The sequence below is a fragment of the Cavia porcellus genome, unplaced genomic scaffold (genome assembly GCF_034190915.1).
Source record: "Cavia porcellus strain 051 isolate PalLab524CR breed Dunkin Hartley unplaced genomic scaffold, mCavPor4.1 scaffold_1, whole genome shotgun sequence".
NCBI lineage: Eukaryota > Metazoa > Chordata > Mammalia > Rodentia > Caviidae > Cavia > Cavia porcellus.
The window spans coordinates 215,595,155-215,666,609 of record NW_026947484.1 but is presented as its reverse complement, the minus strand read 5'-3'; the positions used below and the strand labels follow the sequence as shown (position 1 = coordinate 215,666,609).

The 71,455-nt window shown below is 49.5% G+C and overlaps 1 long non-coding RNA gene across 1 annotated transcript; it reads right to left on the bottom strand.

Annotated features, from left to right (window-relative positions):
• Window positions 1-38,524: 38,524 nt before the first annotated feature.
• LOC134471208 (uncharacterized) lies at window positions 38,525-70,842 on the bottom strand. The gene is made up of 3 exons (XR_010040519.1): window positions 70,377-70,842; window positions 41,918-41,991; window positions 38,525-39,563 (listed from the first exon to the last, which is right to left on the bottom strand). It is a non-coding gene; the product is annotated as an uncharacterized LOC134471208 (long non-coding RNA).
• Between the last annotated feature and the right edge of the window lie 613 nt (window positions 70,843-71,455).

Sequence of the window (71,455 nt, the reverse complement as noted above, 5' to 3'; positions counted from 1 at the left end):
TTCTTTTTTTTTTGAGAGCATGTCTCGCTGTGTAGTTGAGGCTGGCCTTGAACTCGCTGTGCAGCCCAGGCTGGCCTTGAACCCTTGACCGTCCTCCTGCCTCAGCTTCCAGCACTGGGGTTATAGTGGTGAGCCACCGCCCACCACTCCAGGCTTCAGTTGTGAGCCTCTAGAGGCCGCACTCTTTACCCATGTACTAGACTGTTAAGAGCAGGTGAGATAACTCGTGGAAAGACTGTAAAAGGGCCTTCTCTCCCTCCACTTTTCTCCCCCCTCCTCCTTCAGTCTCTCCTCAGGCCGCCATGTCACCGTCTCTGCTTGGTGTGCCTTTTAAATGTGCCAAGATGAAACCAGCCCAATACTTCTCAATCACTTGACCCAGACCAGCCCAAACAATAATGAACCCTAAACTGAATAGAATCCACATATCTAATTTTGACCTGACTCGTAAATTACATACAAGTGAACACATCCAAAGTCTTTCCTTTAGTTGAACTTCAACAAGCGATTGGAAAGCAGGCTGCAGTGTGAGAGCCAATGTCCGAAGCCTCCCAGGCCCCAGGGCCCAGGAGGAAAGGCAGTGTGACGGCCTAAAGGGAAAGAAAAGCGAAACTGTTTGGGTTTGGAAATGGCTCTTGGGGAGTCCTCTGCTGGGATGTGCACCTGCTTTGCCACCTCCTCCCTCTTAGAGGCTCCCAGGACATTTCTGGTCACTCAGCCAGGATCCCAGGGCGCTTACTTTCCACCCGGGAGTCGGGTGTCCCCCACCTCCTGCCTGAGGACAGGGAAGTTACCACTGTCCCTGGTCCCTCGGTTTTCCCATCCCAGACTGCATCTCAAAAGAACTTTCTGCACAGATGCAAATGCTCCATTGAATCTGCTCCATCCACCATGGCAGCACGGGCCACAGGGACTGGCTAGTTACTGAGCCTCAAGTGTGACTGGAATGGCTAAGGAATGGAAAGGTTCATTTTCTTTCATTTGAATGCGTTTATTCTTAAATTACTACACATGACTATTTTGGAAAGTTAAGTTCTGGGACTGCTTTCCGTGCTTTGAGGCCTACCTTCTCTGCACCATTGGTATCGGAGCCCTACTGAATCCTGACCATTGAGGGGAAACAGGCTCCAGACAGTGGGCATTCTGGGGAATGTAGGAAGCTAGGACAGGACTGGACCCCAGTCTGTTCTGCCTTCCAGCCAGGTCTTTGGCCAGCAGCTCCATGGCGTCTGGCCTAGGTGTGATGAAACCCAAGCCCCCTTGGCTTGGCGCCCAGCTGTGGTTTTGCACTAGAACTCGAGTTGGGTGGAGGCTGCTGGAAGGGACGGTCAGAGGATGGGAATTTGGGTGGCCTGGCCAGCAGTCCCCGAGAGCAGGAGCTGTCTCCAGGGGGGCTTCCAGGTTCTCCTGGTGCCTCCTGGTTGCTGGGGATCCCATGTGACAAGGCTTTCCTGATGGCCTGCTGCAGGGAGGCTCAGAGACGGGCCCAGGAGGTGGCAAGCAGGTGGGCACCCTGCCAAGTGAGGACGTGGTAGAAAAGGGAGGTAATGATACCAGCTTGCTGGCGTTGCCCTTGGCTATGTAAGTTGGGGCCCGATGCACTGTGAAAACCCAGGACCTCTTGTTTAAAGATTATTAAAGATTGCATAACAGTGATAGCGGAGTACTAAACCCAAGTGGGTGACCCCTCTGACTAACAGGTCCTGTGTGGGTGCACTACCACGAAGCCAGCCCTGACACCAGCGCCCTGAACTTTCAACAGTCTCGACAGAACAGAAAACCCAACTCTGGGGCAAGCTTGGGGCAAATACTAGAGCCTCCTCTAATTGCTCTGGGTTTCCTTGAAGGGTGGCAAGTCCCCCTACCCCCCAAGCACTTGTATCTCACCTTCCACATCTCCTACACACCATGCGCCCTGCCCTGGTCCAGGAGAGGGACAAGGTGGCAAGGTTCAGCCGCGGCAGCAAGGCCAATGCATGCTTGCCCAGCACTGGCTTCACCCGGGTCCTTGCAAGGAACCTACCTGTGTAATTTAACTTCCTGTCCCTAACACACTGCAGCTGAGAGTCCTGTTTGTATCTTTCATGGGAGGAAAACATGCACAGGACGAGGGGCTTCCCTGGGGCAAGGAAAATGATCACTCAGGGGCTCTAGAAGAGAGTATCTTTGTCAAAATCCATCAAGCTGTGTGCTGAATATCAGTACTGTTTATTTTATGCAAATCATTCCCCAGTAAAGTTGACTTTTTACAGGAGCATATTTCAAAAGCTGAGCTCATGGAGATTTGCAGAACTTTCCCTAAGAGGCATTCATTCCTAGTAAATGACAGAATGAGAATTTTAACTAGGGAGTGATGTCCTGTGGGTACGAAGACCCAGGGCCAGGAAGATGTGCTTGCACACCTGCTGGCTCCTAGTCCTTGCCTCTGAGCCTCAGGCTCCTCATCTGTAGAATGGGAACAGAGGTAGTACCTGCCTCATGGGGCAGGGGACAGGTCGGCAGGGTGAGGAGCCACAGTGGCCTGGGGAGATGCGCTTTCCTGCTGCCACCTCCCCTTGCTTCCCACCAGCACTCTCCCTTCCCCCATGAAGCAGGGGCTGTGGTGAGCAGGGCTGGTACAGTGGCAGAGGGAGCCTCAGAGGTCTTGAGAGGAGCAGGCCGCACCTGAGCCTCCCTCTGCGGGGATCACTGATGAACCCCTCCCAGGAGCAGGGGACTTGGTTTTGTTGTTGGAAATGCAGAGGGTAAAGAGGGAGAAAATATCAAGAGGCAGCGAGCTTGGAAGGAGGGTGGGGGTGCTGAACCTGGTTAGAAGCGAGGCCGAGGGGGTGGAAAGGGGTGGGGAAGAGTTAAGATGTGTTATGTATGCGGACCAACTTCACACAAGCAAGGTAAACATTAGATACTGCAAATCTATGCTAATAAAAAAGCCTGTCCTGAAAACTACAGGCTTCCAGGAAAAGAATAAAAATAGAACGTGTTCCTTCTGGCTTTGGTCCACCCGTCCGTGCCACCGTCCCATCTGCTGGGCAAGGCTGTACTGATTTGCTTACATGTGGGCCCCTTCCTGCCCAGGGAGGCTCAGTGGTTTATCACTTTGCTCTTGGGCCTGACACACACCGGTTCTTGGTAAATGCTGGAGAGAAAGGGCTTAGACTGCAGTTAGACCTGCCCAGCGCGAGGAGTTAGGCCCACACTACCCAGAGGAGGGCCTGGGCCATTGCTCAGGTAGAACAGTTTGGCCCCCACACTTTTCCTAATAAATACCAACTTCTGTGGTTACATACTTCTTGGTTCTGTTTTGGAGAAAGTGCTTTTTGTTGTCCTCACGGAGCTGTCTTTGGCTCCAAATTTCAATAATACCACCTTTGGTAGAGCAACCCATTTTACTGATGATAAAACTGAGGCCCAGAAAGGTTAAGGGACTCCCCCGAGAACACATGGCAAGAAATTGACACAGCCAAGCCAAGAAAGAACTCAGGCTTCTGGCAGGCCCAACCCCACTCACACACTGTTTGCTCCGAGGCCCTCTCAGCCACGCCCCACCCCCACTGAGCCCCAAGCTGGGTGGGGCTGACCACAGGACGGCTTGAGGCTAGGGCCTTGGCTTGGGCCAGCCGCTCATGGAAACTGGGCCGTTTTCCTGGGGCGGAAATGAGAAGCAGATGTGGCTCTAGAGCTGGGGTGCAGACTCATGCCGTGTCAAGGGGCTCAGATTACATGAAGAAACACGTGACTATAATTACAGAAATAGCCTGAAGCCCCCCAAAGCCCAGGCAGGGGTTTGGCCTGAGCCTGGGAAGCTGAGTGCCCCTGACTCTCTCACCCTCTGGGAGCCCCCGAGAGCCTGAAGGGGCCCGGAACACGGGCAGCAGAGTGATGGGGCGTCACAGCTTGGGGTGAGCCCCTGCCCCTACCTGTCCTTAGGAAAGGCGAGGCTGCCTCTACAGGGCCAGGAGCAGCCACATCCTAGCTGCTGTGCTTCTGGAGCCAGTCCCCAGACGCCTGTGCACCTACACAGTCCCCTCACTATGTTTCTCTACTATGCTTCAGGCCTGGGGCACAGGGGTGGCCTCTGGTCAGGTTCTTACTCTTCCTGGAAAGCATTACGCCCTGGGCAGGATTCAGGCCACCTCCCTGTGTACAGATTACCATCAGCTGCTCCTAAAGCAACAGCCTGGGGAGACCCAAAGGGACCAGATGAGGAAGATCCCGAAAGGAGTGATGTCTGGCACCAGCGAGGAGAAGCCCAGGAACTGGTCAGCAACAGCATCATTTATTTAGATGGAGCTGATCTGATTGGCCCAGAGTCTTTTCTCAGGCAGTGGAGTGGGGCCTCTTCATTCATTCATTCATTCAATAGATGGCTCTTGAAAGCCCACTGTGGCTAAAACAGTTTGCTCTGAGCATGCAGAGGTGACAAGAGCCTGTCCTCAGTCTCCAGGGCGCTGCAGAGGGTGCCTGTGTCAGGGCACAGAAGATTCCCAACAGACCTGGGCTCCTTCAGCACCCGGCGTGCCTGGTGAGCCAGCTCTGTCCCAGGCTACAGGGTTTGTCCGCAGCAAAGTAGCAAAGACCGTGCTTGGCAACTTGGGAATTGTTCTCTACCACCACCAGGCCACCTAAAGGCAGGGACGAAGCGGTGTTTTCCCCAGCCCAGGGTGCCAGGACGCAGTCCAAGGTGAGGCGGAGCGTGTGAAGGGCGTCACACTTCACTCCTACCTCTGCCATCAAAGCATCTGGATTTGAGGGCTGGGGATACAACTTAGTGGTACAAACGCCCATCTGGCTAGTGCAAGGTCCTGAGTTTGATTCCTGGTACCAGCTTAAAAAAAATTCTAGATTTTTCTGGAGCAACTTTTATTTCTTTGGCTCTATGAAACAAGAAACTGCCACTGAATAGGACTCAGCATAGAAGCGGTTTTCTATAGCTAAGATTTGGTGAGGAGGACAAGAATGGGTGTTTGGGGGATGTGCAAAGGCCCAGAGGCAGGAGGTGCTGGCAGTGCAGAGGCGCACTAAAGAGGCAGGTAACACTCAGACAGAGAAGGAAAGGGAAGGACAGGAGACAAGGACAGGGAGGGTCTCAAAGCCACTGTGGGGTTTAGCTTCTCCTCCGAGGGGGAGGCAGCGGAGTTTTGAGAAGAGAGAAAAGCACTGATTGCCATCTTTGAAGGACAGCTTGGGCTCTTGCTTTCACAGTAGACTAACAAGGGCAAGGCCAGTCGGGACGAGAGACAGAGTCCCCTCAGCTGGGGGTAGTGGTGAAGGACGGCGGGAGTACAGGGGACAAACTCAAAGAAGGTTCCAGAGTACCGAGGAGAAGGGAAGAAGCAGCTCTGACTCAGGCCTTTTCCTGGGAAGTGACCCAGACAGGTGGGGAGAGATGAGAAGAGGGACAGCTCTCCAGGGAGCAGGGGCCACGCAAGAGCCAGCCAGGCCTGGCTGAGGCAGGTGTGCAGTGCGCTGGCAGCAGGAGGACCAGGCCAGAGGAAGACACAAGACACTGGGCCCGGGGAGTGTCCTGTGGGCGCCCGGAGTAGTGAAGGGGACTGGACCTGTGGAGCCCACAGTCCGCTTCTGACCAGGCCCTGGCCTGGCCAGTTAGCAGCAGTGTGTGAGGCCATGGCAGCAGAGGAAGAGATGAGAAACCGTAGCTGCGACAGTGGACCCATGGACACGGGGCAGCGGGAGAGAGGCAGGTGCTTTGAGGAAGACATAGAGCCAGCAAATCAGGCAGCGGGGTCCTGCAGCGGCTGGAGGGGACCCTGGGTGAGGGAACAGAGCCAGGTCTCCTTCCCACCCCCTCTCCGGGACCTGGATGGCAGGAGGCAGCCCACCTGCGGCATCTCCAGCTCTGAGTCCCGAGCAAGGTCTGATCGGAGCTCCCTCTTTGCCTCCTGTCCGAGGCTCTGGAGAGGTGCGGTCAAGACAATACCTTGAGAGTGAAACCAGGAGCAGCCAGAAGGGGGCTCTTCTCAGACGCGGTCTCAAGGCCTTGGGTTTGGGTCCAGGGGGTTCCTGGATGGGACCTTCTCTCCCCAGGGGCCTTGGTGGCAGCTTGCTCAGGAGTCTCCACATCAAATGTGAGCTGGGATCATACGTGGGAGTGGGCTAGCATTGAGGAAGGAAAGCTGTGGGTTCAAAAGGGACGTGGAGCAGGCCGAGGTGTGAGAGGCTGCTACTGACTGCAAAGAAACTGAGGAGCAAAACTCAGCTCTCAGGAGGCAGTGGGTGAAGACTCTGCTGGGTGGGGCCGGTCTTTCAGGTTTGGGGAACCCCTCAGCACAGCAGCAACTCAGGAGGAGCCCACACAACTACTGTCCAGGCAGTCATTTAAGGTTGGAAGACCCCAGGGTGTAGGAAGTGACTTCACAGCACTGTGACTTACCTTGTGTGTCTGGGACAGTGTGGCCGGGTAGTTCTCGGTCCCAGAGATGAGTAGGAACCAAGGCCATAGAGGCAAGATTGTACCCCAGGCATGTGTGGGGACCACAAGCTTCAGCAGTCTCCCCACCACCACCACCACAGGAGACCCTGGGAGCTGGCCGGACCAGCTCTGTCCCATCCTGGGGGCAGAAGATTGAAAGACTCCTCGCTGACCCTGGGCGCCTCTATTCACTGCTGTGGGATCCACAAATGGTTTCCTGCACCAGGACACTTCTGGGTTAGAAGAAGGATAAGAAAGCCCTAGAAAATAGAGCATTTTACCCAAAGGAGACTGAGTTAGACTGCAAAACTTGAGCTACCCATGTCAGGCAAGTTGAAGAACTGTTTTGTTTTGTTTTGTTTTCTATTCACTCACTATTTCATTCATACAATTATTCATTCATTCATTGTATTTTTGCCTGTTGAACAGCTATGAGATCAAAATGAGAGCACTTCAAGAAAAAAGTTTAAAAGATGCTGGTTTTACGCATCTGAATTATGTGTTTTTCAGCCCTGTGACATACATGTCTGCAAGTTCATCTGGGCATCACTTTCTATTCCAGGCATCGGATCTTTCTTGGAGACTCACAGTGGGCTTTGCTTCTTGGTGAAGAGTTAACAGTGGTAAAAATCACCACATTCTGCATTAATGATCTGTTGTGGCATAATAGATTTCTCTAAGTAAGTGTGGACTATCTCACATTCTTCCTGCAAGTGAAGAGTCACTGAACATGAGGATCTGCTCAGGATCTCTCATGAGACTGCAGTCCAGGTGTCACTGGGGCTGCAGGCGTCTGAAGACTGGATGAGGATTCTGATTCCCAGACACGTGCAAGCAGGAGGCCTCGAGCCTCAGCACCGGAACCCTCCCAGGGTGGGTGGCTTCCTCTAGCCTGAAAGAGCATGGCAGAAACCTTGACGTCTTTTGTGACAATCTAGCCTGGGAAGCCACCCTTCCCCACACAATCCATGCTCGCACAAATGTCCCCGTGTTGCTGATCAGAAGAAACATCCCCCACGGACACCAAAGGTGGCCAGGCCTGAGCAAAGTGACACAGACCTTCCGAGGACAGACAGAGCCAGGCAGCTAGGAAGGCTTTCTGAGAGTGGGTGGAGGGGCCCTGCCTGTGGCCCGCCCTGGGGGCTTTCCTGCAGGAGAAGACCTGGTCCCTGTAGACCAGAGGATGAAGGAACCTTTGGAAGCTGGTAACATGGGTGTGTGGAGTAGGTGGGCTCAGAGCCTGGAGAGGTTGATGGCCTGAGGGATTCCAAAGCAAGGCGAGGAAGGGAGTGGTCCAGTGGGGATAAAACTCAAGAGAGGGAGGAGAGAGCAGAAGACCCAGGGCTGGGCCACTGAATTTCCTGCTTGGTCAGCAAACCATTTTTTCTGGGCTATCACCCCTGATCACAGAGGTCATTCATTCATTCATTTCTGCATTACCCACCAGGGAGTTGGGACTACAGAGTGGAAGGCCAGGAGGTGTCATCTGCAAAGGGTGGTGAGCACTGATCCCTTCACCTGCACAGCAAGCTCACCCTCAGGCACAGGGATAGGCTGGCTTTGAGGCAAGGGCTGAGCAGCTTCTGCCAAGAGTGGAGGAGAAAGCAGAGGCCAGGGTGGGGTTTCCCGGTCCAGTGGTGGCAGATGGCCCAGGAGAGTGTGGGAGGACCAATCAAGGAAGACCAGAGGGGAGGCTGTGAGGACAGGAGGGGCAGGGTGATTTGGATTCTTCCAGGGGCTGAAGGAGCTGGCTTTGTGGGCTTCAGGGCTATAGGGAGAACTTTAGAAAGGGTGCACCCAAGAAGAAGGGTGTAGAGCAGAGCAGAAGCAGGGGATGGGGAACAAGAAGGAGCAGTCGTGAGGATGAGCAGTCCCCGGGCAACCTGAGACACAGTCCAGTGCTGGCCAACTCAATCCAGCTCGGCTAATGCAGGTCCCAGACCAAGCCAACCCACCTCTCCCCCCAGGAGCTCTTGCCCCAGCAGCTGGCCTGGCCAACCCCAAGCCCCACCCTGCTCTCAGAGGGCCACTCATGGCCTGAGCACCTGACTTTCCTGGAGCACCAGGAGGCTGGGAAGCGGGGGGAGTGTGATCATACATGCAGGAGGCTGTGGACCTAGGGAGCACGAGAGAGGGCCCTGGGCTGTGTGCAATGAGCAAAGGTGAGGTCCAGCCCCAAAAGAGGCCTGCGCAGGCTTTTGGGTCCCTGGCCTTGTGTGGAACTGACAGGGGGAGAGGAGAAGGAGCTGGCCTTCTGGCACCCTGGCCATCGAGAGGTGGCAGGGCTGCTGTGGGGACCCACACTAAGTCCATGCAGGGTAGCCCGAAACCTGCTGGGATTCCGGAAGTGTTCACTCCCAACTGTGCTGCTCCTTCCTCACAGCAGGTGGCGCCATCCTGCTGGGATTGGATTCAGGGGCCTGGAAACTCCCTGCAGCATCAGAGAAGCTCTAGCTCACCTCGGCCCTTGTACCCAGACCTTCCCTTCACCCAGACCTTCGTGTCTCTCCCTGTGTCTCTTCCCCTTTGGCTCACTCTTCCATTTCTGCTCTCAGTTGGAGTCCAGGAGCCCGGTTCCCTTGGAGGCCACGTCACAGGATAAGGGAGCTCCCGATCCAACCCAAGGGGACATGTTAGGCAGTGTGGTTTCCCTGCTGGAGTCATCTCTGAGCAGCACCCAGAGCACAAATGCATGCTCCCCCTTTTCTGCCCTCAGGAGGTGCTCTGTGCCCCTGCTGGTAGGAAGGCAGGTCAGAAGGAGACCAGGGATGTTTACCAATGTCAGGATGGGCTTGGAGGATGAAGGACAACATAAATCACAGCAGCTGTCAGCACCAGTGAACATGCCTAGCCCCTCCTAATTTCTAGTCTTCGGTCCAGGACTACCTGAGCATCCAGCAGTGTCCTCCAGGAGGCAGAGGCAGAAGGAGCCCTGCAAAGAGCCGATCAGGGCTAAAGGAGCATTATCTAGGGAAAACCCAAAGTCTCTAGGCGAAGCTTAGGGGCAGCAGGGCCTGCAGGGGACAGAAGGACAGGGAAGAAAGGAAAAGTTCTGACTAGGTTGCGTGGTGGCAGACCAGAGAGGTGTTGCCTAGCTTGAGGGCATGTGACTGCCGGACTGCCCACCCCATTCTGGACTCCTTAAGGAGAGGGGCCGCAGGCTTTAGGCTCTACACTGATGAGTGAGGAGACTGAGGCAAAGAGGCTTCAGAAGGGCTGTTGCTAGCACAGAGATGGTGCCTAAGTGGTCACCCAGTCTTCACTGCAGGAGGTGGGTGCACGATGTTTGGGGTCCCTACACCTTAATTCTATCTCAGTTTTTTAAAAATGTCACTCTCAGTCTGCCTGAGGATGAAGGGATGCTCCACAGAGAACTTCCAGGAGGATGGGTTCCCTTTGAACTTTCAGGGTGTTGGGGTGGAGCACGCACAATGTGAGTCTGGAAGGGGTGGGTGGACCGTGCTGCAGGTGGGGGGGGGGTATGAACGAGTTAAAGGCGAGTGGGAACCTGAGGGGACAGGAAGGGCTGGCCCTAGCACCTGGCAGCTCGAGGGCAGGGCTGCCACAGTGAAGAGTGACCCGGGGTGGCAGGGGCTGTGCCCAAGCCGGGGTCAGTGGGCAGCCGGAAATTTCCTGTCTGCTCCAAAAGCAGAGGCAAACTAGCTGGGGTAGCTGGGAGAGGGAGGGGACAGTGAGGAAGGGTGCTGGGCCATCTAGGGCAGCCCAGGGCTGCTGAGGACAACTTTGGAAGCTTCGCTGTGTATCTGGAATGTTCTGACCGGTGTAGAATGGTCTTTTGAGGTGCTGTTCTGTATTAACATGGTGGGAAGTATCAGGGGAACTGATACATGTACATAACACATCTTAATTCTGTTTACTTCCCCTCCACTCTCTTCCTTCTCCCCTCCCTCCATCTCTTGGTCCTCTTCCTGTTTGCAAAAGATCTCTCTCTCTCTGTTTCCTATTATTTAATTTTTATCTTGCTCTTTATTTATGCTTTGTATTTCTTGTACAAGAGACACCGTGTGAAAGTCCTTACTGGTGTGTGGCTGAGAGGCACTGCCGAGCAACCTCCTGAGAATACTCCTGCACACGGCTGGGGGTGGCAGTCCTGGCTGCAGCCACAGAGCTGCAGTGCAAACTATGGGGAGGGAAGGGGTGTCCGAGTGGATAGAGGTCCCAAAGGATGAGATCAGGGCAGGTTCCTGGAGGACTTAAAGGGGACGAAGGAGACAAGGCTGGAGTGAGAGGAAGGGCTTCCATACCAGGAAAGGAGGGACATTTCCAGGAAAGGAGGGACATTTCCAGGAAAGGAGGTGACAGGTATGGAAGATCTAAGGGGTGAAATGATATTGGAGGACCCCGGGGCTGGCACAGGAAGACACTAGAGGTTTAGGAAGCCTGGGCTGCAGGGAAGAAAGAATGAAAGAGGGGCTGGGGGCCCCTCAGAGGCAGGTGGCCACCTCTATATCAGCCCTGAAGCAGGCTCAGCTTGGGGACCCCTCAGCAGGACACCTTCTCAGGCATGAAGCTGCAGCTTAGCAATGAGCCTGTGACCAGACACTTCTCTATGCTCCTCTTCCTCTTCCAGAACCTACTTCCTCCCAGCTCCCTGCTGGGGATGAGGTGTTTGTCTCTCTGAATTGACCAAGCTCAGGAACCTCCCACCAAGATGGGAGCCCCGCTTGTCAGGAGGTCCTTTGTCTGCTCCCCACCCTGCTGGGAGGCCTGGCTGCCGCTGAGTTTGCTCAGTGTTAATCATTGACCAGGTGCCAGGGACTGAACCCTCTGGCCAGCCCAATGGAGGCTGGTAGGGGCTGGGGCCTTGGCCTCCAGCGGCATAAGGTGAGGCTTAGGTGGGGCTCACCTGGAGGGGGGGGGGTGAGTGGAAGGTGCAGGCCCAGGTGGCCATCAGGAGATTCAAATGCCTCCTCTAACTCCCTGAGCCCAGCAGGAGCTGTGGGAAGTGCCCAGCGTGGCTGGAAATTCTGTGTGGAGCACATTCCGTGCTGTCCCACTCCAGGACAAGGAGAGGCCAGAGAAACATCTTTCTCCCAAAAAGGAAGGTGGGGGGCACAGAGCCGCAGGCCCCAGACAGAAAGTGTGAGGGTCTCTGATGAGTGCCTAGCTAGGTGCCAGCCCAGAAGTCCCACCTGCAGCGGCAGTGGCCACAGGTCCCTCTGTGGGAAGAGTGGCCTGTGTGGGTGGGGGTGACTCATGCTGAACCACAAAAAGGATGCAAACCCCAGCCCTGGCTTCTGACCTGGCTAAGTGTGGCACTGTCCATCCCAAGGCTACATCAATCAAGCCTGGACAGGAGTCAGGAAGGGGACACGAAGAAATGTGCAGATCTGACAGAGGTGGATGGGAATATGAGGTGGAGCTGGAAAATACAGTATATGCTTAAAACTATTCCAGTAAAAGGCATTGCCGTTAAGCCCCCCAGAATACTCTCTCTCAGCCTTCTTCTGCTTTCTAAAGCCGTCCTGGAAGTCCTACTTCTTGTCTTTATGAGGTGTGACCAAAAATACGGTGCCGGTTGCTGTTGGGAGCGAGGGGAAGAACCTGAGGCGGTTAGTGCAGTGTGTCTGCGCTGTGATAAATTCTGACACTGTAAACATTCACCATAGTGCACCTTGGTCACACCTCGGGCTGCTCACAGGAGCGCTGGCTGCCGAGCGTGAGCGGCTTCCTGTCGTGGGATGGTGCTGTTGCCACAGCCCTGTACCAGCGAGAAAATGAGAGAAAGCAATCACTTGTCCAAGTCCCAGAGCCAGGGAAGAGCAGCGGGGAGGCTGCCTGAGCCCGCAGCCTGGACGCCTGTAGCTCTGGTATCTGCTGGGCTGGGCACAGGGAGGGAAGGGGCCCTGCGCCACAGAGGATGACAGAGTGGCTGCAAGCCTGGCTCAGGAAGGCTTCTGAAGGGGGAGCAGGGTGCAGATCTGTCCTCTTCAGATGCTGAGGCCTGGCCCCCTCTACTCACGGGGAAGAGAGCCCTCGGTGCACTGAGGGGCTGGGACCGAGAGATCCCAAGTCCTCTGGGTGTCATGGGCGAGTCTCAGGCAAGCCTTCCTTCGGCTTTATAGCTGAGAAGTCAATATTGATATTTTACAACCCGGGATAAGCCTGTGTTTTCTTCTCCCAGAGAGGTTATCTGGTCTGAAGGGTTAATCAGTGACCACTTTGTGTGTGTGTGGAGGGGGAGGCTGCTGGGAGAAGAAAGCAACTATTCAACTCGGGTCCTCGGCCCAGCCTGTCTTCACCCAACTGCAGAGTGACTGTATCCTGTTGTCGCTGGGTGAAGACAGGACCCATGGGGATCTGAGCCCGAGTCCAGCAGGTGTGTTCCAGACAGTGTTAGGCAGGATGTGCCCGAGGAGAGCATTCTGCAAGCAGAGTTTGGCCTGGCCACAGGCCGGCAGGCTGAGCATGCCTTGCATGTGTCTTCCAGGGACCCAGTCTGCTTAGGAGATGAGGAGGAGGAACAAGACAGCACAGAGCCTGCAGAGACAGCCGGTGAGGGCAAGGGCTCTGTCCTGCTGCCTCTCGCACACTCTGTGACCTTGAACAAGTGGCTTCCTGCCTCTAGGCCTCAGGTGCCTCACCTTCCCCCAGGGTGACTCAGGGACTGAAGGAGGAGAAAAACAGTGTTTAAATGGAAATGGGCTGTCGCCTCTCTGCCTCCAGGGAGAATACGGCTCAGTTCTGATAGTGCTTTTGCTCAAGGAAACACAGTGATGGATTGTTAGCGATGCCTTGGAGTCATTTTGCATCTGGTTCTGTCCCTGCCCTGTTTCTCCTGAGCTTGAGTCCACATCTGCTCCAGAACAGGGCTGGGGGAGCTGGGGTATCCGGGAGAAGGAGGCCGGAGACTGACATCAGCTGAGAAGGGCAGTTCAGAGAGCAGAAGCAGGCACAGGGCTGGAGACCACGAAGAGGGCCAGAGGCCTAGAGGGCGCCCTGAGTCAGGAGAGGCAAATGCCCACCTCAGAACCCTCCCCAACATCAGGGCGTAGAAACTGGGTCCACTGGGTCTCCCAAATCACATGGAGTCATGATTTGTGAAAACAGAAGTAGGACACACATAGTCACCAACCTTGCTGGGCACAGGGCTGGGCCTTTAGATGACAAACAGGGTACAACTGCATCTACCCTTCAAAGAGGGGAGTCAGGCTGTGATAGACATGACTGCACTCCCTTCCTTGTGAAAAAAGTCCTAAATTTTAGCTGGCAGAATACAAACTGCATTTTCCAGCCTCCTTGCAACTAAGCAATCTACATGATCATGGCTTAGCCAAAGGGAGATCGTCTTATCAGGGCTGCTATAACAAAATACCTGAGACGAGTAATTTATAAACAACAGAAGTTTATTTCTTACAGTTCTGGGGGCTGAAAAGTCCAAGGTTCTTAGAGGCTCAGTGTTGCTGAGGGATGCTGTCTGCTTTGAAGACAGAACCTTCTTGAGAAGATGAAAGGGGAGAAATAAAAGGAGTTAGGGTACTACCATCAACCTCTTTGTAAGGTTGCTAACCTTGTTGTCTTAGTCTGTTTAGTCTGCTGTTACAAAATACCTGAGGCTGTATATTTTATAAAGAAAAGAGACTGATTTAGCTCACAGTTCTGGATGCTCAAGAGCATAATGCCTGCATCGGCTCAGCTCTGGTGAGTTCCTCCTGTAGGATGGGATGGGAGGATAAAACTGTGGAAGGGAAAGTGGCCTAAGAAGACAGGAAACAAAAAAGAAGAGAGGAAAAGCTTCCTTCTTTTGTGTCAAAAGGGACAAGGAACTCACAGGAGCTAAAACACTCCTAACAGATCCAAACCATCTGCAAGACCAGCATGGATCCTTTAATGAGGACGGAGCCCCATTAGGAGTAATATTTTAATTATTTTCTACTGAACCTCACTTCTCAAAAGTCTTATCCACAGAAGACCAAGCTTCTAGTGCACAAACCTTATTCAGAACAGAACCCCATTCGTGAGGGCTCTGCCCTGCGTCTTCACCTTCTCCTAACGTCCCCCCTCATCTACTATCACATTAGCAACCAAGCTTCCACATGTGCATTTAGGGTGTGGAGCACACTCAGACTGCAGCAGAGGTGACCACGGTGATATATCCAACTTCTCGATCCCTGGCTCCCGGGCCTTTCCCCTGGCCTGTTCACTGGAACGAGCACAAGGGGATGAACCCCATTGGACCACATGGATGATGACAGCATCCCAGAAGGGTTCAAGACGAAGGAAACCCAGAGCTCTGCTGGCCTCCGCCAACAGAAGCATTTTACCAGGTCAGACTCTCATGATGGAGAAACCAGCCTCCATCTTGGTCAAATTGCTTGTATGTTTGCTTTCTCAGCTATCGCTGCCAAAATCCATTTCATAACTAATTTAGAATGCTGCCAGCACTGCCTGTCTGTGAGTTCAATCAACATGGATTAAAATATTTTCAAAAAATCTATACCAAACATGTACAGATATTTTCTCCTCTTTGTTGCCTAATATATGCAATGCAACTTGTGTACAGATGGCATTTTCATTGTATTAGGTGTTCCATGTAATCTGTGTGTGGGAGGATGTGTGTAGGGCTGTGCAAATATCCACTGTTATGTAAGAGATTTGAGCATTCTTGGGTTTCAATATCCATGGAGAATCCTGAAATCCATTCCCTATGGAGACCGAGGGACAACTCTAATTGGAAGAAGGGTATCGTCAAAAAAGATTCTCATGTACACGCCAATGTCCTAATAAGTGGAGCAGGCACAGATCCTGTAGACTGGAAAGCTGGTGACTGTTCTTATGCTCTGGCAAAAAGTTTATGAAAGTGTCATTTGTGAGACTTTGGCGGGAAGACTACTTGAGTAGGGCTTGGGCTGAGATAACACCTCTGTCTCTCACTGGTAAAGTGAACTGAGAATCCAGTAACTTGGAGCCCTGAAGAGTTTTAAGAGCCAAGTGGTTCTGCATCCCAAAGAGAAGCCATGACTTAAGTCAGCTCTGCACAAACAGCCTCTGTAGGAGTTAAGACTATGGCCCTGAGCCTTTCTCAGGCTTTCTCCGAGGAGAATTTTTCCCTAGACAATGGGAGTCCACCCAGCAGCCAGGATCAGATGAAGGGTGTTCCCTTCCACCCAGGCCTATTGTCTCAGATGGCGTGAAGATAACAGCACAGAGGCCAGTAAAAATACAGCTAGAGGTTTCAGGCCCACAGACTCTGTCAAGACAAGACCTTTGGCTGGAGTTGCCTGCACGTGCACCTGACTGCAAGCAAACAGTCCCAGAGCCCCAGAGAGGCATGTTCCTTAGTCTAGGATGTGGCCTCAGAGGATAATGACCTCCCAGAAGGCCGAGTAGGGGTCAGGAAGGACTGTGGACAAGGGAGTTACTACCAGAAAACAGAAAGTCAAGGCGTCTTTCTACCTTCTAACTAGAATGGTTTGGTAATTGCTGTGGAGGGGCCATTTGTGCAGCTCCATTCTTTTACTTCCGCGTGTCATTTTCTAATCATAGGATGTGGCTTCTGTTCCATGCTTCTATCATGGTGTGTTGGAGGTGGGTGGGGGTCTCCAGGCCACAGGTGGCCATACCCAGAATGACTGAGGTGTTGGGTGCTGGATAGTGTGATATCTGAGGTGGAACAAAACACTGTTTGTGTTTTGTGTGTGAAAGGAAGATGCTGGGTCACTGAAAAGATAGATGGGGCAAAGATTGCTAATGTACCTCAGGATTGATGTTTGCCTTTACTTTCATAAAAAATATGACACCTAAGTTTTAGTGTGATCAAAAAATATTGTACAGTGAATTAAAAATTTTTTGAATGTCTAATGCATAATGACATTAATCTCCCTCAAAACAATTCCCTTTGCTTCAAGCATACTTCTCCCGTTATTGTTCCCACTTTCTGAAGCAGTTCTGGGAAATTCTCTTCCGTGAGTGTCTTCAGTTGGGCAGTCGTGGCCACCTCAGTGTCCTAAATCGGTATAAAATGTTTACCTTGAACAGTCATTTTGAGTTTGAGGAAGAATCAGCCATCTCAGGGTGGCAGATCCGCTGAATTGGGTGGATGAGAATACACTGCAGTGTTTTTGTTTGACAGAAATTGCTGTGTTTTTTGAATCAACTCAGGACATCAAGGATGACACTAAAAGACACTCACAGAAGGGAACTGGTCAAACTGCTTCAGACAGTGGCAAGGATGATGGAATAAACACATTCAAAGCTAGGGTGGATATTTGGAGGGCGTTTAATGGCGATATATCTTTTGTTACAATAATTTTTGCATTTTTAATTTAAATATTTGCTGTATTTTTTAATCAGCCTCCCACGTAGTTACCCAGAATAAAACTGCATTTCCCAGTCTCTTTATGGTTCTGTGTGGCTGTAATTAAGTTCTGGCCAATGAACTATGAATGGAGTGTTGGTGAAAACTGTGTCTTGGATCACACCTGAAAAGGCAGGGCTTGCCCGATCCCTTCCGCTTGCCCTGATGACCAGAATGTGGACCTATTGGAGACTCTGGTGGACCATGCATAGGAAAGTAAGCCATTCAAACAACAAATCCCTAAGGGTCATGAAGCAAGAAGACAGATGGAGCTGGATGTTTCAGTTACTTTTCCAACCCCGAGACACAATACCGGACATAATTTAAGGAAGGAAAGATTTATTTTGGCTCACGGTTTCAATCCATGGTCATGACTGGCTCCAATGCAGAAACAGGAAGGCATAGGGGCACAGAGGAGGAGAGGTGTTAAGATGGGCACCAGGAAGCAGAGAGAGAGAGAGAGAGAGAGAGAGAAACCGAGAACATATCCTTGCAGATCACACCACCAGTGACCCACCTCCCACCAGGACCCACCTTCTAACAACAAATTAACCATAGGACACCCCCACCCCGTGATTCAATCAGGCCTTCTTACACACGGGAGGCTTTGGTGGCACATTTTAGGTCAAACCATAACAGGCAGAGCTGAGCAAGCATGCCTATTGAGACTTTGATGTGAGAAAGAGATAAACAAGCTTGTGTAAGCCCCTGTTGTTGGGGGATTTTCTTGGTACTGTAGGTGGAGTTTCAGCCTGAAGAACAGAGCTGCGCCTTGATCACTGCCGTGCAATGGAGTGAGGTGACGCAGCAGGGAGCGTGCAATGTGCTGTGTGTCTGCCACAAGGAGGCTGTGACTCTATCTGGTGATCGAGTGGAAACTTTGTACTCAATCTAGAGCACTGCAGAATATTAAAAGAGAGGAGGCAACTAGATAAGAAAGTTTAATGAGGGGGCAGGCGAGAGTCACCACAGAGAAGCTGTGGCCGATGTCTGCAGACAGAGGGCAGGTTCTGTCTGATACAGGAATGATGTGAGCTGATTTATTTTGTGAGAGTGCGGGGGATTGGGTAAATCCATACACACATGAGCTTTGGCAAAGACTTTTGGGAGGAAGGAGCCGTAGGGGTTTTGGGAAGAAGGAGTTATGCACTATCAGGGCACAGTTGCGGACTGTTGCCATGATGATTGTGCTGTCTCTCAGATGGGGGGATCCAACATCTGGAAACCTGGGAAGTCTTCCGGGAGGGGAGATATTTGAGATGAATCTTGGAGGATGAGAGTTTTTCTGGATGTGCCCATGAGGAGAAAAGGGAGGACATAGCTGGCAGCTGGATGGGGTCAGTGGTGGAAGCCCTGATGTGGTTCAGAGGCAAAAAGAGGGGAGTCCTAGGAGGCAGGATTGTGTGGTAGATGGGGACACTGAACATCATGTGCTGGAAGGTCGATTTAAGTGCTGCAATTATCGAGGGATTTAACCGGGAAGCAATATGATCTGATTTTTTGTTTTGAAGGCCGGAAACACGGCATGAGATGGCTTTGAAAAGAGGAAGCCTAGGGGCAGAGGGAGTGAACTATGGAAATGCAGTGTAACTCAGTTTTGATTTTCCCACAGAAACAATATTTAATAGATGAGTATGTTCCTGGCCAAAGGCCTGATATACAAATTTTTTATAGAACAGACCACAAAACCAAGCTCAACTAGCTATAAGGACACACCTATAATCTGTACATCACAAAGCTTTCCAAGTAGTGTATGACTAATCAAAGAGAGCACACAGCGCTAGCTGCAAAAATATGTATGTGTGAGATAATACAATACCCTCAGCCACATGCTTCTGCCTTTTAGAAAACTGTCATTAAAAGGCAATCAGTATCCAGGTGTGGTGGCCATTCCTCCTGGCCCCAGGAAATCACTGACCTGCTTTCTGTCACGGTGGATTCGCTTTCATTTCTTACAGTTTTATATAAATGCAACCACAGAACAAACAGGGATTCTTTGGGGATTTGACTTCTTTCTCTTGGCATGATTATCTTCCATGTTAAAGCAAATACCGATAATTAACTCCTTTTTTACACTAAGTAATACTTTATTGTAGAGCTAAAACACAATCTGCCTGTTCATTCACCTGTCGATAGGTACTTGGGTTGTTTCCAGTTTTGGGATATTACAACTTAAGCCGCTACGAGCATTTGTGAATAAGTCTTTGTACAGACGTACTGTTAGTTCCCCGAAGATTCCTATGAATGGAATAGTTGGGTCCCATGATATGTGTATGCTTAACTTTTTAAGAAATTGCCACACTGTTTTCCAAAGTGGTTGGTGGCTGTACAGCCATCAATTCTTCCTGCTTGCATTTGAAAGTTGAAGTTCCTCCAAATCCTTGCCAACACTTGCTATGGTCTATTTTATTTTAGCTATTTACAATTAATTGTTAGCGATCACTTAAATCTGCTGCCTATTTTATTAGGTTCTTTTTTTCTTAAGTTTCATGAGTTATTTATATATCCTGAATATAAATATTATTATATTATTATATAATATAATATTATAATATAATATATTATTACATTATTATATTATTATCATATATATAACTTGAAAATATTTTTCTCCCAAGTCTGTGGCTCTTCTTTTCATTCTCTGAACAATGGCTGTTAAGAACAAAAGACTGTATTTCTTTTTTTTTTTTACAGAAGCCCAATTTATCAAATGGGTTTTTTGGGGTTGTTTCTGTTTTTGTTTTTTTTGGCGGTACTGGGGATTGAACTCATGGCCGCACACTTGCAAGGCAGGTGATTATGCCACTGAGCTAAATCCCCAGCCCTCAAATGGATATTTTGTGGGACATGTTTTTGGTATTGTATCCAAAAAATTTTTTGCCTTTCCCAAGGTCACAAAGGTTTTCTTCTGGCTGTTTTGTATTTTAATATTTAGATTTAGGTCTGGAGTCCACTTTGGGTTCTGCTTTATAGAGAAGGCTCAGAACACTTTACAGTTTTCCTTACCGATGTAAGTAATTGCCCAGTATTATCTGTTGAGAAAGACTGCCCCTTTTGTGTGCTGCACTGCAAAAAAAAAAAATGTTGAAAATCATTGATTCATATTAATAGGTTCTATTTCTGGCTCGATTCCGTCCCACTGAGCTTTTTATCTTTACTCTGGTACCACACTGTCTTGATTACTGTAACTTTGTGGTAAGTTTTGAAAACAGTGTTCATCTTCCCGCTTTAATCTTCTTTGAAATCTGTTTTGGGTATTCTAGATCTTTTGTGTTTCTATATAAATATTAGAATCAGTTTTTCAATCTCTGTGTTTCAAAAAAGACTTACTTTGTATACCTAAAACATAAAAAAGTATTTTTCCTCTCAGAGATAATACTAGATAATATTCTGGCTGTAAACTTCTAGTTTTTTTATAGTTTAAAGTATCTGCTTTCATTGAGTGTTTCTGTAATAATTATAACATGCTAAGCATTGCTTTTTTGCTGCAAGTTTATTGAAATATAATTTACATACAATAAAATGGATCTTTTTCACATGCATAGTTTAATGAGTTTGCACAAACATGTACAGTTAAGTGACTGCCATCACAGTGAAAATGTAGAACATTTCTAGTCAGACATGGTGGTTCATGCCCATCAGACCCAGCACTCCGGGAGACTTAGGCAGAAGTATGACAATTTCAAGTCCAGCAACTTGGAGAGAGCTTGTCTGAAAGAAATTTTTTTAAAGGGTGAGGCTGTGGATGTTGCTCCATGTAAAGGCCATGAGTTCAATCCCTACTGCTGAGAAAACAAGACACAGGACATTTTCATCACCCTGAGAATTCCCCTCCTTCCCTTTTGCAGTCATTTCTCTTTCCATCCTCCAGGGACCACTAGTCTGATTTCTCTCCCTATAATTTCACATTTCACTGGAATGACACCTAAGTGGAATCAAAATAGGTAATGATTTGTGTCTGACTTCTTTCATTTGGTATATGATATTTGAGAATTATCCATGTTGCGTATATGAGTACTTTGTTCTTTTTATTGCTAGGTAGTGGCTATGTTTGGGTACTAAGTGTCCCTCAAAGGTCCATATGGTAAAGGTTTGACCTCCAGGGTGGCATTATTGGGAGACGTGGAGCCCTTAGGAAGTGAAGTCTAGTGCGGTCCTTCGGTCAGTGCAGGGGTGTCCTTAAAGGGACCCTTCCTGCTCCTCTTTTATTTCTGGCTATGAGGTAACAGTTTTCTCACATCCTCTCTACGACTACAACCCAGCAGGCTCACCAGAGGCCCAAAGCAATGATTCTACCCCACTGGGACTTGAACTCCCAAAACCGTGAGCTAAACCTTGCCTTTTTTAAGTTGGTTATCTCAGGTATTTCATCATAGTAACATGACGCTGACAAACACTGAGAATACTACAGTTTATCTGTCCACTAGGTGATGGATATTGGGTTGTTTCAGGTTGGAGGTAATTATGAGTAAAGCTACTATAAATATTTGCATATCATATTTGAGTGCACATGTATATTATTTATCTTGTGTAAATAAAAATATCTAGAAGTGGGCATGCTAAATCACGTGATATGCAAATGTTCCACTTTAGAAACTGCTGCACTCTTTGGCTAAGTGCCTGTGCCATTTAGAATTTGCACCAGCAGCACAGGAAATTTCCAGCTGCTTTGCATTGGCCCTGATATTGTCGGTAGTGATGATTCTCGTTGGTGTAGAGTGGTGTTGTTTTATGATTTTCATTAATATTTCCCTAATAACCATGAAATTGAACATCTGTTATGTGTGGTTTTCCTTTGTCTTATCTGTATATTATCTTCTTCAGTGAAGTCTGTTCAGTGTCACTAAATTGCTCAGGCTGGGCTGGAGCGTTTGAGCCCACGGCCTTAGCCTTCCAGAGTGTCGGGATTAGAGGTGAGTGCCTCCAGCCTGGCTTGTGCTTATTTTTGAATATCCTTTTTTTTTTTTTTTTTTTTTTTGCGGTACCAGGGATCGAACTCACGACTTTGTGCTTGCCAGGCAGGTGCAAGTATCTTATTATTGAGTTGTAAGATTTAGAAAGCATTATCTTAAGTATTTTATGAATAACAACTAATCTTCTTTAAGACTCCATGAGTAGGTATTATTTCCCTTATTTAACAAAAGAGAAAACTGTAGTACAAGAAAGTTAAGTCACAAATCCACATCCCTGCTGCTGGAATTTGACCCTGAATGTGGGACGCAGCTGAGACAGGCCAGGAGCCCGCTCTGTGTACTGTGCTGTCACTATCTCTGCATGTATGCAGCTTTTCCCACCTTAGTCTTGCTGTGACGTATAAGGCAAAGAAACGCATCCTCAATGAAGTGGTGGCATTTCAAGGTCCCCTTCTGGAGAGTGTTTCATGGGAAATTTTGAAGGGCCCTCGGGAGCAGCTTTGAACTGCTGTTTGTTCTCCCTTTGAGAAAATGGGACACGGATTTCTGTTCTCTTTAGGATGCTAAGTTCCAAAGATTGGACTCATGTCCTCAAATATAAGTAAATGATGTCATTATGGTTGTCACTGCCAGATGGAATGAATTTTATGGGCTGCTGTAAGTGAAACTTGGTAAGCAGAATTTCTTTCAGTGAGGGAATTACTGTAATTTAGTTTGCTTCCCTTTCATCAAGTAAGAACACAAGGATTAGAGACTGTGTGGTACAGTGGTTAAGTCTGAGGGGCATGAGAAGAGATCTCATGTTAAGTGTTCTTTTAACAACAACAACAATGAAAACTAGACAAAGAAACAGAAGGACATTTTTGGAGGTGATGACTCTCTCTACCTTGATTGTGGCAATGGTTTCACAAGCACATCCATGTGTTCAAATTCATCCAACTGTATTCATTAAATATGTGCAATGTTGCATTTCAGCTCTATCTCAATAGAGCTGCTTAAAATTAAAAAGAACAGAGCACAGAACAAGACTGCCTGAGTTCAAATCCCAGCTCTGACTTTACAGCTGGGAGACTTTGGCTAATATCTCTAACAGAGATTGTGAGATGCCCTCACATGTCAATGCAGCATGTTCTCACTGGCTTGTCATTAGCGGAAACGAGATGTCACATGGAACACACAGCAGGGCTTGCAGCTAGAAAATGCCCAACAAGTAGCAGTTGTATCACTGTCATCTTTAGATGAAGGGCTAGATCAGACGAGGGGATTTTACTGTCTTCTCCCAGAGCTGGTAAGGAGATCACTCAAAAATGCCAAGCTGCTGTTCGTGCCAGGCTGCTCCTGGGCCTCACACATTACCCTTGGGGTGCCCTTGATGACACTCCAGAACCCAGCTCCAGTGAAGCCCTCAGGCTAAAAGCAACTGAGGGCAGTACCTCAACGGGTAGCTCAGACAGTTTGCAGCACCAGAATTTCTGATTTGTTTTTTAAAAAAATGACATTAATTAGCTCATGGAACACAGAGACCAGACATTGGAGACCAGCTGGGTAGATGTATAGGGATGATAACAAGGTTTTTTTTTAATTAAAATGCACACTATTCTATCTAGGATTAAACACATTACATTTTTAAATACTCTTTTTAAAAATGCTCTGGGAAACAGAAATTTGAAGGCCTGGTTCAATTTAGTTTGAGTCTTAGTTTCTGTCACCATAAGAGCGACCTCAAATGATAGACGTGCGTCATTCACTGTGCCTGGTAAATCACATTCATAGCTTACTCCTAATCATCAACCGTGCACACTCAGCCCGTAAGTTTCCATCCTTCCTGATGTCAATGACGTCATGCATAATAATTAAGAGTTTTATGTTTTTAGAATTTTAAAAAGCTGATCCAAGATTCTCTAAGACCTTTATTTAGAAAAATTTCCGACCTTATTTTTTTTAACTGTATGGTGTTTTTATTAAGTGACATAATTGTATAGTTTTCATCAGTAAGATCACTTAATGATGGAGACATTTCTGAGCTGCCGTTTTCAGAATGCTGTCGCCATAGCATAAGTTTTATCTGAAAAGTTGTTTTTCTCTCATTTCTTGTTACTTGTGACTTGATATAGAACAGACTGTTTTTATCTGAAATATTCACTGAGGTCACATGCTAACAACCTCTTGTCAGAAGAGGCCCATGAATCTAGAACTTACTCACCTTCTGTCAAGGAAAAATGGATAAGTCATCCTTCTACGTGACACCTACGAGGCTTATTCCCTAGGAAGAGGTTTCCTTTAATGCCTTTCTCATTTATGTGGTATGAAAATATTCTATTTATGTGTTTAACCACCCAACCCCACTGGCACATGCTGTGTTGCTTACTTCTGTGAGGAGCCTTCTGTAAGAGGTGGTCAGAATGGAGGGGTACCTCCCACCCCCCAGACTCAAATCCCCTGAACTCTCAGAGAACCTTCTGGAACTCAAGGTGGCCTGAAGCTGGGACTAAGGGAGGGTCCAGTATTAATTCATTTATTAAATATCAAGTAAGCCTTTCTTAAATTTCTAGGTTATAAAAAGACTGATAATATTTTTACACCTCACCCAAAGGATCATGTTACACATTTCCTGTGGGAGCCGAGATACAGGCACTTCTGTGGGATAAACTGAGAGATGCCTGCCCCACCCCATCTTTGGGTGGGATCCTGAGGGTAGACTCCCATGGGGACAGTAATACCTTTTCCTTTTAGTCAGAAGGTAAACCCACGTTCCCAAGCTCCTCAGCTCCTACCATCTCTTTAAATGGATGGAAGATAACCCATTTCCTGCCTCTGCCTTTGGCCACCCTCCATCCAGATCCTTAGAGGCCCGGGTCACTAGCGCAGCAGGGCTTTACCTGAAAAGCTCCCAATGCATCCTACAAACAGGGCCTTTATGTCTGGAGGGCAGGGAACAGGGCTGGAGTGGAGCAGTCACTTGGGTGCTGGTGGGGAGCAAAGCTCTCCTATGAGCTCACCATCCTGAGCCAGCGTCGTCCTGGGAGGCAGTGCCCAGCTCCCAGCTTTACAGAACCAGCACCCGAAGGCCCTCGGTCAGCATCTAGGGGAGGCAGCTGCACAGAGCTGAAATCGCATTATCTGCTTCAGGTTAGGCTGCAAGAGCAGGCTGGGTCCTTTGGGCTCCGTATTGTGGGGAGTTTGGATGTTAAGGAATCTGGGCCAGTTTGGGCAGCTCGGCCCTCAGGAATATTCTGAGCCTGGAAGAGCTTCAGAGGACCCTGTCATTCCACCCACCGCTATGAGGGCAAGGGTCTCCGGTGGTCCAGGATTCAGGGAAGCAGCAAGAGAGAATCAGGAACCAGGAGAGGCTGAGCAGCTGGGCAGCCAAAGCGAAAGCCCCAGGGAACATTGGGGCAGCCATTACTCTAGAAAGACCTTGCCAGGGCTCCCTGCCCTCCTCCGTTAACACTGAGATGTCCAGAAGGTGGCACCTCCACTCTGTGTGTGTGTGTGTGTGTGTGTGTGTGTGTGTGTGTGTGTGTGTAGTGTGTGTGTGTAGTGTGTGTGTGTAGTGTGTGTACACACATGCATCGAATCTGGGTTCTGGTTCAGAGCTGGACAGAATCATGGTCTCAATCTTCTAGGACTCTTTTTTTTGTCTTTTTCCTTTTTATCGGTACCAGGGATCGAACTCACGACTGCCTGCTTGCAAGGCAGGTGCTTATGCCGCTGAGCTAAACCTCCAGCCTCTCTTCTAGGACTTTTATCACAAGGAAATTTGACAGCAAGGCTGCTTCCCTGGGCCTTGGAGAAGGCACCCTATTTGGATCTTGGCTCCCACATGCTCAGAAGAATTCCCTGGCTTTTGAGCCCCAACATACACACACACAGAGACACACACACACACCACGCACACATGCATGCCCGCACATGCACGCATGCACACACGTGTATGTGGCTTGTGTTTGCTCGCAGACTTGCAAATCAGCCCTGGCCCCATGCAGACACATAAGAACAGACAAGAACAGCCCTTGGCTTCCCCCAGCTGTGGAAGTAACCCCCAGATACATGCCACCCTTCAGGCACACAGTGCCAGGCCACAGGTCCCACCCGTAGGGACATGAAACAGACGGGGTCCCCCAGGCTATGTGCCTCTCCAAGGCTGGTGTCCACCAAAGTCAGAGCCACACACAGCTGCTGCCAGGACACAGGCCCCCATTGTGCTGCCTGGCCCAGGGGGACAATGAGGGCCTGTTTCCCCCCAGAGCGCAGCACTGTCCCTCTCTCTACCACACCACAGCAGGGGCCCCGGGAGCCCAGTGGCCTGGGCGAGAGGGTGAGAGGGACTCCCCTGGGACCATGCTCTGGGGGAAACCACCAGGGAGGAACGGCAGTCCATTCTGCCCTTTGGTCTAAGGCGAGAGAATCAGGGTTTGTACTTGTCCTGTGCTGGGGAATCAATCATCGGGCTAAGGGCCAGGATAGAAGTTATACTGGGGGGTGCCGAGCTGCCTGCCCACCCCTTCTGCAACTTAGCTGCCCTGCCCAAGAGGCCACAGGCCCCGCTGAGTCCCAGAGGACAGTCTCAATGCCTCACCCAACCAGGCTATCCCAATCTGTGAATATGAGTTTTGGGAGTGTGGAGACTGCAGCTGGCCTGCCACTTGACCCTCCTCAAATGCCCATGACCCTCTTGTCACCGGACCCTCTATTTCTGTTTTGACCTCGCTGCTTGTCCTGCCTCTGAGCACCACTGCCTCCCCAAGGTGCACATCTCTTAGTCCCTCTACCAGTGCTGATGGAGCATTTACTGGCTACTGGACACTGCCTTGGTCACACGGCTATGGGACCCTTCTCATTTTACCATCCGTGACACCTGAGTACAAGTCTTACGCTCCAGGCAAACTGATTTTGATTGCTTTTTTCCAGATTGCCTCTTATGTTTTCTTTCTGTGCTCTCTGTTCATTCACACATTAAGGCAGTAAATAAGTACTGAGCAATATTTTGCATTATTATTATTATTATTATTATTATTATTATTTTTTCTTGTTATCATTCATTGCTTACCTGAAATTCAAATTTAGCTGAACATCTTATATTTTTAATGCTAGGTTTGGCAGCTCTGACTGAGCACCTACAGTGAGCTGTGCTCGAAAGGTATGGGAACAAGTGACCTGTGCCTGTCCTTAGGAAGCTCCCAGTCTAATAAGGGGGATTTCCAAATAGAGAAACTCCTACCCCAGGAGCAGTGAGGGGGTGCTTTTATGGGGTCATCTCAGGGTACCATGGTCACTCAGGAAGAGGAATTCAGCCTGGCCAGGGAAGATCAGAGAAGGCTTCCTATCAGAAAGTAATTTAACTTGAATTAAACCTTAAAGATTAAACAGGAAGATGATCACAGCTGCTGTTAGAATGAGGATGGCAAGGGGCAATTTGGAGCACTGACACAGAGACCGTGACCCCTGATGGCTGGCTGCTGGGTGAGTGAGCTGGCCCAGGACTAAAGGTGTGCAGAGAACCTGCAGTGAGGCCAGCATGCAAGTCTGCACAGAGACAAAGGGAACTGCAGCTGTGCGACAGCTCTCACTGTCTGTGAAAGACTGAAGCCAAGAAGGGTCCACAGCCACAGGTCAAGAGCCTGATACTCAGGAGAAGAAGCCATTGTCACCTTGACCTTGGGCTGTGAACCACTTTACTCCTCTCTTCCAGGAGATGGTCCTCGATAGGAACCTCGGTAGCCAACCTGTGCGGCATGTGAAGGACGGGACCACGACCCACGTGCGCTTGGGTGAGAGCGTGACACATGAGGGGATACACGGATGCAAAGCGGCTGGGTACCGTGTGCACCATCCTTGTCATCACCTTATTATTTGGGTTTGTAACATCAGGGCAGCAAAGAATGTGGTACATATGAGTCATTTCAAAGGCTCAAGTACAAGTCCTGCCTCTGTCACTTAACCTCTCTGAGCCTCGATTTCTATCTTTGGAAAGTGAGGAAATTTTTACCTAAACTTACATTAAAATAAACAAGTCAGTGAATGAATGAATGAATGAATGAATGAATGAATCTGATTGGCACTATCTTAACATTCAAGGAGACAGTATATGTAAAATAACAGGTATACAGGTTCCTCAAAGGTTTGAGTTTTTTCCCCCTCCAAACACTGCAACTACCATTCACTCAGGAATTACTACATAAACAGCAGTAGCAACATTTCTATAATGTGAACCAGGTAGTCAAGGTTTTCTAAGGTGTTCATAGTTAGAAGATGGAAGATGGAACTCTCTAATCCAGTGTGCTTTCTCCATAACTACATTTTTTTTTCCTAAACTGAGAAGCGTAGACTTCATACAGTATCTAGAATTGGTAAGATTTAAGGAACTCCTAACGTGATCATAATGAGATATTCTCATCATTACATTTCTACTGATACTAATGTCTGTGCAAGCTTTTTATTTTTCCTCGTTCTGACTTACGAATTTCTCCAGGAGCTATTCTCAGATTTCCCAGAGGGCAATGGGTTATGGCTTTAATCACCCCAGGGGAATTGTAGTAGGGGTCTGCTCGGACATTCCCAGGAAGGGCCTCAAATCATTGTACACCAAACAAGGGTCCAAGTGTGGACCGAATGTTGGTGACCTCCAGAGTTTTTATGTTGAAGGCTCAATGGGGGCACAGTGGGGTTGTATTTGGAGATCAGGCCTTCAAGGAAGTCACTAAGGTTAAATGACAGCATAAGGGTCAGGTTTAATCCAATGGCGTGTGTGTCCTTATATGAATGGCAAGGGACATGAGAAATCTCGCTGCTTCCCCACAGAGGAAAGGCCACATGAGCACACAGTGCTCATGCAGGAAGCTATCTGCAAGTCTTGAGGCCCTCACCAGACCCGGAATATGCCAGCACCTTCATTTTGGACTTCGGGCCTGCAGAACGATGAGAAATAGACAGCTGCTGTTGGTACCAGCCGGGGTGTGGTGCTTTGCCGTGGCAACCTGAGCTGACTGGTCAACCTCCTCTTTTGTCCCAGGCCTTGTCTGCCCAGGCGGCTTTGTTCAGACCCACGCCTGCATGATTCGCGTGCACAGGATGTGAATTCACTCCACACTGTTAAGTCGCTGCCGTCTCCCGGGCAACCAGCGTTCCCCATGTCCATTCCCTTTCTCCTCAATGGGCTTCTTTACACCCAGCTTTGCGGCGGCATATTTACACATGAACATTTTCTAGGGACTTTTCATCTTCAGTGTGACCTGCCTGGCTCTTTTCTTCCATGTTTGTATTTCAATGCACACTTAAATACCACAGTGGTGCTTTTACACGGTGCTGGTTGTGGCTGTCCGCCCAGTCTGGGTGCCTGGTCTTCAAGGTGGATGGGTGGGTGGGCGAGTACGTGAATGACCCCTTCTCGGCTCAGCCTGGGCCTTCAGGCTGGATTTCTTCGCTTGCCCTCCCCCAGAGCTGCCTTCCCCTCCTCACCCACCCGCCCACGCCAGGTCACCACCCCAGTTTCCATCAGTCTCCCTTCTAGACCACCAACCACTTGCAGATTACAGGTGCTGATTAGTAATACTGATTCACCCAGGGAGCGCTGTGTGGCACCATGCTGGGCACCATTTTTAGCACCTGCATGGCCGCTCTGATTCTCAGCACTAACTCCCGTGGGCAGGTCTTCTCTGCACCCTTATTTTGTAGACTGTGGCTCACAGACTTCCTTGCCTAGGAGCAACTGGGAGAGAAAAGAGCTGGGGTTTCTAGTGGACCTGCTGGTGATAACATGCATTTATCCATCCTGGCCCAGCAATCAGTGTCTTACTCGGCCTGAGAACCACGTTTCCCTTTCCCTGTCGAACCACCCAGTGCTCTACTAGTGTTAACCACGTGTCCCACCCACACGCTTGCACTAGAGCCCACACTTGGCATCCTGGATTGTACAAGGGATGATTGAAAGATACAGTGAATATTTAAATTTTTTTTAATATTTGATTTTTTTTTGTCTTTTTCCTTTTTATCGGTACTAGGTATTGAACTCACAACTGCCTGCTTGCAAGGCAGGCGCTTATGCCGCTGAGCTAAATCCCTAGCCCCTAATATTTGAATTTTAAAATAAAAATTTTTTAATTAGAAGATACATTGCTAAGAATGATAGAATAAGTGTGTTCAAAGCAAGGAGGAAATTTTTAAGGGAGATTAATGGCAATATGTCTTTTAAATGTAAACATTCACCGTATTTCATGATCACCCTTTGTTAGTCATCAGTTAGTTGCATTTTGTAAAATGCATTTTTGTAAAATGCATTGCAATGTATTCTTGTCCACCTTATACATCAGATCTGGCGCTGTGTGACTTCTGGCTCTTCTTCAAAGTCAATGCGAGCAAGAACGGTAAAAGTTTTGAATGTAGTCACCAAGACACTGCAACTGAAGACTCTCACAAAAGACGACTTCCAGAACTGCTTCAGAACTTGGTAAAAGCCACAGGCCATGTGTGTTCAAAATGAGAAGCGGGTATTCTAAGGGGGGGGGGATGTTAATGGGGGCATATTTTTATTGCAATAAACCTTTAAAATGAAAAAAATCAAGCATTCATCTTAATTTTTGAGCACATCTTATGTAAAGAAATGAACCGTTTTTCCTAGCTCATGAAGTTCCAGAAAGCTGAGCATCTGTGCCTGGTTCATACCCCAAGACACGACATCTAGCGCGGGGTGACACTCTGGGGATTCCTCCCCAGCCACAGGCCACTCCTGACTGCCCTGTTCCTACCTCCAGCTGAGCACAGTTTGACCCTGACGCTGCTGTCTGAACTAGCTTTTGCCATGATTGCTGATATGCTTTCCCTTTTTTCTCTGAATCAACACTAGCTCTGTAGCTCCCTTCCCTTGCCTGATAAGGGTGGGGTACCGGCATCTGCCTGAACTTGGGGTGTGCTTTTCTAGCCTGGTCAGAACAGCAGCTCCTATCTAGCTGGTGATGGGCTGGGAGCCAGATACCAACAATGGAGGCCTTGTGAGCCGGCCCCAGGGGTGTGCTGGGAGCCCAACAATTTAGCACACACACACACAACCCTTCCTGGTACCACCTTCTTATCTCCTGCTACCAAACCCTGGTCAGCACCCAGGTTGTAACCCAACCCCTGTAATTGCATGTCCTAGATAGGGTTCTTCTGGGCTTGGACCATGGTTAAACATTGACTCCAGGTGCCCAGCCATCACCAGTGACCACAGGCCATGCTGCTGGGGTCTCTGGTTGGGTGTCCCCCACTTCCTCCTCCTAGGGCTCACTAAGGAGCCTCAACACTGGGCAGGCAGGTCAGCCCACACTGGTGAGCCAGCAGGGTGGGGGAGCCCCAACTCTAACCCTGCTCTCCTCCCCGCACCCTCGGCTCCCTCCTCTTCCTAGCGGCCTCTTTCTCAGCATCATTCTACTTCTCCTCCTCCTCCTCGCTCCTGCATTGTCTCAGACCTCTCCCTACCCAGGTGACCTTTCCCTTCCCATTTCCCTCTTTCTCCAGGGCCTTCCATCTTATGGTGGGGGATCCCATGCTTCCATGGCTCTGCTGTCTCTTCTGCACCCCTCTGACTTTCTCCCATCTGGGAAATTAAAGGTGTAGTGGGGGAAACAGGGGACTCAAGACCCTGACCTCTTTCTGACTGGGCTCAGATCAGGCTCTCTTTCTGGTTGCTAAGGGAGTGAGCAGCAGATCCTGCCCTCTGGCTCTCTGCTAGAGTCCCCTAGGTCTGTCTCCTGCCCTCTTCTGCACAGGGACATGTGGTGCTGCTCCTAGGGTTTGTAGCATATGCCCAGGGTCTATGTGTCACATACCCTGATGGTCTCTCTGTGCATTGGCACTGTGACTGCCCCCACCAAATCTCCAGAAACCCTCCTAGTCCTCCCTCAAAGGCTGGACAATTTGTGGGCATCCTGTAGAACCCTGGGCATCTCCTCCTGTCAGCCAGCAGAGATTCATCAGGCCCCCAAAGCCACACCCAGGACCCATAGCCTGCTTTCCTTGAGGACAGCCCTAGAGAGGATCCTGACATCAGGGACTCTTAGCCAGGGGTCAGCACCTTTGCAAAAAGGCATAAAACTTTAGAAATTCTCATTCCAGAGTCAACTCTTCACCTTCCCTAAGGCACAGACGCAGTAGGCTGTCCCAGGACCCACTTCCCACCTCAGGGACATTAGGCCTGGGTTGACACTCATGCTGGTTATGAATGCAGACCATGCTGAGACAACTCAAGACCAAGTTGGACCCTATGCAATTCACTTATCTGACACCCCATTGCAGCACCCATTTAGAACTTTTATGATATAACCTAAGGGTCACCAGCAGCAGGACAGGACCAGGGACACACAGACGAGGACCCTGATTCATAGTACCTGATGTGAGCCTACAAGCTGGAGAAACGAGCCCAGGCCATGGGTTCAGGGTGCCAGAGAGGAGGAGGAGGCAGCTGGGAGGGCTGAGCAGGCTTGGGGCTGCAAGCAGCTATGGCTCCATGGGAAACAAGCTTCAGAGCCTGGGCATTCATTATCTCCTGGTTGGAACCAGGTGGCACCAGAGCCCGGCCTTCCATGGAATACAACACAAGGCCCCAGTGAAGACCCCAGTGCAGCTGCTTTTGAGGTTACTTGTGTTCAGCCTCTGGTTAAAATCCTGGCTCTACCCTATTTCCCTCAAAGTAAGACCTAACTGGAAAATAATCAGCCTTGAAAACTATAGAGATAAAAGATTCCAGCCCCAATCAGTCTACCATTGCCTCAGTTTGAGGCGTCTCAGTTAGGTCATTGGTGCAGTGATAGATGAGGTGGTTCTGGCCAGCCACTTCCTTAACATCCCAGAGTCTCAGTTATCCCATCTATAAAATAGGTATCATAGAAGTTCACAATCACTAAGCTTTTAAAGAAAAACACAAGAAAGATTGCAGAAGAGCTTACTCATAGAAGGGCCTGCTGAGGTGGCAGGCAGCTCTGTTGGGTGTTATGACTGGTAGCAGTGACAGAGGCCAAGTTGTATCATGACCACGACACTAGGAGTGCTCACAGAGAGTGTGTTACTCCCTTATTCTGTGGTGCTTTCTCTTCTCATTTGACCCTTCCTGCTGCTCCATGAGCTCCAGAACTCTGTTCAATCACCTTCCAACATATGTTCCTCAAGGCCAACACCTGGGCTAGTTGACTGGCCCGACCCCACACCACTAACTGGTCTTAGGATGACTCTTTCCCAGAATGCCCCATGGGAGGAGCTTCTCCCTCTTCAGGGTCTCCAGCTCAGGCCAGGGAAATTGGACCACGCTGTGAATTAGGGAAAGACTCCACGTTTAGGCATCTATGGCTGTGCAACCAATGACCTTAAAACTCAGCTGCTTAAAAGAGCAGTAAATGGGTACCTCACACTATTTCTGGGGTCTGGAATTCTGGAGTGGCTTAGCTGATAGTTCTGTTCAGGGTCTTCCAGGAAGGTACAACTAATAAGTCAGCCAGGGTGGCATCGCTGAAGGCTCTGCTGTGGCTCAAGGGTTGGGTTCCAAGATGGCGCACACACATGCCTACCATGGCAGGAAGTCTCTGTTCCTGGCCCCTTGGGCTTTTCCACAGGACCACTTGAGCAACTCTGTGATGTGGCACCTGGCTTTCCTCTGAGCTAGTGATCTAAGAATGTAAAGAAAATGCTACAGTGTCTTTTATTATGACCTAGCCTTGGACATTCTTCAAGGCCACTTCCATGGTAGCTTGTTGTTTGAAGAGGGTAACCTCATTCAGTGTGGGAAAGGATGGTACAAAGGCAAGAATCCAGTAAACATGGATCATTGAGGGGCAATTTGGAGCCTGGCCATCACATCAGAAAAGGGATGCTCATGAGAAATGAAAAAAAAAATTCAGTTCCAGGAAATGACAGTCTCAGGGGCTGGTGTCCAGGAATCCATGGGGACAGGTGTCTCCACCCTTTGGAGCACAGACGTGACTCTGACAGTTTACCTCATGGCCCTGGGTGCTCCTGCCTGGATCTGTTGTCCTCATCACTGGCCAGCAACAGATTTGCAAATAATTACGTAGAATTATGTTTGATGGGAATATGAGGCATCATTACCAGCTGGGCCACAGCCAACATGCAGAGAGAACTCTGTCATTGTGGGTTTCAGTAGGAAAGACAGGAATGTGACCCTGATGCACGATGGCCTCTATGCAGGGCTTTCAGAAGGAAGAACACTCTCCTAAGGGGCACGGGAAGGAGAGCAAAGATGGATAACAGATCCATCTAGCCTTCTAGCCATCCATCCATCCATCCATCCATCCATCCATCCGCCCTTTCCTTTTCCAAGTAGTAACTGAGTGCCGTGTGTGTGTGTGTGTGTGTGTGTGTGTGTGTGTGTGTGTGTTTAGTTATTTTCTCATTGCTGAGACAAAATACCCTATACCCAAAGTGAAAGGAGAAAAGGTTTATTTAGCTCACAGTTTGTGGAGGTTTCAGTCTATACTCAGCTGACTCCAAGGCGGGGCGGGGGGCATGGCAGAGGGGCATCACAGAGGAGAAACAGTTTGTGGCAAAGCAGTGCAGGCAGAAGGGAGGAAAGTACCAAACCAGCAAGCAGTGAAACAATAGAAGCTGTGAAAACCAAGTCTGCCTTTATATTTCATTCAGGTCACCTGCCCTTTGGGCAGTGCCACCCACGCCACTAAGGGTAGGGCACTCTTAATCCTAGCATCACACCCCTAATCCTAGCATTACACCCTAGATCCAGCCACCTCCCAAAAGCCCCCACCTATGACTGCATAAGGCTTCGTGGAGAGGGGGGCATCTAGCTGCAAGTCATAGCAGTGTGCCAACTTGGATTAGCAAGAATAGAAATTAATGCAAAATGTGTTGGGGTACCGATGGCCTATGTTGCAATGCCACTCATTGCATGTGCAAAGGGAAGCCCACTTTCTTGCTCTTGGTGAGGAGGTGGGACATTGTTTGCAAAGTAGGGTACTGTGGGAAGGGAAGAAAGCATGAATAGCTACCTGCCAGGTCAGGTTCATTGCTACAGTCATGGTGTGCTGCAAGTGGGAGCCATGCTCTTGTCCCACTGAGGAAGCTGGGAAGGGAGATCCTTGGCTCCTGTAATCTCATCACACCACCCACTTCTGCTCCTGGATCACTTGGAAAGTGGCCCCATCTCGGCATCTGGATAGCCAGTGCTGTAACAGCCCCACTGTACTGTCAGGAAAGAGCTGGAACTAAATAAATCCTAGCTCTCTAGCCAGACCATGAAAGACATGTAGTTGTCTCCTTCTGTCCCCTTACCTGGCAGAGGGTTTCTTCACGGGCACCTCCTCTGACTTCTCTCTCTGGTGGGCTGCTGCCTTCCCAAGAGCACAGCCCTCCATCTTAGCACAGGGGCTGAAGTGGTCTTCAGGCGTGGGTGCTGTGACAAGTTTGGAGCTTACCTGATGAAAACAGGAATTGTAGCCTTTGCACTGGGGCCCATTTGTTCCAGGTATACCTCAGTTACTGTGCTATGTGCAATCTCATTTTTATGTCTCTAAAAGCTGCCTCTCACTGTCATGCAAAAAAAAACCTGTACAAGCATGAACAAAGACAAGGGAGACAGGAAGGAGGAGGCCATTGGGATCCCCCAGAAAAGAGGTGCTGGATGACACACAGGTAATTAGAATCTGTAGGTAAAGATGAGGACACCGGGTAGAGAAGGACAGAGGTGAGAGAGGACTCTCAGGTTCCGGGCCTGAACAGCTGGGAAGATGAATGCGCCATTCCCATACAGGAAGAGGGGAGAAGCACATTCTGGCCTGGGAGGGGGAATCAAGAGTTTAGCTGCAGAGAAGTTAAGTTGAAGGTGTCCAGCAGACAGTCCACCATCAGCATTCCTTCCCTTCCTTTTGGAAACAGGACCCTCCTTTTCCTTTGGGGCTCTGTCCATCCTCCACTGCAAAGGTTCTGATTGGGTTGTCAGTTAAATGGCCTCACTTCCCACAGCACACAGTGAGCATGATTCAGACTGGACCGTTGAAGACCCACTCAGCGGACTCTGTAGAATTGCAGGGTCATACGACAATTTTATGTTTAACTTCTTAAGAAACAGCCTGAATGTTTTTTTTAAAAATAGTTGCACCACCTTATATCACCTCCAACAATATATGAGGGTATTATAATCCCTTTTCCAGTCGTCCTCACAATCCAAATAATTGTAATCCCATTGAGATGTTATTGGAATCCCAGCAAGTTAATTCCAATCTACCATCTCCAATGCAACCCACGGTGAGAGTAAAGACACCAGACATATTCAAAATTAAAGGAAGCCAAGGAGTCCTAAACCCAATCCCCATGAGGATGTGCGGACAAAGGCCCTGATCCTAGGTCTCTCCCAGGATTTATGATGTTGTGAAGAAGGGGGTGGCTCAGGGATGCGTGACAGTGAGGATGGCGGGAGCTACGTGAGTAACCTGAGCTGGCTGGCCAGGTAGGGAGAAAAGCATCTCTGAAAAATGCAGGGATAATGACAAGCAGAAGGATCAATCTGTGTAATTCAATTAAGGCAGCAGTGAATTGTTTTTGGAGGCTGTTGCTTCACTTTCTGATGCACAAAGTTTTATGCCCTGGAGACCTGTAGCCTCCCTACCTCAAGGTTCATACCCAGCTGCCATTCCTGGAGCTGACCGGCTCTACCATCCGGCTGTGCCCATATCTTTTACAGAGTACTTTTGCGAGAAAACAGGGAACTCTCTGATGGCTTTAGAGATTAGATAACAGTACCAGGCTAGCCTTATTTGTAATACTTACAGCCAATTGAAGAGAGAAGGAAATACCATAGTCAGCTCTGTACATATCAGTATAAGGAAATAAGCCTTGATATAATCAAAGTCTCAGCAGTTGTTCTGCATTCAAGGAGAGTCACTCAAACTGTCTCCTACATGAGAGTTCCAAATTTTCTGGATTCCCTTCAACACTTGTTATAATTTGCTTTTTTATTAGAGCCATCCTGAGCATGTGGAATGGTATCTCACTGTGATAAGGCTTTTCAGGGAAATGTCTTTTCAAATTCCTTTGCACATTTTCAGAGTTGGATTATTCATCTTCATAATTATTACTGAATTCTAAAAGTTCTTTATATATTCTGGGTGAAATCCTTTATCAGACACAGATTTGCAAATATTTTCTTCCATTTCACTTTCCTGATGCTGTTCTTTGAAACACAAAAATTGGGGCTGGGGATTTAGCTCAGCGGCATAAGCACCTGCCTTGCAAGCAGGCAGTCATGAGTTTGATCCCTGGTACCGATAAAAACGAAAAAGACAAAAAAAAAAAAAAAAAAAAGAAAGATAACAAAAATTTGTTATCTTGATGAAACCCAATTTAAATAGTTTTTGCTTGCATTTTTGGTATAACTCTGCAAAATAACTGTATAGCATAAGGTCATAAAGCTTTATATTTTTAGTTCTTAGTTTGGATCTATCATTATTTTGAGTTAATTTTTTATGCAATATGAGTGCTTGTAACCTTCTAATATGAATTTCCAGTTGTCCCAGCACTATTTACTAAAAAGAATATTTTGTTCCTTATCAAACTGTATTGGCACCTTTGTTGAAAATCAGTTAATCATATATACAAAGGCTTATTCCTAGACTCTCAATTTTATTACACTGATCTATAAGATTTTGTTGATGATAGTACCACATTAGCATTATAGCTTTGTAGTTTGTTTCAAAAATTGGGTGTGTGAGTCTTCTTACTTTAATCTTTTTGTTTTTCATGGCCTTTTCTAGGTCTTTGGCAATTCCACATGAATTTTAAGGTTAATTTTCAACTTATACCAAAAAAAAAGGCAGGTAGATTTTAATAGGAGCTGCATTGAATCTGTGATCATCTTCAGGAGCACAGCCATTTAAACAATATTAAATCTTCTGATCCGTGAACACAGGCATCTTTCCATTTACTCTGGTCTGTAATTTCTTTTAATAATGTTTTATAGTTTTCAGTATGCAAATCTTCAACTTCTTTTGTTAAATTTACTCCAAGCTTTGTTATTTTCATTACGATTGCAAATAGGCTTTGCTTTTAAATTCAATTTTTGAACTGTTATAGTAAATTTTTTAGGGAAATTAGTTAACAAAAGCCCACAAGCCTGGCCTGTATAACTCTAGGATTGCTCAAATCTTAAAAAGAAATCCTGAGACACCAAACATGCCCTGCATGTTTGGAAGTAGCTGTGAAAACTTGACTCTCACCAACCTGTAAGATGTTCTCCAGCATCCTCTCCAGCTGTGACCCTGCAGGACAAAACACAAGCAAGAATGTCTTTGATCCAGGGGCCACAGGGAAATGGGCAAAGGACATGTCTCTGAGTAGTCAGCTTCAAGACAGTCCCCTGAGAGGCAGCGTCTTTGGAATTCTTGCCCAGTGAGATCTGCTGATTGCTATTTGCCTACTATCTGCTTTCCATTCCAAGTGGTGCTTTAACTGTGGTTAACCAGTTCTTTCTTCTTATTGTATATTATACATGTGTTGGTGGCTGGTGGAGGGGCAAACAGATGACTTGTCTTTCAGTTCATATGTCACTGAACCAATATCAGAACTTCATATAAAGATTAGGTAAGTGCCACGAGGGCCTGGACTTTGAGCTGGTTGCAGTAATGGATAAGGTCTTGTGGGCTTTGAAATTGGGGGAAAGGATTAGCAAGTTTCACATTAAAGAAGAGAGTAAACATTTACTTAGGTGACCAAAGGCACAGATTGTGACAAAGATCATGAGTTTTTTTTCCAATATTCATTCTCCTCTGCTTTGACAGTGGTAGAATATTTAACTGGACACACTGATACCCAGACTCTGCTTCCTGATTTTCCTCATGACTAGGTATCTCTTATGACCAATCTCTGAGTGGACATGGTACATGCAACTTCAGACCAGGCCTGAATGGGCACATCTTCTTCCTCTTTTCCCTTTCCTTCTGGCTGAATAGAAGTGTTGGCACTTTCCAGAGCACCTGCCTTGGAGGAAGCTCACGTGAAAGATGGCAGAGCGACACAGAAAAGAAGCTAACACAGTACCCCGCTTTCTTAGACACGGTCCGCCGTGGTTAACCTTCGTGGCTGGTACACTGGTTTGAGGTTCTTTGTTAGAACATGCCGACTCCCATTTCACCTAGCAAGAGCGTGCTTTTCTCTAAGGTGGGGGAATCTACATCATGTTTATGTGCTGGTGGAAATGATCCTCTAAGAGGGAGAGAGTGAGGGGACCACCAAGGAGCAGAGTCCTTGACAGGATGAAAAGAAATGGGACCCAGAGAACAAGTGATGGAGTTTTTCTTCAAGTGTAAGAATTGGGATGCTTCTTCCATTGTACAAGGAATAATAAGACAAGATCTGTGCAAGTTCAGGGAGATTCTAGATTCTGTGGTGGGGTGAAGAGGGGTATTTGAATACTGTATTTGCATGAGATCATTGTAATGACACTTCATGGATGCCCCCATCCTTGGTTCCCTGATATTCTCATCATTGGTCCATGCATGGTTTATGTTATTTCATGATTTGTTTTTAACGTCACAGTGAGTACCTGCAAAATCACCACCTCAACAAGTGCCTCGACAATGACTTACATCTCCCCAGTGTTCCCTCTCACGCCCTTCCTCTGTCTCAAGGTACAACCTTCCCCTGTGTACAACCTTCCCCTGCTCTCTTTCCACCTAGTTTTATTGCATCTCTACATATTTCCAAAAATATATCAATGTATGTTTATATTAGTTGTTTTAACCTCTTTAAAAAGGTATCATTTTCCATGTAGTCTTTTAGGGCTTATATTTTTGCTTACTTGTGTGTTTCTAAGATTCACCCATATTGCTAAAGTTCATTTGTTTTACCTTCTGTCCAGTAGTCCTTTGTGTGAATGGACCACTTTCTTCATGCAGAAGAAATGGACTTTTAGCTGGAAAAGGAGAGAAGTAAAGGTCAGCAGAAGCTGATGGACAGAGAGGCGAATTAATCATTGGGCTGGAGGCTCTCAGGAGACCCTTGGACCATGGAATAGAAAGATTTGGAGGTGGTAGATAACTAGTAGGAGATAAGAATTTCTGGTTTCAGAAACAGAGAGGCTTTGGATCATCATAAATTCTTCAGGGGTAGATGTGGCAATGGATATAGATAATGCCAGGATGCTCGGACATGAGAGTGAAGGAAGCAGGTGGATACAGATCACTGCATTTGTCTTGGACACTGGCAGAAGGTGGGATGGAGAAAAAGAAAATGGAACAGGAGCAGGTGAGTTCGTTGGTGAGGGGGCAAGGCTGAGAGGCCCGCAGATGACAGAGACAAAGAGCCAGGGGCAAAGCAGGAAGCAGAAATGTCATTGGGAGGGGGTTTATGAGAGCATGGGAGTAACAGGCTGGAAATGACAGCGACAGATAAACACAGAACTTCCACCTTTCATCCCTGATGTGTGGAGGACGTAAGACCAAGTCATGGTCCCCATGAGAGGGCTGCATGGAGGTTGCAACTCCAGGTGTGGAGGAGGAAGACACACCCCAGGAAGAGGTCAGAGATGCAGGGGGAAAGTATGGACTATGGTCCAAGAGCCCCAGGGAACCTTTTATGATAAGTGCAAGGGTACCAGCCAACAAGCCACACAGCATGTCGGGAGTTGGCTGAGGCAGGAGGGAGGTGTCCCAGGACTCACGAATGGTCAGCTGTGTCCTGTTTCACAAGGTAGGGGCAGCTGCATGTTTCTCACAGTGGTGTGGCTGTGGAAGGTCAGTCTTTGTCATCTTGCCTCCATGCCACTGTGTCACTAACCCTGTTTGTTTCTCAGGCTTGACCTACTTCATGGGAAGGAAAGCAAACAAATCTTCCTTGGGGAAAGCAAACTGTTCCTCCACTGAGTCCAAGGTTGGTGTCAGAGGAAACTGGGGCAGAGGATCATCTTGTTTAACAATGGGGAGACCTCTCATGTTGGCTTCTGTTCTGCTATCTCCCACTGGCTAATCCAAATCGCTCTCTGAAGAGTCTTCTCATCCCACCCTGAGGAGAGAGGCGCCATCTTGCTTCCTGGGGCATCTCCATCTAAGGGAGGAGGTTTGGAGGAAAAGAAGGAATAAAACCAGCCCCTTGGGAACCAAGGAAAGCTCTGAAAGAGAAATAAACTTGGCTGCTACTGTTCTTAAACATAATCAGCATAAAAAGAAAGGAAGAGCCCAGCCCAACCCCAGCCTATGTCTTTGTGATCTGAGGCCATATTTCCCTTGGGATTTCCCCAAATGGGCTCGACTTGATTATGCGTCTGTAATGTAAAAAAGCTTGGAATGAGGGTGCCGGTGAGGGACCCGCAGATGCACCACCATTCAGTTCTTTTCTATGCCTCATGTCCTGTACTAACTTAGAACATGACACACCCATTCCCTTTCCCTATCCAGGGACCCAGGACCCACCAACACGTTGCTTTCATGGTCTCCTGCCCTTTGTTTTTGAAGATCTGGGTGGGACCCAGGGATGGAGCATTCCAGGTGCAGGACAAGAGGCAGTTAGAAGCAATATCCCCCAAGTTCTCAGCTTTTGGCAACTATGTGCCACATAGGGGGAAGTGCTGTCTGCTGGGTTAGCCCTTACACTAAAAAAGAGGACACAGCTGCCATCCTCACAGAAGATATTTCTCCATGACTCCAGCATCCAGTGGTCTCCAGTCTGATGAGGGAGTCATGGCTTCCATTCTATAGGAACTCCTGACCTGAGGCAAAGACTGGTCCATACAGGGACCAGTACAGGGAATATACAGGGAAGTAAGATAGACAGGGAAAATGGAAATAAAACTTGGTGAGGGAGCGCTGATCTGGCAGAGGTCACACTGCAAACAGTGGCTAGTCACAAGCAGAATTTTCAGGGTTTGGGTGGAGGAGGTATTCGAGGGCAGAGAACAAGTTTGTTCATCATGCAAAAGACTGTTTTCTAGACTACAGCAACAGGTGTCAAAAGAAGGTCCCAAGAAGAATTTCTTAGGGTGTAGAAATATTATAACAAAGACTCAAAGTAAGAGTAGTTCTTTCCTTTTGCATAACAGTCCAACATAAATAGTTAGAGGCCAAAGCAGCATTTGGGAATCTGTCTTCTTCTAACGTGCTGCAGTGCTGTCCTTGTGCTCTTGTAAATTGAGTGACCATCACACAGGATTCTACCCCATATCAAGTGGGGCAAAAGAGGTGGACTCCTTCTCTGTAGGGGAACCCTCAGGAAGTAGCACACATAGCTTTTGCTCACATTCCATTGGCTAGAACAGTTAGTCACGTGGCTAACCTTATTTGAAAGGGAGGCTGGGAAGTGTAGTGTTTCGTGTCAGGCGGACACACATCCAGTAAACGCCTTTTGGTCTGTGGGAGAAAAGAGAAGACTGTTACGGTGCCAATCAGCAATTCTCCTGCTTTAAAAGTGCACATAAGGGGACTGGGGATTTAGCTCAGTGGCATAAGCGCCTGCCTTGCAAGCAGGCAGTTGTGAGTTTGATCCCTGGTACCGATAAAAACGAAAAAGACAAAAAAAAAAAAAAAAAAAAAATGTACGTAAGGATGTTCTTGTTTTTGTCCATCCTGTCCCCTGTCCCCACCACAGGTAACGCAAAGGACTCCCTCTGGGAAAATTAAAGTAAGGCATCCTCCTGAATGTAGTAACTGGCCTAGAACTGGGCACATGGGTTAAGTGGACTCAAGCTGACCTTTCTAGCCAAAGCTGATAGCCGATGTGGCAATTTCCTTTATGATCATGAGAATATGAGGATGCAACCCTGAGCTGACCACAGTTATCTATCTTCCCCGCAGGGAGATAAGGGCTGGGTGGGAGTGCAAAACCCATCTGCAGCAGAAAGGGTGCAGTTAGCCTCTGAGGGATTTGAGGAGAGGTGACCTTGTCCTAGGCCTCCTTGGGGGCTGCTCCACTCCTGCCCTAGCTGGACCATTTCATCAGTAGCGCCTTCTCACCAAACTGATTTTAGTTGAGTTTGGGTCACTTATAGCCCAGTCCTGATTAGTGCTTAAGGTGTTTTTATTTCCCTGGGAGGATGAGTGGACCTGCAGGAGAGGGAAGAGGAGAGGAGGCACAGGTGAGATTGAGAACCTAGAACAGCATGTGGCCCCACCATCTGTCTCTTTCTGCTGCCCTTTTGCCCTGCAGCACCTTAAAGTTCCCACAGGGAGCCTGGCAGGCAGCTGGCTGGGCTTCTCAGCTTCCCCACCCAGCCTGCCAGCACCCTCCCTGCGGCCTGCTCCAGCAGGTCCAGCTGTAAGGAGGGAGCCACGGGGCTCTTACAAAGGGCCCATTCTCAGCGGTGCAGCTGTTATCAGGTGGACCTGAACTCTGAATCACCTGCGTCTGGGGCAGCTGCGGGTGAGGCTGCTGCACTCACCTCTGGGCATCCCTTGCCAGGATCTGCGAGTGGGGGGCGGGCACTCAATAGAAGCCCATTGTTTTCTGCCTCCTCAGCGGCGAGGCTCTGGCCCAGGCCTTCCTGAGCCTCTTGTCTGCTGCTGCCACTTACCTTGGCTGCCATGCCTCTAGCACCATCCCACTGCTTTGGAGCACAGCCACATTAACTCCTTGGAAACCAGGGTTGTGGCTGAGGACGACATAACTTGCCAGCGCCTGGGATTTCCTCAAGTGTGGCCAGGAGGCAAGCCAGTCTGCACCCCACTTGCTGAGGCCTCCTGGGGGCTTCTACCAGCAACCAAGCTGTCTTGAGCTTGTGGTGCCACCTGGTGGCCTGCCTTACAACTATCTGGGCGGTGAGGTCACTTACGGAGAAGATTGTTACCCAGTTGGCTTTATCCCACCATGATGCGCTCCATTCAGCTCTTCCCCAGGCTCTCTTTAAAATCCCAAATGACAAATCCCTGCACCTCCCTCCTTCAGCCCCAGTCCTCCAGCTGTTTCCTCACAAGGTGCGGTCCACATGGCGTGTTCTGTCCACTCAACCGGTCTCAGGGACTGAGGTAGGGGCTGGAAGCCAGAAAGATTATTGAATAATAAAGAATAGAGGCTTCAAGTGTCTAACATCCTTGAAGAGCACTTGGGAGCTCCCTTCAGAAAACCCCACCACTTCTCCATACTGCCTCGAAGAAATCTGTGCTCCTCCAGCTTTCAATAAAAAGCAGGCTGAAGGTGTGAGATGTGCACAATTAGCTTTTTCATTCTTATATGGCCATCTTGGAGATGGGTCAGGTCATCTTGGAGATGGTCAGGCACTTAGGACTTGAGCCCTATTCCTACACAGAGCCCTCAAGGTTCTGTTGGCTCCTTGTTGGGGCCCCCAAACTACTGCCCCAAAGCAGTTTTGAAACATAACCCATTGGTAAGTTGGGACAGCTTTCCAGGAGATACTCACAGAAAGATATAAAGAAGCTTGGCAGGACAAGACAGTGAGTGGCTGGCAGGCTGGACATCCTACCTGTTACAGTTCAAATCTAGAGTGTTCCCCTCAGGCTCCTGCATTCAGAGGCGGATTAATCCACTGAAGAGCTCAGAGCTGAATGTGCTGCTAGGAGGTGGCCCTGCTTGGAGGAAGCTGGGGTGTGACCTGGAAGCACGCATCTCTCTCCCAGGCTCCTCCATCTCCTCTGCTTCCTGGATGCATGGTGAGCAGCTCTCAGCCCCCAGGCCTTTCCACCATGGCATTTCTTTGTATCTTGCACCAGCTGACCATAGATTTAAAACATGAGCCAAACTAATCCTCTCCTTTAACTTATGGGTGTCAGCTGCTCTGTCCAGCAGTGAGAACGTGACTGAGACACCACCAAACCGATATTCACTTTCTTGGACATAGCAGAAGCAATTACTGTTTGGAGATGTGAGGGTGCAGGCAGGGAAGAGGATTCGGGTTCACGTCCCCCCACCTCTGAGCATCCTTGATCAGACCAGCAGAAGCTCTGTGAGATGCTGACCACTCCTGAGAGCAGACTGCCCGTATACCAGTCCACTCGTTCGGAATTCCCTGCCCCTCCACTTCAGAGAGCTCATCTGTCCCTCAGAGGAGAGCAGACACGGTCTCCTCTGTTGCCGTGTACCTCCAGGGATGTCAGAGTGCCTGGCAAGCACAGCACCCAGTGCCATCTCATTTACCCATCCTGTGCAGAAATCCCACTGTCTCCATTCCACCTGGTGACGTGGAGGCCAAGGCCGCCTAGCATAACTGCCTGAGAGGGCCCCGGCTCTGAACTCAGGCTTATTGTGTTCCAGTCCACTCTCCCCCAGCCCTGCCAGAGGAAATGGAAAGGAAATGGCATTGAAAGCAGGAAGGTGGAAGCTATGAGAGATATAAGAGGTTAAGGTTCAAACAGGGAGATAAACAAGCTGAGTCAGACCCCACCGGCAGCCAAGAGAAAGGCTGGGCGCCCTGCAGTCCCACAAAGCAGCCTGTGATGGGCAAAGGGGCCCAGCACAGGCTCCCAGAGTGTTGGGGGCTGCAGAATGCAGCCAGCCCAGGGCCCCTTCTCCACTCCAGATATAGTAGTGATGCCCACTGAAAGGACAGGCAGGCTGGGGGTGCCCAAGAGATTTTGCTGGGAGACGCCCTTTTGGCCTAGATTGGGGGCCACAGAAAGCCACATAGGCCAGGAGAAATAGTGATGCTGGATGCCTGGAAGTCTACTCTTCCATCTCTCCAGCACCCAGCCTAGTCCAGCCCATCCCAATCCAGTCCTGTTCCAGGGCCCGGAAGGGTCTGGTGGCTGGTCCTGGTTCCGCCAGCAGAGGGCTCCAGAGCAGAGCACAGGAGCACGGGATGGGGGAGGGGACTCGGCCCGCTCAAGGCTCAGGCGCCATGTGCAGAGGTGCTCATGGCTGCATAGGGTGTCTGTGTTTCTGTACGCCCTCTGGGTGCGTGTGAAGCAAGTGTCTGCATTTGTGGGTTTGTTTCTACACACATGAGCGTGGCTGCTTGTCGGTGGTGGGTGTGCATGAGTTTGTGTGTGTGTGTTCCTGTTTTTTCTTTGCACATGTCAGCACTGTTTGTAGTGCTGCGTGTATATGGGCGCACTCTGGATCCTGTGTGATGTGTGTGCCTATGGCCTATTCTTGGGCTTGTGAGGAGAGAGGAGAAAAGGAGTGGCTGGGTGCAGGATTGGCAAAGCTAACATCCTCACGGTGTCAAGGGTGTGAGGGTCTCCATATGTGCCACATCCCAGCCTGGTCCTTCCTGCCCTCACTCGGCACAACCCTGAGTTGGTCTGTTGAAACTCCGTTTACAGGAAGTGTCATCAGTTCCCAGGAACAGAGGCCCTCTGGAGTTCTGTGTCTCTCTGTCTACTCTGATCCTCTCCTTTGTAGCTGGGACAAGATTCTCGTCACGAGAGGGAGTAGAGCTCCAGGTGTGGGCAGAAGGTGGGGAGCTGCTCATGGCTGGCTGTCCCACGAGTGGAGACAGATACTCCCTGTGAGGGCATCACTCCAGCCAGGACTAGCTCTCTACCAGGCTGTGGGGAGAGGCCAGAAAGAAGGCTCCGCTGCCCAGTGATGGGTTGAAACTGTTTGCAGCAGGGCGTGGGGCAGACTGTGGGGGTCCTCCTGCCACGGGAAACTGTGTTAGTTTCCTGTGGCAGCTGTAACAGTCATCAAAAAAGAGCAGCTTACAATACACATCTGTAAATCTACAGTCCTGGAGGCAAAATCCAAAATCGGCATCATGGGTGATACGAAGGGGTTGGCAGGGCCGGTTCCCTCGGGAAGCTCTAGGGAAAATCTGCTTCCTGGACACATCCAGTTTCTAAAGGCTGCTGCACTCCTTGGCTTGTGGCCCCCGTCTGTCTTCAGAGCAAGCTGCACAAAACACCTCTAAAGCTCTGCTCTCATGTGCTCTTCTCTGTTTTGGCTTTCTGGCCTCCCTCTTTAGGAGAACTCGTGATGACTGAGTGCTTCAGCCAGCCCAGAGGACTCTTCTATCTCTAGATACTTGATATAATCACATCTGCAAACTCCCTTTGCCTGGAAAGTAACACACTCCTGGGTTCCAAGGATGGGGACATCTGTGGGGGGCATCATTTTCATTTCCAAAGAGGGCATCCAGAGACCTCGGAAAAGGAGACACATTTTACCCCTGTGTGGCTCCCAGAGGCCCTTTTGGCCGCAGCAGTCTGCAGGACTGAGCAGACCTGGGCCCCAGGAACCTGGGTCCCCCCATCCCAGCAGCCCAGTTACCCACTATTCCCTGGCTCAGCCTCCCTCGTCCCTCACAACCTGCCCCATGCACTGTGTCCTCTTTTGAAGGGGCTCCTCACCAGCACCCCCATTTCCCTTTCCCTCTGGTCTGTTTCTGCTCTCCTCCCGGCCCCAAGTGCTGTGGGGCTCCAGGCTTCCAGCTTTATGCCTCCCGGCCTTCTCCATGCACACAAAGCCACACACACGGACTCCTGCCCGCTCCCCACAGAGCACCTCGCCGCAGAACTGGGGCAGGCCACGTACAGGCCAGCATGGGAGTCCAAAGGGGCTCCTGGCCTCCCAGATGCTTTCCAAGGCCAGATTCCCTGTCCCAGTCAGCCCCACATCTGGAATTGTGCTGGAAATTCCATTGGCTCTCTCCTGCGAGGAAATGTGTCAGATCTTCCCAGAGATGTCGTGGAAATGGAAAGCTCTGGGGAGGGGGCTCAGAACCCCGGGAGCTTTGGGGAAATCCAGATGTCACCAAGAACCCTCAGTCCTGAGCCGAGGTGGGCTCCCCCCACCCCATTCTATTTCCTGCCCTGTGAAAATTAAAGACACCTGGGGGGAGCAGCAGAGTTCATGTCTCCCTGGGTCCCACAAGTCTCTCCATGTGTGTGTGTGTAAAACTTTGACGTTTTGATGGAGACTGAGTTCTTTTTTCCTGGAGAGGAAAATGTTGACATGCCTGTGGAGGACCGGCTGCCCAGAAAATCCCCTGATGCGCGAAGAAGACTTGTTCTTCCTCTCTCTCTAGCATGCATACGCAGGGGCTCCCAGGCAGGGGCTCCTTGGCTGGGATGGGGGCATCCTTGCCTTTCCTCTCCTCCATGGTGGGAGGGGATCCACAGAGCTGGGGTCCCTGAGCAGGTTCAGTCACCTGCTCCTTTTGCACCTCTAGGCAAGTGTTTTCAGTTCCTCTGGCTGCGGTGACAAAACACCCCAATGCAAGTGGCCGAGGACAACACACACTTACTTCCTCACAATTTTGGAGGCCAGGACCCCAGAGTCAGTGACACTGGGTAAGTCCAGGTGTCTGCAGGGCTTGTTTCTCTGGGAGGCCCTAGGGAAGAATCACATCTTTGCCTTTTTCAGTAGCTGCCTGCTGTCCTTAGCTCGTGGTCCCTTCCTCCAACTTTGCAGAGTATCACCCTTATCTGCCTCCTTCATCACATCACCTCTGTGTCTAACTCTGATCTTTCTGTGTTCCACTTTTTAAAAAATTTTATTTAAGGAGAAAAAGAAAAAAAAAGCAGAAAAAGGGTACAAGTTATACAGAATTTCAGAAAAAATAATCAGTAGGAAATCACTAGTTAATAGATCACATATTGTCATCTTAGAAATAGTTGTTCAAGCTACAAAATTAAAACATATAAAGTGGACATTCACCTTTGCAGTGAGACTGCAAACAGTTCTGTTCAATGATCCAACAAAACTCGCTAATATGGTTATCTATCTTATACACTTAAATATACATGCAGTTATATCCTTTAGGGCACTTTCTTTTGCTTTCTTTTGTACAATGACAATTACACATTTTGGGTTTTATTGCTCCCACAGTTCTTATTACTTTTTTTTGGAGAGAGTAAAACCAAATGCAACATAACAGAACAGAGTCAGTCAAATCAAAAGGATGGATATAATACATGATGTAAAAACAAAATACAAGGTGATCAACAATGGTTACCATACTGCTTCTTACTATCTTAAAAAGAATTGCCTATATCATCAGTTATAATAAAATTGAACAAAACAGTGAAGAACAAAACAAATAAAACCAAAACATTGGAGACATTACAGGTCTTCAAAAGATAATAGTCAACCAGAATGGGTGTCCTAATGAATCTTATAATCTTCACAGTTGTTGACTACTGTGTCCCACTTTTAAAGACATTTGTGGTTGATTGACCTGCCTAGATAAACCCTATCTCAAAATCTGTGACTTTATTGCACCTGCAAAGTCTCTTTTGCCATATTAAGGTGACACAGCCACGGCCTCCACGGTTTATTGCAAGCCACCTCAGTTTTCCACCTGTATCCTCCCAGGCGTGGTACCCGTAGTCTCTTGCAGTTGGGAGGAAGGTTAAGACAGAGTCTCTTGCTCCTCGGGCCTCTGTTAGGAAGGGCCTGGCCCTGCCCTGCATGCTCTGCTGCGGCTCTGGACCCCCGCATTGCTCCCTACCCTGTGACCAGCCCAGGGTCAGTGCCTCAGTGTGAGGCCCTCTGTTCCAGCCCACCCTGGAGTAGCAGCCTCCACCTGAAGAATTACTCCCACCCGACTCACCAAGGCAGCCCTCATGGGGAGAAGAATTAGACTTTGTCAAAGGAGGCTGAGAAGGTGGTCAAGACTCCTGTTCGGGACAGGCAAGGAGAGCAGCCCACACAGCAGCCCCTTGGCACATCCCCGAGCCCCAGGGCCTCCCCGTACTCTGCTCCCTGGAGTTTCCTTGGGAGCCGGGCAGGTGCCCGAGGTATGAGGGCTGCTGGCAGACAAAGCTGCACCTTAGGCCCAGGACCACGGCCATGCCAAGTCTCTGCGCACACCTCTGAGTAGAGGCAGCTGTGTCGTTGGCACTGCTGCATGTTTTTGTGCTCTCTTTTCCAGGACTCAGATGCCATCTCCTCCAGGAAGTCTTCCCTGAATTCCTAAGAATGAAAAATCCTCCCCACCATGTACCCAGAACTCCACAAAGAAGCTCACTCTGTCCAGGAAAAGGACTGGCTTTATTCTGCAGATGAGAGGCCATCATCATCTTGAAGGACTAGGAGCAGGAGAGAGGCGGTCACTGAGGAGACAGCTCTGGACTCTGCTGGGCCTGACCTCCCAGAGGACCCCTGTCCTTGCCTCTCCAGCAATAGATATCCCTGTGTCAGTCTTGATGTCTGGAAGACCAGGGCCGGGAACGGAGACTGCGATCTTGAATGACCAAGACTTCCAGCCACTGGGGCTGGTCAGCGTGCCTTTTCTTATCTCCCAGATGGACACTGCCACCAAGCCACTGTGGGGTCCCGTCAGAGACAGGGGCCACCTGACCCCCACCAAGAGGTCCCATGGGGCCTGTGCTGTCTGCCAAACCTGAGACCTGAGCTGGGGGTGCTGGTCCTGGGGCCAGGACACAGCCAGGAGTACCCTCAGCACCTCACTTTTTGCTGTCATTGAGGCTGCCCAGGCTCAGAGCTTGCCCGAGCCCCCCTCAATATGACTGGCCTTGCAGGGTACGGACCACAAATCCTGAAGTCCTACTTGTGGTGATAACATGCATTTTAATGGTTTCCTTTCCCCCTAGAGACAAAGTTCCAAGATTGTACTATAAGACTCTAATAATATTATTTTCTCCCCTCCTGTTCCCTTTCCTGCCTGCTCTGGTCATCAATGTCTATCCTCATCTAACACAGGGCCTTTGCACCTGCTGCTCCCTTTGCCTGGGACACTGTCCCCACTCTCCCTTCACCTACAGCTTTCATTAGGCTCATATTCATCCTTTAGGCTTCAGATTAAATGTTCTTAGGGAAGAAAGACCATCGCTGAGCCTTCAGTCTAAAATCAGAACCTCTGTTCCATTTGAACCACCTGATTCTTTTCCTTTCTAGCACTCAGTCCCATTGTGATTTGTGCATCTTTGTTTTTTGTCTTCCTCCCCAACTAGGCTGTAAGTTCCATGAGTCTGTGGTCCTTTCTGAAGGCCTAGTATTTTAGCCCGGTGCCTAGAACTACCAATGGTGCTTAACGCCCACCTGCTGATTATCCATGGGTGGTTACGTCGAGCAGGACATTCTGTGTGCGAGAAACTCCACCAGGTGCCACAAGCCACTGGTCTCACACGGGCAGACAGATGTGTCTGAAGAAGGCCCTGAGCCAGGGTAGAGATGCCAGGGCAGTTTGCTGATAAGGGGTCACCCAGCCTCCTCTTTGCACATCAGGGCACTAGAGCCCCCTTCAGAGCTGGGGGTGCTGGTCCTGGGACAGAAACTCCCGTGATCCCAGCCCAGTTCCTTGTCCATGGGCCATCCTACCTTGATGATGACCATGTCCTGACCACTCTGTGTCCCCAGGTACACAGCTGAACTCCCAAGGCACAGACAGTCTCCTGGGATGAGGATCACACTTTGGGCATGGACTAGCCTGGCTTCCGGGCTAGCGTCAGGCTTTCCCAAGAGTTAAAAGGAAGATCTGGGGCCAAGTTCTGGTCCTGCCTCTTCTTAGCTTTATGGACAGCCTTGTGGACTCCCATTTCCTCATCGGAAGAATGAGGACAATAATTGGACCTACTTCCCAAGTTGGTTTCAAAGATTAAAGAAAATGAGGTCTGAAGCCAAGTGTGGTGGTGAAACCTATAATCTCAGCACTGGAGAGGCTGAGGCAGGAGGATCACTGTGATTTTGCAACCAGCCAGGGTAAACCTAGTGAGTTCAAGTCCAGCCTAAACTAAATAGTGAGACCCTGTCTCAAAGCAAAGCAAAACAACAGGAAACGAAGTCTGAGAAGTCTGTAACTCCTTAGCGGCACCTAGAGACCTCAAGTGACTGGTGACTGTCATTTCCTGCTAGCTTAATCTCTCACCATCTTGTCTGCTTTCTCTCAGTCCGGTCTCAGCATAGTGAGCTGAGTAAACTGAGTCACACTGGTCCCAGCCCGTTCCTACCCAGTGGTGCTCTGATGGAGCGGATCTGTGACAGGTTGAATACCCTTTATTTTCCTAATCTTTATTTTAAAATAAGCATCCTAGGCCGCGGACTCTGCAGTTTGACTCCCTGAGTAAATGGCGAAGGGTTTTATTTTGATGGAAGCCAACTTGTGCCCTAGAAGTAGGGGCTGGGGTGGGGGTCACTGGGGAGCACTTGTCTAGCATGTTTGAGACCCTCGGTTTCATCCCAGGACTAAAGAATAAAGTGGGTTCAGCCGAAAGGTACCTTCCCACGGCCCCTGGAACCACAACAAGTGACCTGCTCCTGGGGTGGCATTCCTCCAGGGGCGGGGGCCGCACCAGCTGTGTCCTCGCCTGCAGCTGTCCCAGTGCTGTGGCCCACAGGAGATCACCATGAAATTCATTCTCCACATCTCCCAAAGCGGGACCAGGTGGCAACAGACGAGTTGCTGACCCCACCAGACAGGGCTCCCCCAAGTCCTGCTGCCCTCCTACACCAACAACTGCCTTTTGTCCCAACGCAGTTCATGCCCCTGAGCGGGAGACTCTCTGCTGGGCCTCAGGAAGTGCCCAGATATTGCATGTCCACCGGGGCTGGTGGCTTTGGGAGGTGTTCCTGGTTCCCCTAACAAGGCTTGGACCTGAGGGGAGGCAGACATGGTGGCCTTCGTAGGTGTTGGTGACAGAAGGAGGGACTTCCTCTGGCTCAGGTAACTGCAGGCATGTGCAGAGGGCCGAGGAAGGAGGGCCTTGAGCAGAGAGGCTGTCCTCCACCAAGGACACGGGACTAGTGACGCAAGAGGGCCAGATGCAGCCTCTGGACCTGGTCCACAGCGAGGAGGAAATGGTCCTCACCGAACACAAAGCTGAAAACAGTTAACTGAAGGGAAGGGAAAGAGGAAGAGGAAAAAAACACCACAAACTGTCTGGTCATCAGAATCACTGGGGCAGCTTGTTAAAAATAGAGTCTAAAACTGGCCCCAAGTCAATAACATGCTGCTCTTGGTAGCTCTGGGTTTCTCTTCCTCGTGGTTTGAAAAGGTAGGTCCCGTGTCCCACAGCTTGGAGGCCTCCAGGATGGTTCGTGCAGGTGAGGGGGTTCCTCATGGAACCCACAGAAGGATTCTAGGTCTAATTTGCTCTTTGAGTAAATTGGAAGGAGGGTGGGAAGGAGACACAGCAAACCAGGGAACAGCAGCATCTCCTAGTGGAGCTGGCTCGCTGGAGCTGGAACTGGCCCCTTCCAATGTCTCAAGTGGAGGCTCCACCGTGGCTCCCCTTCTCTCCTCCTCCGTCTTCCAAGTCAGCCCTTGCTATCTGTAGAAGGTGCTAAGTGTTGGGTCCTGAAATTTGGAGTGTACCCCGTTACTGTACAGAAGACTTTGCTGCTGTGACTGAAGGAAGGGTCTGAGACGGGGAGATTATCTGAAACCATCCAGGCAGGCCCGGCCTAATCCCAAGTGTCCCCATAGGAGGGAAGAAGGAGGAACAGTTAGAATTAGAAGCCAAGATGGTGAAATGCTTTTTGAAGATGGAAGAAGAGGCCACAAGCCAAGGACAGCAGGCAGCAACTAGATCCCAAAGAGAGCAAGGGCCTGATTCTTCCGCAGGGCCTCCTGGAGCAACCAAGCCGAACATACCTGGACTCTTTCCCAGTGGCACTGATTCTGGCCTGTTGGCCTCCAGACCCAAAAGAGACTAAATATGTGCTGCCCTCAGCCACTTGCATTGTGGTACTTTGTCATAACAGTCACAGAGTCCCAGACACCACTGGCCTTCACACCGCTCACCCACGAGCCCTCTCCTATAGCTCTGAGGACCAGCACAGCCCTGGGCCCCCCTCCATGTCTCCCCTCAACTCTTTTTTAAATCTCTGGACAGTGCCGTTTGCTAACATCCCTGTTGCCTTCTGACGCCCCTCCTTGGCCTCCTTCCTGAGCCTCCTGACCCACCCCCAAGTGGCCTGAGGCCCAGGGCTCCCTGCAGACCTGCTCTTCTCACTCTTTGCTTGTTCTGCCTTCGACTGAAAACCGCTAATTGAGTCCTGGTGCTCCATACTGAGATTCAACCAGGCGCGCCCCCCTCAGCAAGCAAGCATTTCTGCGTGAGGCCGGTCCTCCGTGCTGCTCTCTTCACAGCTTTTAACACCATCAGACATGTTTGGGGGCATATTATATCTCTTCCCTAACATGAATGTTAGGTTTCTCAAGGGCAGGACCTTTGCTTTTTTTGTGCCAATTCCTCAGTGCTTGCTACATAGTAGGAGCTCAGTAAATGCTGTACTTGTTGACGATGGCCCTTGGCACAAGCCACACCTCCTCACAGGGCCTCTGGCTCACGCTGTGTGCCTGTCTGACAGGCTCCTCCTGGATCTGACAATGTCAATGATGGATGGCTCTCTGAGTCCCAGCCCTGGCCTTGGTGGGCCTCTTTTCCTCTCTGGGCTTCTGATGCCCTATCTGAAGAGGGACAGCCCTGTAAGCTCCCAGGGAATCGTGTGGATAGGCTAACAGCAGCTTCGGAGCCCAGCTTAGGATGGCACCGGCACAGCAGGAGTCTGCTCAGGTGGCCTCAGACTCTGCAGCAAAGTCGTAAAGCCTATGCCAAGGCTCCCATGGCCTTGCTCAAAGGGAAGCAATTTAACCACTACGCACTGAGCCCAGACAGAACCTGACAAGACTCGTCCTCGTACCCGATCATCATTCCCCTTCCAGGACTTTAGCCCAAAGAAGTAACCAGAGATGTATGCAAAAACATGTATGTCATGATGTTTATTCAATTACCATTCACAAGGCAAGCAATGTGGAAGGGGCCCATGTGTCGAACCACAGGAGAGTGATTTAATAATTAAAACACCACTCAATGGGGAGCTACGCAACCATTTAAAATTGTATTTCAAACAATATCTTAATGATACAGGAAAATTCTTGTGATGTCATTAGCATAGGAAAAGTTAAGATTTCATATATGCATATGTGTTTATGTAACACACACATATATTCACATCTTAATTTTATTTAAATATGTGTGTGTGTCTTAGTAATGGTTGTCTCCATTTAGCATGAACATTATGGGTATTTTTATTTTATTCTTTATACTTTAAAGGACTTAAAAATTTTTTTAACAATGACCCTTATTTGTATTACAGTTTTTAAATGCTGTTCGATTTTTTTTTTAAGAGGAGAGGATTTTTGATTTCAGCTAGGTGTGGTACATGCCTGTAAACCCAGCACTCTAAGAACCTAAACAGGAGGTTTTCAAGTTGAAGCCCAAGACTTAATGAGAGACTTTCTCAAAATAAAAAATAGAAAGGGCTGGAGACAATAGCTCAAAGCGAAGGGCCTGGATTCAACTCCTCATGGTGGAGGGTGGGGGAGGGAAGTCACTGTCTCCACTGGGGTAGAATGTAGATGAAATGGTGAAAAAAAGCTTGGGCTGTTGACCTATGCATCCCCCCACGAGTCTGGGTTCTTCCTGATCCAGAGAGCCCTTTGTGTAAGGTGTAAGTCTCATTATACACACTTCGGCTTGGGCTGTGCTGTGACAGTTTTTACTGAGAGCAAATTCTACAAACCATGTGGGCCCCAGTTGAAAGGGGAGCTCGCTCTTAAATTTGGGTACCTGAGGAAGAAATAGAAGTTTCTGGGTAGATCAACCTGGGAAGAAGATGCTACGGGTAAAGATGGGACAGGGACTGGGTGGGGTCTGTGTCCTCTCCTAGACTCCCACATAGACCTAGACAGCACTGGAAGCCTCAGGAGGTTGCCTGGCTTATGCAGGACCAGACCCCGCTGGGGAAAGCCTGCCTGGTATGATCATTTTGCTGAACACTGTTGTATCTCACCAAGGGTGAGCTGAGGCTGTCACATGGTCTGCCAGCCCTCTTAGCTGCACTCTGTAAAAGAAGTCCAACACTGGTTCCTGGCCATCCTGGGTCCACAGAGTAGAAGGGACAGTGGCTCCCTCGGGACAGCCAGGATGAGGCAATGGGAAGGAAGAAAAGTGACCCAAAGAGAGGAGAAGAGGAGGACACAGAGCAAGGCAAATAACCCAGCAGATCTCCAAACTGGAAATGCTCCTCCCTGAGCTAAACCTCTTAGAGTCTGGATTGCAAAATGACAACAATAATTTGGGATTTTTTTTGTCCTTTGTGCATAAATTAGTGTGTGATTATTATAGCAAATTCAGATAAGCAAAATCATAATAAAAGCAAAGAAAAAGAAGGAATCTAAAATTACCCCTCCTGTCACAATTAGTCATTTTTCCCGTATATTCTTACAATTTTTAATGCATCAACATATAAGAAATCAGATTATTGTATACACATCATCAGCTGCTTCTTTTTCTGCTTACTATGCTATAAAGTTATTTCTAGTTCTTTAAGCTTTCTTCTACATGTTTTCTTTTGTTTTTCTAAAACAGAGTCTATGTATGGTCCGGGCTGGTCTTGAACTCACTACGCAGCCTAGGCTGGCCTCAGACTCTCAACTCTGTTTCAGGTTCTGAAGTGTTGGGATCACAGGTATGGACCATCATGCCCCGCACAATAGCATCTTTTAAAAGCTGTATTACAGTGAACCAGGCCAACCCCTTCCTGTGAGCCAGTTGGTGCACAGGCTGGAGAACGGAAGTGCCAGAACCAGGGTGGGGATTTAGTCTAGCAGTGTAAGTGACTGCCTGGCCAAGTGTGAAGTCATGAGTTTGATTCCTGGTACCAAACCAAAAAAAAAAAAAAAAATGTGGGGGAAGTGCCCGATCCATCTGGCTGATTAGGAGCACACAGACTGAGATAACAGCCAGTGAAGTCAAACAAACAAACAAACAACCTCCCCAATACAATAACAAAACAAAAAACAAACAACTTGTTAGAAAGCTACATTGATTTTTATTTTGTAGCTGTTTCATGATGGATTTAACCAACCCCTCTCACTGGACGGTTAAGTGGCTGCCAGCTTTTCAGGCTTATAAGTAACACAATGAAGAACAATCTAATAACTAAATCTTTACAGATCCAGTGTGTTCTCTCTGAATAACTGCTGGAAATTGACTTTGAATCAAGGATACAAGACCTTTTTTTTCATCCTTGAGCAGACCCCAAGGAAGGCTGGGTTATTCTGAGGTCTTGGCCCTAACCCTGAAATCCCCAAGTTCCACAGCCTACCTGGAAGGCCCCTAAGTCTGACTGTTCACATCCCAAATCACTGGGCCTCTTCTCCCCACACTGCCCTTGGGCTTTAAACTCACCCTAGAGAATGAATTACACCTCCTGCCCAGCAGGAGGCCATTTGTCTTGTGCTCAGGAATCCTGATTAGATAAAATCTGAGCAGAGCACATTATTTATTTATTTTATGTCTTTCTGGTCAGGCAAGTCCCCGCCCTTCTGATCACCTTCTCCAGACTGGGAGTAAGAGTTTAGGGGGAGGAGAGCAGATCCCACGATGCAGTTGGTTTAAGGGCTCACAGAGCGCCCCCCCACCCACCCACTGCAGGCTCACCCAGCTCTCTCGTCCCAAATTCTGCCTCCCCACCTAAGTAAGAAAGCCTGAGTTGTTGGCAGCAGAAAGGATTCTGGTCTCTGAAAGGACTTGAGCGTCCTGTAATGCGACCAAACCTGGCCTCTGGAGAGAGGTGAGCTCTCTGAGATGCCCATTTGAGAACTCATGCTATCCTTGAAAGCTCTGCTCAGCGCTGGTTAGTCTGAGCACAGATTTTCTCTGGGCTTGATCCCTGTTTGAAGCTCAAACTCCGCAAGTGCCCTGTGAGACCTCTCAAGGGTTCCAGGGCGCTCTTATTTTGGATGACCGGAAACTCTGAACCCCGCTGGCAAGCAGCACTGTATATCACAGCTTTGAGCCCACGTACGTACGGAGAGGTGGCAGGATGTGCACCCAGGCTGAGGCTACCAAGCCCCGTCAGACCAGCAGAGGGGCAGACACTGGGCCTGCAGGCCCTCCTGGCTCTTCTCACAGGGCTGTCTTCCACCCCTTGGCTCCACTGATGTGGGGTGTCAAGGCGTGTGCTCCACGGGTCACGCAGATCCATGCCAAATCACAGGCCCAGAGAGGGGACAGGGCTTCTTCCTCGGGTAACTGACGCCTGGCAGGTTTGGCAGCCCTGCTGGCCTCTGTTGGAACGGGACAAGCCGTGCAAAATCACTCTCACTGTGTCTCTGGCCAAGGGGCCTTGCTTGTGCAAAGCGCAGGCATACCTTGTTCCGGTAGGGACCTGAATAATCAAAGCTGGGCCATAGGTTCCCTCAAACACATCCTCTCGAGGGTGCTGAGGTGCACACACTGGGTGTCAGCAGTGAGAGGGACACAGTGCAGAGAGCCCTGCCTCCAGAGGGGGAGGAAGTGTCACACTCCTGTCTGGCCCCAGACCTTGTGTCTGTCCCTCAGATGCAGTGAGACAAACCTTTCTGGGCTGCACCGTGGACAGAAAGCTGAGCCTCCTTCTTTCCTACTGAGGAAACCCCTAGCATTGTGATCCCACAGTTCCTCACTTGGTTCTAGATGCGGGCAATTTTTTGGCTTTTGACAATCAAAGGAATTTCAAAACTTCTCCTGCCTCAGCCAGTGGCAGCCTCTTCCCCTCCATTGCTAGGACCAAATTCTGAGAGCTTTGTTCTTGAGTTTTTTTCCCTCCCAGCCTCCACTCCAATCCTGTAGTGAATTCTTTCCAAAAATCCCAGAACCCGGCGACCCTGGCTCCACCTCTGCTCTGTCATCTCTTGCCTGCATTATGGTGGCAGCCCCTCACCTGAGTCCCTGCTCTGTGGAGCTGGGGGGTGGGGTAGGGGACAACAGTGAGGTGAGGGAGGGGCTAGACCAGAGTCCACCCCTGCCAGGGGCCCCCTCTGTGCTCAGGATCCTCCTGTATGGAACTGGGTATGTTTCAAGAGAAGCAGTTCCATATGTATACATTTATGAGCTATCACAAATCCAAAAATTCTTTGTCACTTCTCATGTCCTAATTAGGGAATTATGAAATCTATCATCCTGATGGGGACTCCACTCTGGCACGGAGCTTTTAAGCCTCAATTCTGAGCAAGATACGCAGTGAGCTGGGCCCCTCCCATGAGGGCCATGGAACTCCTTTCTGAGCTGCCTGCTTGAAATCCACTGGAGGACAATTCTGCAACAGATGTGATGTGCAACAGATGTACGTGAGTGACATGGGAAAGCTGGGCCCATCCCTCTTGGGGATGCTCGAGCCAAGTTCTGGAGAAAGGATCCCCCCAGGGGCTTGCACTAGGATACCTTTCTGTGGATCCCAGCCTCAGCACAGGGTGAAGTGTGTGTGTGTATGCACGTGTGTGTGATTACACACCTCATTCCAACTCTGACCAGCTCCTCCAACTTGACAATACCAGGCTCAACCTGCCCACCACCCTCCTGGCTGCCCTCATATCCAGGGACCACATCCTCTCTCTCAGGCTTGCTTTTGATTTGCCTTGTTTTCCAGGCCACCACCATCAGGCCACCTTGTGGCATCTCTTCCAAGTCCAGGTAAGAGGAGCCAGGCTGCCCTGTCCAAGTGAGGCCTTAAATCCAGAGAGCAAAAGTGACTAAGCCTGGTCACCCAGCAGGTTCACAGCAAAAAGGACATAAGATTTGAAATCTGCTTTGCAGCCCAGGCCAGGCTTGCTGAGAAGGGACAAGTGCCTGGGAAGGAAGGAGGAACCAGCACTGTCCAGACTGAGTGTGGAACCAGTGGCCATCATTACCCCAAAATAGCCCGACTCTGGCCACCTTCCTGAGCCCCAGCACCTGCCAGAGACTCTGCCCCTCCTGCCCTTGTGTCTGTCCTCCGACCCCCCAACTGCCACCCAACGCTGCTGCTTTAGGTTACTGGGGTGAGATAGAGAGAGAGAAGGGTCTGTGCGGCACTGAACCGAAATCACTTCTGGGTGTCGGCCTGCCCTGCCCTCAACAGTACCCCCTGCAGCCCCCCACCCCTGACTCAGCCTGTAAATTACCAAGGGATGGTCTCTGACTCAGCCAGGAAGCTCAGAGTCCCCATCCCCAACCCCAGGCTTCAACCCCACAGCTGGCTCTCATTCCAGAGTGCTTGGCTCCTCCTCAGGAAATTCCTGGAAAATATCAGGCTGCTTGGAGGGGAGATCTCCTAACCACAGCCCCAGCAGGGAAGGAAGCTGCTGCAGTCTCATCCATCATCCGCGGCCCTGCCCCTCTTCCCCTGGCTTGTGGGTTTGTGTGGTGCTCGGCCTGGAGGTGTCCATCTCTGCAAAGTGACAGGCACTGTAGGAGGGGGCAGAAGGGACTGGGGGTGGGGTGGGCGTGGATGGGTTGAGGCAGTCAGGGCGGATTGCTGGGAGGTGGAGGGCTGGTCCTAGGCCAGGAGAGAGGTAACTGGGCGTTAGCGTTGGGAAGAGCAGGGAATGCATGGGCAATGCTGGGGTGAAAACACACCAGTGTGGGCGAAGTGGGAGAGGGCATGAGGGATCAGGCCCCAGAGTGCTGGGGAGAGGACGAAGGAGGCAGACGGCTAGGACTGGGCCAGGCCGTGGACTCAAAGGCAAAGACTCAGGAGACCCAGGGGCAACTGCGACCGTAGAGCAGGCCTGGGTGGCCTTTGGATGGCTAAAGAAAAGCTGGGTGAGAAGAACTTTGGCTATCAAACCCCAAAAACCACTGGTTCCACCCGCAGCCCTGGACAGCCCTGGGCTCCCAGGGCCCACTTGGGCCTCAGGGATGTGGCAAGGCCTTTGGCTTATCACACTCCAGTCAGATGGCAGAGGCAGGAGCTCAGACTGAGGACATGGCCATGGCCTCTAGGAGCCTCAGTCTGAGGAGGGAAGCAAGTCTCCTCTTCCTCAGGGGGCCCCCAGTCTGAGCAGGGAACCAGGTCTCTTCCTCAGGGACCCCCACTCTGAGGAGGGACAGAACCCCCAGGCCCTTCCTGCCTGCTCTGGGCCTCAAGGCCTATTGAAACGCCTTCTTCAGAAACTTACTCAAATAAGGAAAAATCTCAGATAAAACAGGCTTCCCCTCAGACAATCAAAACTTTGAAGTTTGAAAATTCCTGCCCAACCTCCCCCAGGAAGGCCGGCTGGGGATCAGCTGAGGCCATCCCTATGCCCACTTGTGAGAGCAACAGGGTGAAGAAGAGGGCAGAGCAGGTGGGAGCAGACCTCCCACCCACCTAGAGTGCCTAGAACAAGGCTCTCTGAGTTCCTGCTGTTTGTTCTGAGAATGGCAGTTCTGCATGGTGGGGGTCAGGGAGAGGTAAGGCTGTGGCCAGAGAGACAAACAAAAAGGAAAAGAGACATGGAGAGGAGGGGCAGCACAGAGCAGAAGCTCCTTGGTAGCAAGGGGCCTTTGCCTTCTCTCATCCTCTTTGCACCCTCAGTCAGGAAGCTGCTTCAGAAACAGGTGTCTCGGGAAGGCCTCCATTGCTCCCCAGCTGGAATACAGCCTTTAGCCACCCTGCATATGTGGGAGCCCTTAAGACCTTGTCCTGATGTTCCTGGGTTGGGAACCTACAAGACAGAGCTGGTGGAGGTGGTGGAGGCTCCTTCCCTTCCATCTTTCTGTTCAGAGGATAAAAGCCAGACAGGCCCGTCCTGGGACTGGGTCCCTGCAGACGGCCTGGGGCACTCAGCCCCTTCACTACATGCATGAGGCTGCTGTGGCTGACAGCCTGTTGGGGCTGAACCTCAGCTCCCTGGTGAGCAGGGGCAGGCCGCCAAGGCCCTGCCCCTGTGGGATGGTGAGTCTGCTTCAGGGCTGTCTGGAAAGACAGTGGGGACCTCCTGCCTCACTGTCATTGGCCACCACATCTTCAAAAATTCTTCCTGTCATTACAAAGAGCCAGGGTGACCTCAAAGACTTCCAGGAAGGGAACCAGGTTTCCCAGAGCTCTCTTGGCCGGAACTTGGGGACCTCCTGCTTGGGCCAAAGGATCAGCTCAGTTCTAGGACAGAGACTTGTCAGGAAGAACTGACCCGTGGAACCCAGGCTCACCTAAACATGCTGGGCTAGGCCAGGCTCGTATCTGTGCAACGGAGACCAGAGGCTTGGACATCACTGCACTTCTCACAGGGTTAATGTCTACTTCCTCTCCTATTTTCATGTCTAGCCCTTTGCTAGGTCTGGGGTGGGACTGTCAGTGTTTGTTTGTTTGTTTGTTTGTTTGTCATGGGGTTTTTTGAGACAGGGTCCTGCTATGTATTCCACGCTGACCCTGACCTCACTGTGTAGCCCAGGCTGGTCTTGAACTCATGGCAATCCTCCTGCCTCAGCCTCCTAAGTGCTAAGATTATAGATGTGCTATCATGCCCACCTGACACTTTCCTAGGACTCGAGGGTGTGGCATAGGAAGTATTCTCACTATTCTCCAGGACAGCATTCTCTTAGTGTGTCCAGCTCAGCACCATCCTACAGGAGAGATCCTAAAGGTGACAGTAGTTTTGCAGAGCTGGGCCCCTCAGCACTCCCAGTGTAGCCGGTAAACCTCAAAGTCCCCAAGAAACCCTGAAGCACCCAGCTCACTCTGATTAATCCAGCATTTCTCAGATTGTTTTCACCAGAGGACTCCTTTTTCGTGGAATACATAGTCATGAGCGTGTATCCCACACACTCCGGGCAAACTATTCAAGCTTCTGATGGGTGGTTTTCTAACTTGGCTCCAGCCAAGGTGCCCCAGAGACAGCCTAAGGAAAAGAGGAAAGTGGCCACAAATCCTTGTCTTCATTCCAGCCCCCTCCCCACCATTCACATGCACCCCAGTTCCACCAACTTCCTTTCTTCGGCTTTCAGTTTCCAAAACTGTATTTTTGTTTGAGGAAAGGATGTTGCTGCTAACACTGAGTCTGAGAGCTGCGATTGTGTGAATTCAGTGCCCCTCCCAGTTCATCTGTGGGAACCCGGTAATACCAGAGGTGGTAGTGGGGGGGGGGTCTTAGGAAGTGACTAAGTCATGATGGCAGAACCTTGATGGATGGGGTTCATGTCCTTATAAAAGATCTGAGAGAGCCCCTGGCTTCTTCTTCCAGGAGGCAACACAGCAAGAAGGCACCATCTTTGAAGCAGGAGCGAGCCCTCACCAGATACTGAGTCTGCTGTCCTCGGCTCTTAAACTTCCCAGCCTTCAGAAATTTGAGTAATGATTTGTGAATTACCCAATCTGAACTAAGACAAGCACCATTGCTTTATGGCCCCCCATGAGTATACGAAGGGGAAAAAAAGGCAGAACTGGGGGAGAATCTGGAATACAAAGAGAGAAACTTTAAAAAATGCAATGGACTAGGCAGGGTAGGCACACGAGGAAATCAGCACGTGAATCTCACTCGGAGCGGGGTTTGCTGATCTCTGGTTGACCAGGTATCTGATGATCCTTTCCCAGACTCATAAAAGAGACAACACTTGCCATGAGAGGTTCAGGGTGGAGAAAAGACATTGTATCCCATGGGAGGTCAGAAAAGAGAAGTTTTGGGATCTGGAATTGCACCATGATGCAGCCCAGAGCCTGGCACCATTGCTGTATTTGAAACTCTGCTTTTACTCCAGAGCATTCTGAAGTCTGTCCCCTGAAGTCTGTCTCTTGTCTCTGCCAGCCTCTCTTCCTGGGATTCTACTTGCCACAGAACGGACCTGCTCAGTTGCTTCTTTGTATTTCTCAAGCAAGTATTTTCTCCTGTCTTTCCATTTGCTTATCTTTTTGTGCTGCATTCTGGGCAGATTCTTAGATCTCCTTTCTCAGCTCCCTTTAGTCTACTGAGTTTGATGATGATAATTTTTTAATTTTATAAGTTCTGCAGTCTAGCTTTAGAAAATACAAACATCCAAGAATTCCAGCCTATTTTCTAAAGTGACAACTGCTAACCGGTCAAGCCCAGGCTTCCCATGCAGAGTCTTGAGGCTGCTTGCAGCCCCCAGCATCCTCCCTGAGAGCTTCCCCCACCTCCAGCAATCAGTGTAAATCCAGTGACATTCCTATGCACCCTCAGCACCCCAGTTATAGGAAGTGGAGGCGGAGCTAAGAAGTGCAAGAAAATATTGGGAAAAAACATTAGTTAACATTTTAAAAAATATTCCAGGGTTCTACCATAAATCATAGACATAATTATCCCCCTTAAGATGACCATTATTATTCTGCCATGCTTTGCTGTAACCTTGGGCCTATCCTTGGTCACCTCTAAACTATGGTTTCCTCATCTGAAGCTGCGCCAATCAGATGCACTTGAAATTTGATTTTTTCCTTCATCAACCCCCAAGCTTCCTTTCCCTACCACCTGCCCCTTTTCGTAAGGTCTAGGCTGGCCCGAACTGGGCCCAGATAACAGCCAAACAATGGCAGCCGAGGCCCAGCCAGTGCAAAGCCGTGGGAACGGCCGAGGTTGTGGGGAGAGGGGCCGGAAAGGAGAGGAGGAAATGGGCCAGTGGACAGGCGGCCGCGTCCGCCCCAGCCCTGCCCTGGAAGCCCTGCTCCAAGGCCAGTAGAAATCAGGCTGTTTCTCTTGGATGGTCCTGCTGTGCCACTCATTCATTCAACAGCCATTTGCTGGACACCTACTAGGTCCTGGGCCCTGGGCCAGGAACAACTTTGTCCCTTGGGACAGTCCCTTCCACTCTGCAAAAACATTCACAGCCCCTACTCTGGTCTCACCCTTTGGTCCTGTGTGGCAGTGAGACTGAGGTCAACAGTGCCTGTTGATCAAGCAGAAGCCAAGGCTCAACAAGCTGTCATGACTCCTGCGAGGGCAGCTGGCAGAGGGAGGGGCTCGCAGGCCTTCTGTGCCCAGTGTCCCTTCTTCCAGGCACAAACCCTCCAGATATCTGGTGTGAAGGTAATCAAGGGACTGTTTTGCATCTCCCTGCCTCTCACCCTGGTGCCCTCCAGGGTGCTGAGGCAACTACCTTTACCCTGATTGACAGTCCTTCCGGAAGCTAATTATCACCTCTCTTAAATCTTCTCTCTGCTTTTACAGACGGACTCCACAAATCCGTCTGGGAAATTGCTCAACTTTCCAATGAAAGGCATTGAAACCCTTGTCCCGTCTTTGCCGAAGGCGAGAAAAGCCTGGAAAGTCTGATGAGCAATCTTTCTTGGAAACTGCAAGCTTTTCAATTGGGTTTCCTGAGCTGGCAGTGGGGTTTCCCCCACACTCCAGTCATCTGCTAGTCTGGATTTTGCAGGGTGTGTAAAGCAAACTCCAGAAATTCCTGCTTTCCTTCTGGAAGAGGAAATCCTGAAAATGTTATAGGGTTTACTCTCATTTCTTGCATGGTCCTCCCGGAAGCTGCTTCAAACTCTGTTTTTACCTTGTGTCGTGTTCAGACCCTGCTTGAGCCCAGTGCATCAGAGCAAAGACACAACACACATCGCCATAATCCTCATGTCATGGGTCATGTGCACATACACCGTGCTCACACACGTTCATGCTGTACCACCTTTTATATGTTTATTACATGTAGTATGCAGATTGCACGTATCACAGTGCACATGCGCTCCTGTGGCTAAACCCCCACACATTCCTATTACATCTGGTCAGCATGAGCATGTGCTTAGCACATCAGCATCCACTACGTACTAACACTACACTCACAAACACACACAGTGATAGACACAACCCCACGCGTGCACATTTCACCAAGCCTTATTTTGTGGTTAAAGTTCTACTCAGTATTTTGGGTTCCACTGAAACCCAGTCACAGTGATATTTCAGTCTGTTTTTTCTTGACAATACTTACAGATTTTCTGTTTGTTTGTTTGTTTCAGAAAAAAAAAAGACAACACTAAAACTTCTCATTCTTGTTATAAATAAATAAATGCAGCTAGACATAAATTTCTCAAAATACCAGACAAATAAATGAGCCAAGAACTCTGATTTGGAGGTGTTACCCTCCCTATGAAACTGACTATTCCTTATCTGCATAAGGTGAACATCAGATATCAGGAGACATTTGCCTTGCCTTAGGTGTTTGGCCCCAGGGAACACGTATAAGTGTAGCCACAGTGAGAGGAGATCAGAGGCCCAGTCTTCTGTCCTGTGTTAGATCACAGGGTGTCACACAGGGTGTTAAGAAGATAGGCAATGGGGCTGGGGATTTAGCTCAGCGGCAGAAGCGGTCGTAAGTTCAAACCCCGGTACCGGATTTAAAAAAAGAAGAAGAAGAAGATAGGAAATAGGAGGCTTATGTACACAAGCCTGTTGGGCCCATCACTCATGGACCCTGGTGTCTGTCCCTCAGGCCCTCAGGCCTGGACTTGGCATTGCAATCCTGCATGCAGTCCAGCCTCACCAGTTAATCTGGGCTGGTGAGGAGGTGGGTCCCGCTGAGCCCAGCCTCCTTCGTTCTCTGCACGAGGAAGCTGGGGCCTGGAGGAGAGCATGATTTGCGTGAGGTCACACAGCACAATTCAAGGTGCTCAGTTGAAGAGAGGTAACCCTCACAGAGATTCACCTCTGTGCTCCACAGATGTGACCCAAAGGCCTCCTGGGAAGCTGAAGAGAGCTTAAATTCCCTACCATTCTGAGCCTTCGGTTCTACCAGGGCAAGCTGAGGTGCCCTGCTATCTCTGAATCAGCTTTCCTGGGCCTCTGGCATTCAGGATAAAGGCCAGGAATGGGGACCTCCTAGACCTCGTGATGCTCACTCCACAGAGTTCATCTTTCTCCCCCACAACCCCCTCTTTCTCCCAGAGGTCTCTGCCCTAATTGCTGCACCTCTCAGACAGATGTGTGTCCAGATACTTACAGGCCATTTGACTGGGTCAGTCCCACAGCCACACCACAGTGCCCACACAGGGTCACCACGCCTTTGCTCATGCTGTGCTGCCTGCAATGTCACCCTTCCCACCTGCTCCTCTGCATCCCTCAAGGGTGTCAACCCCGTTGCCCACCCCTCCCCTGGAGTACAAATGCACCTCACTCTAAATCACCAATACCATACTTCTGGGTTTTTATTACAGCCCAGCTGGAGTCCCACTTGCACAAAGGTTAATAATGTCTTATTTTTACCCCTAGTGCCATGGGTTTGAGATTTTTGTCCAAGTAGCACCCCAACCCCTATCCTGCACCCCAACAACTAGCTTCTGGTGTGAGGTCATCTGACCCTGTGCACGGCTCCTGCAGGTTTTGGGTGTGCATTGTCCTAGAGTGTATGTAGATAAAGGAGCCTGCCCTTCAGCCCACCCCTTGGCCTCGGGCCCAGGCAGGAGTGGGGTGCTATCCTCCAGGTGTCTCCTCTTGGGGTGATCCTGGCCCTCAGTGCAACAGCTGCTACAGGCAGCACTAATGAGGAGGTGAGTAGTCTCCTCCTGGGAGGCCCTGTCCTGGGGCCAGCTGGACACAGTGCCTCCACCTGTGCAGCTGTGGCCAGTCTAGGGTGGGCATCAGGCTGCCAGAGACATTCTTTTCCCGGGGCGGGGAGTACACAGCTGCTGGAGAGCTGCACGATGACGGGGGAGGGATGAGTTGAGGAATTGTGAGCCTCGGCATCTTAGTCACATCATACCCAGACTGACAGATGTGCGGGGATGAGTGTGCATCCCACAGTCACGTGGAAACCCTCGCCCGGTCACCCACCGCACAGCACCTGCCTACCTCCGCTGCCTCTGCCCGGAGTGTGAGCAAAGCACCATTAGGAGAAGCTGGGTGACTTCCGATGACACGGGAAGATAAAACAGCAGTCTGCGGCAGAACAGGAAGAACCGCTCTTCCGAAATCCTTAGATTTCAGTGTTGCTGTCTGAGCTCAAATTCAAGGATATCTAATCATGAAAATGACTTTATCTCTCTACTTTTGCGTTCAATGTTTTGTCTCTGCGTCCTCCACCCCAGCCGAGTCCAGAGCTTCAGCGTGTTGGGAAAACACTACCCGAGGACCCAAGAAGGCTGGGTTCTCAGGCCCAGCTGAGTCCATCTGGGTGACCTTGGGTCAGCCCCTTGACCTCTCTGCTTCCTGGTCTGCATGGAAAGGGCAGTCTGGAGTCTTCCTGCTTAGAAACCATGTGGAAGGGTGAGGAGAGGGGCCAGGGAGACAGGCTCAGAAAGGACGGTCCTCTGACTGCAAAGGTTACTGAGACATCTCAGAAGCCTCGTGGAGGTGTCCTAGTGGGAGGACAGGTGAGGATACTGGACGAGAAGGATTGCAGAGGGGCAGGCAGCAGGCAGTGGGGCCTGGAGACTGTCCTCCCTCCACAGCTCCTCCAGCAAAACCAGGCCGAGGAGCAAGGAACTTTTCTGACACTGTAGTTTCAAGATTTCAGTTCTGGTCTTGAGTTTTTTTGTTTGTTTGTCTGTTTGTTGTAGGGGGGATCAAACACAGGACCTTCACATCAAGCCACATCCCCAGCCCTTTCTTTATTCTTTATTTTTGAGACAAGATCTCACTAAGAGGCTGAGTTGTCAAGCTAGGCTCAAACTTGTAATCCTCCTGCCTTGGTCTCTCAGGGTATTGCTGGGGTTACAGGTGGTAACCTAGGCAAGAGTTATTATTAATTATTATTATTATTTTTATGTGTGCATGGATACACAAGTGGTGACATGGATCAAACCACTCAGAGCAAAGTACTAAGTAGACTTTGTACCCTGAGCCTCTGATCTTATATTTGTTGAACAAGGAGTAAACCAGCCTTTCTCACCCCAGGAGCTTGGAGGTGTTCTGTTCCCTCTTCCCTGTGTTTCAGAAGGGGTAGTCGCTTCCCAAGTCCCTTCCCCCAGCACAGCATGGGTGACCACCCCATCAGCTCTTCTGGCAGGCAATCCCTGTCAAGGAGCCGGACCCTGGGGCTCATTATGGTGCTTTACCCACTGAGATGGTACCTGGAGAGGGTACCTGGTATCATCATTGCTCTTGTGGTTATCCTGACATCAAGTGTATTTCTAGGGATTGCTTTGTCCACACCCAAGACTACATTCATCCAGATTTTAAAAATACATCATGACAAATTAAGTTATGTCTAGTTCCAGGTGGGTTTTTTTGTTTGTTTGTTTAGTTTAGTTTAGTTTTCCAATACTGAGGATTGACCCAGCACCTTCACACTGAGCTACATTCCTGGCTCTTTTTTATTTATATGAGACAAGATCATACTAGAAATTTTTATCTCCCTACCTCAGGCTCTAGGAGTGTTGGAATTGCAGGTATGCACCATCATGCTCAGCTCAATTTTTAGTTCTTGGTAGGAGGAGGAGCCAAAAAGCCTCACTGGAAAGGGATGAGAAGTTATATGGCTTTTATTTTAGCTATCATTCAATGGTACCCCCCCAACATGCTTACTTAAAGGAATGCTAGACATAAAGCTAAGACTAGTGTTAGCTCTTCCCTATGCCACTGTGGCTTTACCATTTAACACTGTCACCTGACTTTTTTTCCCCAGGAGACTGAGGATTGAAGCTAGGACTTTGCATATGCTGGGTAAGCATTCTGCCCCTGAGCTGTACTCCTAACCCTTGACTTTTGAGTCAGAGTTGGGAGGAAATTTACTGTGCAGCTCAATCAGTGCTCCAAGGAGAGAAGCTTCTCTCTAGTAAGATTCAGCTTTGTTTTCTTTTCCTTTCTTTCTGAATTTTTCCATCACTGGAATAAAATACTCAACACCCACTATTTAAAGGAGATGTGTATTTCAGCTCACAGTTTGGGAGAATTCAGTTCATGGTTGGCAGACTCCAAGGCAGAAAGAGCATCGTGGAGAGGATTGGGTGGAGGAAAGCTGGTCGATCCATGATGGGAATAAGATAAGAAAGAGGGAGCACCTGAGGAGGGAGGTGTACCCTCCAAAGGGTCACCCCAGTGACATATTTCTTCTGGTCAGACTGCACCTGTCAACCACTCATTTGGCTGCTGAACTCATGAGACAGCACCTGCACGACCCAGTCACCTCCGAAACATAGGAGGCTTTCATGGAACATTTCAGTTTTAAACCATAAAACCTTTCTAATGAAGCAGAATAAATATGATAAATATACATTTAGACAGCTACTACTATGTAGATCCAAGCATCAAACATTTTCAACACTCCAGAAAGTTCCCTAGTCCTCTTTTCCCTCAGATCTCCTCATCCCCACAGGCAACTTTCTGACTGCACTCACCTTAACTTAGTTTCTCCTGTTTTGTTATATAAATGCAGTCACGCAATACGGCCTATTTTGCACACAATTTAAATATATTTTTTTATCTACCCAGGCAGTTGTGTCAATTACTAGTTCGTAACTTTTCACTGCTCCATAGGTCTCCATCTTATAAATACTTACATTTTATTGTCTTGTAGATGCATATTGAGACATACAGATAAAACCACAATGCAGCCCCATTATGTATTCACAAGAAGAGTCAAAAAAGAAACAAGCTGACAATACTAAGTCATTGGCAAAGATGCTGAAACAATTGCAGTGTTCGTAAACTGGGCATGGGAGTGTGCATTGGACTGATTGCTGTTTTCCAGCAGCAACTCAGAGTGGACATACACAATCCTTTGAGCCCAGCAAACCCATCTATACCCAATCTATATCCAAGAGAAATGCGTGCTTATGCTGGCTAAAAGGCATGCACCAGAAGGTTCTTGGCAAGTGTTATTAGTATTTCCATTGCTGTGTAAATGGCACATAAATTTTCCCCTGGGTGAAAATTTCAATCTTCCATTGAGTGGTATTACTTCTAAACAAGGCAGAGATAAGGGTCGTTGTACACACACCTTCTATGAACTCACTGTTATTCCTGAGGATCAACTCCAGCAGTGAATTCCTGAGTCAAAAGTGTGTACATCTTTAGGACTTGAGATCTGCACTGCCAATCAGCTCCCCTTCCTGCCGCTCACCTATGCCTGAGGCATCCCACGCCCCAAACTCTTGATTAAATGTCACAGCTTTCCTGGTGGTGCATGGAAGGAAGGAGAGGGGCCAGCACAGCAGTGAACAGTTCTCAGGGCCACCACCCTCCTCTGTTAGCCAAGATCAAACTTACTGGAGCAGCCTACGGCCAGGGTATTCTCCAGGGCTGGCAACCCTGGTCTGCAGCCTCCCACAGGCTGAGCATGGAGAGCAGCAGCTGCAGAACAGAGTGAGCAGCTGCAGTGGCCCAGCATGGCGATGTGACCACATCAGCAAGGCATCCAGCACTTACTCCCCCTCAGCCCCAGCCCTCCCAGCCAGACACACAGCGCCACCCCAAGCATTTTCTAGATGTCCCTCCCCCAAAGCCCAGATGATGTCCCCATCTCCACACAGGCAGCGCTGTGTGTGTGGTGCAGGGAAGGAGACTGGAGTGGACTGTGTCCAAGGCCTCATTCTTCTCCTTGAGATCAGGGAATCTAGCAGAGGCACTCACTTCACTGGATGACCCAAGGTTCGGAGAACAGGTGACTCTGGTCGTGACTGCCACATCGGAGAGATGGGACTAATGATATGTGGCTCCTGGAGGCCAGGCTCAGGGTGGGACCTGAGGGAAGGGAGGAGAAAGACTGAGCTTCTACGCCAAGCTATGGTGCAGGCGAAGCCCCTTCTAAAACCCTGGCGCAAGCTGCTGGACTCCCCACCCTTCCCCAACCTTTTGCGCTAGAAGTTTCACAGTGAATAACATTCTGGTGAATAAGGTGATGTAGGTAAACAGTCATATTTTTACAAATGTGCCTATCTGATGGATGGCACTCAGCAGCAGCGCTTGCCGGTTATGATCATCCCTCTTACAGATACTCAAGAAAGAAGAATTCCAGAACTGCTCCAGCAAGCGGCAAGAATCATGGGAGAAGTGTTTGAAGTGATGGGAGAGTATTTTGAGAGGGATTCATGGTAATGTGTCTTTTACAGTAATAAATTTGTTTTAATTTACCATATTTTTCAACCACTCCCTGTATGTCACCCTGGTGGCCAGCCGGGAGCCAGCACTCACATTCACCATAGTCCTGCTGGGAAAGGCAAAGCCCCATTTTGAGATGGGCATACTGAGGCCTAGGGAGCAAGTGATGATGGGTTGGCAGAGCCAGAGCCAGAACACAGGACAATGTTCTCTTTCTTAGAGCAGAACCTGGAACTTGAGATCACCTG